Source organism: Nicotiana tabacum, chromosome 18 (genome assembly GCF_000715075.1).
Source record: "Nicotiana tabacum cultivar K326 chromosome 18, ASM71507v2, whole genome shotgun sequence".
NCBI classification, from domain to species: domain Eukaryota; kingdom Viridiplantae; phylum Streptophyta; class Magnoliopsida; order Solanales; family Solanaceae; genus Nicotiana; species Nicotiana tabacum.
In genome coordinates, this window is record NC_134097.1 from 113,644,568 (window position 1) to 113,716,656 (window position 72,089).

Genomic DNA, 72,089 nt, shown 5'->3' on the forward strand with positions numbered 1-72,089 from the left:
GCAAAAAATTATAGATTAAATGAACTAACTTCCTCTGCAAGAGCCACGCCCAGCTTGTTTAGTTCTTAATCCACCACTTCTTTTTCTCACAGGATCCAAATTTTGTACTATTATGTCCCTGCAACCCATTCTATGGGTTGAGAAAAAAAGTGAAAGTGAAAAACAGAGAGTATTTTTTTAGCCAAAAATGGAGAAGAAAACCCTTTGGAGAAAACTACACTATACCACAAGCTTTAAGCTCACAGCTAACAACAACTACAATTTTCTCCATTTCTAACAAAAAACTTGGACAAATATATGAATGTTAAGTATTGAAAGGAAGTTAAAGATCAGAGCTTTGATGAGTGTTCTTGGTTTCTTGGTTCTTTGGGTAGTAAAAATAGAATCTTTTGGTGTTTTAATGTGTACTCACTGTGTGTATTGTGTGATTTAGTGGGCAAAGAGGAATGGTTATTTTTTGAGGGGGCTGTCGTTGTGTTTGCAGTGTTTTGCTCTGTGATTCATCAGAAGAAGAAGCAGAGGGAAGGAGGAGAAGGGTAAAAATAGGTGGTAGGGAGTGTGCTAAAATACGCTTATGTCTGGTGGGGTTTTGCTAAAATACGCAAATGATTACTCCCCTTCTTATTTTATGTGATATATACATTTTAAAGGTTGAAAAAAGACTTTTAACATTTACGATTTAAAATTAGCAGTATTTATTTATGTAGATATAAAAAAATATATTATAATAAAAAATTTGAAATTATACTATTTCGAAATATAAAATTTTTTAGTTTGGGACAAACTAAGCTCCCGTTTTGCCATACACCTTGGTAACCTTTTTTCAATTTTTTTTTTTGAAAACATTGTTTGTTCATAGTTTAGTGATCTATATTTAAAAAAATTCTGAAATTATTTTTCAAGTTCCCAAAATTTAGTTTAGGATAATTTTTTGGTGAAACTTTTTCTCCCACTCACAAAAGTTCAATTTTTTTCAAATAAAATGCATGCCCAAATATAATTTTAAAAAAAGGTACATTAATAAATTGGAATAGAACAAGTAATTAATAAAAGAATTTGTAGTTTAATTTTTATTTTTGCTTTTTTATTTGACAAAAATAGGCTTAGGAATAGTAGAGAATTACGGGGTTTTTGCCACTGTGGGAGTTTCTTGTCGGCTTTCTGGTCTCTTTCCAATTCTGGGGAGGCTCAGTGCTTTTGTGTTTTGTGCATTGGGACTACACAAAAGAATCTTGGTATTTGCTTTTTCTTAGAAATGCAAAAAACAAAATACATAATCTTCAAATTAATAAATGAAATCTTAGGACCAGCCATTAATTTGCGAAGTTTGTTGATAAAATTAATTTAAGTTGTACTAGTAAACTAAAATTATTTGGAATTTGATATTATAATTTATTTAATTTATATTTAAATAAGATTTATAGTCAGAATTATATAGGGATAGATTTTCATGTTTTTAAATGAAATAATTTTCGTACTATTATGAATATGGACTATTGATAATTTATTTTATGTATAAAAATTTGTAGAGAAGTGTGAAAGAACGGTAAAGAGATCTATAATAAAATCATTCATCTTCAAAGTTTAATAGAATATAAATTATTTAGAAGGGGTCGATAGATTTATTTGGAGAAAAGTTTTTTAGGACACGAGTTCAACGGAAAACTAAAGTAATAAGATACATTAATCATATGACAGGAGTATAATAAACAACTTTAAAGAGATAGATCCACAATATTTATTACGAGAATGACTATGAAAAATATTCAGTTGTTAAAGTGAAGTTAAAGATGCTATTAATAGCCTATTTCGCCCAACTTCTAAAATCAGTTTATTTTTAGAAGTGTTTTTCTTTAAAAAAGTGTTTTTGATAATAAATAGTTTGTGTTTGACTAATTAATTTTAAAAGTATTTTTAAGTAATAATTAGTGTTTGGCGAAGCTTTTAAAAATTGCTTCTAAGTGTATTTTTCTCAAAAGTGATTCTCAAAAAAGTATTTTTGAAAAAAAGTTACTTTTGTCTACTTCTCAAAAACTGTTTATATTTCTCATCAAAACGCTTTTTTCCTTCTAAAACTTGGCCAAACACCTCATTTTTTTAAGAAAAACTCTTTTGGCCCCAGAAAAAACTTGGTCAAACGGACTATAATACTAACTAGTATTAGTACTCGCACGATGTGCAGATAATATTATGATCCTACTAAATTCTATAAATTAAAAAGAACAAATTATATGAATAATTATTGACATAAACTTAAATATTATAACTCCATATATAGTCGGTGATACAAACAAATAAAAATACAATATGATTCAAAAATAAATACTCCTTCCCTTACAATTTACATAAAATATTTTTCTTATTAGTTTGTTCCAAAAGAATGACATACTTTTGTATTTGAAAATAATTTAGCTTTAAATTTTTTATTTTACCCATTTTACATATAATGAAAAGTTCTTACACTCATACAAATATCATGGCCCCACAAAACTGTTAGAACCATAAGTTTCAAAAGTCTTCTTTTTTGTTTTTAAATTTCGTGTCAAGTCAAACTATTTCATCTATATTGAAACTGATTGAAGTCATACTATATAGAGTAATAACTAATAAAAATATATTTAGAAATATCTTAATTTAAATTATAAAATATATTATATTATTATCTCGATATAATAACTTCTCTCATCAACATCAACTTCTACCAACCTAAAATTACACAATGACAAATTAATATATACGTACATATATATATATACATGATAATTTATTAACAACCATTATATTCTAACTTTTGGGAGTTACCAACTTATAAAATTGTTGGATCGTAATTTGCTCAATAATTTTGCTAATTACCTCAATTTTAACCACACAATTAAAGTCACTTTATTTTTAACAATTTAAATGATACCTTTGGAATATAGTTAAGATTAATATATTATAATTAAATAAATATTAATTCACTTTAAATATTTTTCTTCTACCATGCACATGTACTAAAAAAAAGATGAGTTCTTAGATGTAATTCTTAATTAAATGAATCTTACCTTATGATTTTTGTAATTCACTTTATTTTGTGTAAATATTAATCCCAAATCTATATAAGAATTTAAATTATATTTAAAATTTTCTAATTTGTTTCTCGGAAGTATGTCAATTGTTTATATTTTTTTAGTTTTGTCTATTATAACAGTTTTAAATACGTTTATCTTATTTATATAGTATGATTTAGCTCATTATTATTTTTAAAAGTTTATCATTATTATTTTAAAAATTCTCTCTTCTCAAAGATCAAATAAGTCTTATCATTATGTAAACATCTACTACTTAAATTATTTAGTTATATATTTTTTTCTTCTTTTTCTGATTCCTTGTTCATATTATTGCATTACCCATAACTTAGAGGTATTTATATTATTGCCCACAACTCCCATTGATAGATGAATTTAGTTTTTTTTTCTTGTAATAACATTATATTCACTATTTTTTATTCTACTGCTCAAATTAATATTTAAATTTATCAAAAATATTTTTGAGTAACATTTATTTATTATCTTTATTTGATATTTTAGCGGATTGGAGTACTATATACTCGTAGTATGTAGTGATAATACCTCCATATTTATCTTTATAATGAGTTAAGATAGGGGTGTTATTTTTATCTTTCAATTCAATTTTTTTTTGTGGTATGACCCTTATTAATTTAGATAAGGTAGTTGGTTATATCATTATAAGACTATTATTCTTTCTCTCCATTCAGATTCAAAATAATCTTATTTACTATCTTTCCATTTAAATTAAAAAAATTATGTTTTAATTTTAAATTAAATTAAATATTATTATAAATATTATCCTAAGTTGTCAAATAACTTTATAGTAGTGTAATACTGCCCACTTAACTTAGCCACAATGCAAATTATTCCTTTAATATGTATAATATATATAAATATAAATACAGATTGATTTCAACATTGAGTTTACTGATTGGTGAAGAAAATACTCTATCACCTAAGCAAATTTTCCTTTATTAATCACAATATAAGTTGATGCTTCAATTTATATTTTTTGTCTTCTGTTATCACTACTAAATACTAATATAATATAAATCTTAATTTCATATTTGGTATACTTAAATTTATTGAATTAACGTCTTAGGCACACGGAGAAGTGAACATTATTGATCACCTAAGGTAGTTACGAAAGTTAAGTTTTGATCCAATAACTCAGTAATTATGAATATGGGTTCGAACCTAGATTTTTTTAGTCTTATTTCTAGTAACAAACACGTTTTTTGTTTTTTTTTATTGTTTCTGTTGTTAACTCAAATTTCAAAAAACTTTTTCTCATTATTTAGAACAATTCGCCTCACTCGTTGAGCCTCTTGTTTGAATTGGAACATTTATGTGTTGATTAGCTTTCCTAATTAATTAATCAATCAATTCAATTTTAACTTTCTTTCCATTCATATTCAAAAGAATCTTATTTGCTATCTTTCAAATTAAATTAAAGAAATATTATCTTTCAATTAAATTAAATACTATAATAAATATTGTCCTAAATTGCCAAGTGGCTTTATATTAGCTTACCACTTGGCTTAACCACAATGCAAACTTTCTTGCTTTAATATATATATATATATATAGAGAGAGAGAGAGAGAGATTAATGACTCCATAGACTCAGAAATAGGAAAATGAGATTAATAGTACTCCATCTTATTTCATTTTTATGCAATAATATTAGTGAAAACATCATAAATAGCCTGATTTATAATTGCTAATTGAAAATTAGTCACAATTTCAAACATAAATAAAGTTTAGCCACTTTTTTATGTAAAAATAAAATCTAAACAAAAATACCCTTAATGATTTAAAAAAATTTCAACATGGTATGCTGGAGTTCGAATTTTATACGTATGAGATTCTAGCCTAATGTTGCTGGAATTTCATAATGTGTTGAAGTTCTAACATAATATGCTGAAATTTATACGTAGGAGCTCCATCTAGCATATTATGCTGAAACTTTCTGTGTTTCAGCAAGGGTATTTTTGTCCAAATTTATCTCCACATAAAATAGTGATTATTTTTGAATAACTTTGCAAATGTTGACTATTTTTAAATTACCAATTAGGAAACTGGTTAGCCTATGCTATTTTGACATATTATTACTATGACACATTTTTTAATTCAAAAATAATTTAATTTTAAAATTTTTATTTAATCCTTAATAATATATTTTTATAGTCACAAAATCTCATAGCATATTTAAGGCTACAAATTTAAAAATATTTATTTTTCTATAAAACTCTGTCCCAATTAAATTACTTCACATAAATTGAAAGTGATACATTAACTTTGTGTATGTATTCAAATTACCTCACTAAAATCATTCAAGTTATATTGTCTTAGTTTATGCTCAATAATCCAATAGTAATAACCTACAATCTGATATTCTTCTTAATTGCAATTTATATAGAGTATTCTACATTTTATTTTCTTACATTTAGCTTATTCAGTATTTAACTTCTACATGTGTAATAAAATCTAATTCCGAAAATTATGTAACTCTTTCTAATGTCTTATCCGAAACAATATTTTGGTCTAATTTCCATAGAATATCTTATTATACATGAAAGCGGCAAAAACTTTTACGTACCACATAATCATATTGTATAAAGTCTAATCTTTTTCCTAAACAAGAAAAGTAAAATCTTGATTTTCTTTTAACTTTTTATTCTTTTAGGTATTTCGTTAAAAAATTGTTGTTAAAGGTACTTCTTTATTTTATTTTTTATTTATTTTGGTGGAAAGAGGTGGATTATTTGTAAAGCAACCTACTTTTCAGTGGGGGCAATGTATCTTGGGACCTCTAAGTTTTGTACTTTGTCTCTTTTTATTTATTTATTTATTTATTTTTCCAAACTCTTTTTTTTTTTTTAATGGAAAGGTCAGAGGAGTTATTCAGAGATTGTAGTCAGCAAAGGGTGTTTCTCGTAGTGGGTATTGCTGTCAGGATGACGGTATTCCGTATTTACCCCTCGCGTTGACTACTTTTTCACCTATTGCCACTGATCATGACGCCAATTCTCTGTCACTATTAGTAGTATAATTTTTGCTGAATTTCTTGTTTTAAATTACTTTTTTTTTTACTAAATTATTTTAAGGGTAAAACAGAAATTACAGATGAAATAAAGAAATGAAAAAGTGGGCTAAAACAAAATTGAACAGTAAGAAAATGAGATTACATCTGCATTTAAAGAAAATATATCAAGATCCTCCTCTTTTAAATCTGTTAGTACGTCACAAATTCTTATGAATTTATGTAACACTACAAAGGACATATTACAAACAGTTGGTAAATAACACTATTTCTTTAGTTAACTTATCGAACGTGAATTTAAATTCGTAAGGCCAGTAAATTTTGAACATCCGATACTTCTAGCTAAATATCGATTGCGAATATTGGACACAATAGATATTCTCTATTATCTATTGAATAAATTATTGAAAATTTGAGACCGAAGAAAACAAGGGTCTAACTAATTAGAACCGATGTAAGAATATTGGTCTAGAGATGCACTTTTTATCAGTTTTTAATATTGAAGTCAACAGAATTTATTTTATTTTGTACTGATGATATACTGACTATGGTATTAATTCAATATATCCGGAGAAATAATGGAAGTTAATAATTATTTAAAACATTGATTTGGTAGATTTGCAATCTATCACATTAAATAATTTTGGTATTGACTATAGCATAAGCATGCTTGTGCCACTATAATACTATTCAAAGGTTTAGGTAAGAAGTTGTATTTCTCTACGTATTGCAAAATAATTGTTTATGTGGGAAGTTGTCCTTCTATACGTACAAAAAAAATTTGAAGTTTACTGAGGAACAGTAATCCTATTTTTAATTATTTACTAAGCAAATCATGGTTACCTAACAATGAAGAAAAATATAGTGCCTAGCTACTTAGAAGTAATAATTATGTTTTTGTAAGTGTGAGATACATTAGTAGGTCTATGCATCTCATTTTCATATTCTTTACTTGTTAGCATTGCAGGTTGGAATTAATTTTTCTTAAATAGAAAGTCACCAAATGGTGATACTTTATTAAACGAGAAAAATAAGAAAAGATGATGAAGCAACGCATTCAATCACCTTATTCAGTCTTAGTATAGAGGAAACAATCACCATTTTATAAATATGTAATATACCAGACTAACCAAAAATTTATAACCAGCCCATGGTTAGTGAAGCAGAGAATTTTTTTTAAAAAGGAACAAAGGTCTGATATATATAATATATAAAACTAACAAAAAATTTATAACCAGTTCATACTTTTTTTTGGAGATTTCTCTTCCGTATACGTATTGACGCAAATTTAATTTCTCGCTAAAAAGTTTTGCAACGAAGGTAAAGCACTTTCTAAGAAAGGCGAATCTGATTTGGTTTGATGTAATACCCTTCTTCATATAGTGCCTATGTTAATATGCAAATTAACGTTCGTCTCTGCATGACACCAATTTTCCTCTTTAGACTAAAATCTTTAGTATATTTATGTGCATGTTGTTTGACCAAAAAGTGCAACTTCTAATTAAAATGATTATATTTTTATAATAACAGGTTAAACCTAGTTAATAATATTTTTAGATATGAATTCTGACAATATGGCTAACGTTTAGGCAGATCTAGAAGAGAATCGAAAGTAGCATTCAATATGTGTTATGAAAGATATATGTAATTGATGGTAGGCTATAATTACGTATTTTAGTCACTTATTACACTCAAATTTACTGTACTTTAATTGAGTTTGAGCTTTAATCGCTAGTGTCTTGCACTAATTGTGTGTTTTATGCCTTGTAGGAGTGATTCCTAACTATGTAGATGTTATCGAATGAATTCAAGTGATTTGGAGCTTTGAAGTCTGAGTAAAAGCCCAAGGAATTAAGTCGGGATCATATTCGGGGATCGACAGATGATAGAGCAACCAAACGAAGAATCGAGTAGGCATATTGTGCATTGTCTAGTAAAATGAACATACCATTTTGACCAGAACTCCATTTGCGCTCCACAATATATGGTTAGAAAGATAACTCAAAGGGCTACAACTTTCATATCTTACGTTTTTCCAAATTCCAAACGGAACAGGGTGAAAAATGCGGTTGAAACCGCGACCGCGGACCTGAGGCGGGTTGAGGCAGTATACTTGCCAAATACCGCATCCGTGCCGCGCCCCGACCGCGGCCGTGGACATCTAGACCTAAAAACGTGTCCTTTTCCGCGTAGGAGAAGGTATAATTGTTTGGTCCCGACCCTACTTGGTATATATACATGGAAAAATGGTATTTTTGAGGGATGAGACATACTTTTGACATAATTTAGACCTAAGGAGGGGAGGAGACCAATTTTTGATACAGATTCGACCTAAGGAGGCAGAGACACAATAGGAGCAAGACGGAGAATTCTTCTACGAGTTTTTCCTTCCTCTTCCTATTTTTTCATTGTTGGTTATGACTTTTAGTATTGTAGTTTTACATACTATTATAAATAGCTAAGTTGTAATCTAGGGTTTTGATAGAACCTTTTGTAGGATAAATTCTTGTTATGTTTTTATATAATTGAGTTGTTGGATTTCTCTACTTGTTCAACTACGTGTTTATTGTTGTTGATTGAATGGCCATCAATTGACTGCGCCTATTTAGTGTGTAGTGCTCGAGAGAGAGTACATATTTAGGTAGTTGTTGAATAACGTCACTCCTAACGTATGTGAGAAATCAATACAGTGGGTTTAAAGGCAGGTTTAGAAATAACAAAGCCTTAACGTGGTCATAATGAGCGGTTAGATAAAGCCAACTAGCATAGTTCAAGAGAATATGTCTAGTAAATTATTATAGTTGCTAGAGAGAGAGTTACGACACCTAAAGTGCTTACGATCAGTAGAGAATACATTGAAAAAATTATAGGGAACATAGCTAGAAGGATTCCGACAATTGGGGAAATCATAACTCTAGATCTCCTTACTTTAGTCTCCAACCATTTGTCTCGTTAGTTGGTAATTTTACCGCCTTCTAGTACTTACTAGTTAATTAGTTCGAAATATAAATCTCAATCTTTATAATTTAGAAAATTGTTCAAACGTGTCTTTTTAGTGATATTAAACAGATATAGCTAAGTCTTAGTTCTCTATGGGATTCGACTCTGGACTTTTAGACCGGATTATATTTGCAGCGACCGCTTATCTTTTTGAGGACTAGAGTTGGGCGTGATCACATTTTGGCGCCGTTGTCGGGGAACTAACGGTGTAGTTGTAGCTGTATATATTGCTAGGGTTCAAGTTTGAACTTTTATTTTGTTTTCTTTTTTTGTATTTTTTTATAACTGTTGATTTGAGAAACATGACATCTTGGAATTATGGGAATTTAGGTGTAGATAATTCTACTATTGATCTCCATACATATTGTGAAGGAAATCACCCGTGGCAAAATTTTCAAAATGTTCCTAAGAGCGAGTTATATGCACCAACTCAATCTTATTTGTGGAATGTGTGTGACGTGTGTGGTGGTAAAAATGGTCACTTTTATGGTTGTGCTTATATTTCCTATCTTCCCCCACCCCTTACTATGATGGTTCTATCTTTTCTTGTGAAGTTAACAGGAATAAAGAATTTGAGGATGCAGACCTAAAGGAGATCAATGATATGTTAAAGTGCCTTCTGAAACAAAATAATACAAAACAATTGCAGATAAAAAGGCAAGAGGCAACTATTCGCAAGTTGGAGGCTCAATTGAGTCAATGGTTGGAGCTTTTAATGATCAACAAGCCAATATTGAGGATAGTAGCCAAGAAGAGCATGAATTTGAGGTGTTAACTGGGGAGGTCAGAGTAGAACATCAACAACCTAGCCAACTACAATTTGAGGATGTCAATGTTGAAGAAGTGAGACTAGAGTCAGCCAAAGACATTGAGGATACAAATTTTGTTGACTCTGGTATCATTGATGGTGAGGATGCTGAAAGTCCTGAAGTTCATGTGTGTGAGCGCATTGATCCTCACTCCAAAAAAAATTCTACATTTTTTTTGGATGACGATATGGAAATAGAGTCATCCGAGCCGATTGAGAAGTCAAGGAATGAGGAACAAGGTGCCTACATTCTGGAATTTTTTTCTTGCCAAAAAGACAGGATTACATACCTCATCTAAAAGCCAAGAAGTGTAGAATAGTACAATGGTTGCTTGGGCCAATTAGATTTGTTCCTCCATCTCTGGAGCATAGTCGAAAACTTGATGCCAAATTGGGGGTTCAATTCATAAGCTCGAGGTGGAGGCAAAAAGTGATTCGCGTCGTGCCGCAACATTAAATCAAGCGCTTGTTGGGAGGCAACCCAGCTTTATTGATTTCTTTTATTTATTATATATTTTTTCTAATTGTATTATTTTTGTAGTGTCAATTTTTTATTTTCTAGGATCATGGAAAGCAAAGATATTGGAAGGATGCAACAACAAACCAAATGGTTGGAACTAAGTGTGAGGTACCTGCACGAAGGACCAAGCTTGGGAGAAGTCTGAGCACCCCATGAGCTGTTAGTGCTTCGGCCTTTGGCCTACCAGGGAGTCTCTTTTACCCTTTTATTAGTTATGGTGTACATTGGGGACAATGCACAATTTTAAGTGTGGGGTGAGTAGATTGTCTGGGTGACTTTCTATGTTATTTTAGTTGTGTTAGTTTAATTGAATAATTTTTTTAAAAAAATAGAAAAGATTGGACTTTTCCCTACGATGGATCTATTAGACAATTTTCTTGAAGATTTAAGTCTAAAGAAAAAAAAAACAAAAAGATTTTCTTTTGTTAGGTAGTGTAGCAATTACCCCTTGGTTTTTCTTTAAACCACGGTTCTTTTCCAAGGATTTTATTTGAACCAGGTGTAGTTAGTTTTTTTAGGAATAGGAGCCATTATGTTGTGTTTTAAATTGAAGCAATATCTCTTGACTTTGTTATGCCTTGGGAATAGTGAGTACTTTGGTTGTGACGCTTAGGCTCGGTTTTTGACTCTTGTATAAGTACCTTAAATTTGCTTAACTGCTTTGACTAGAGTGTCTTGATGAGTACAATCCTGAGTGAGTTATGTGCCATATGTGTGTAAGGGTTTGTTATATTCTGTGCATTGCATTTGATGCCTAGAACTTGCCCTGTGTGTTTGCAAAGCGAAATAGTAGTTTTGTTCAGTCTTGGAAGTGATATAGGCATTTCTTTGTTGAGCCAAATATGTATATTTTACCCACCTAATTGTTATGTATCGTAGTTAACCCCTTTGAGCCTGTATTCTTGTTTCTTTGGCAACCACATTATAAACCTTACCCATTTATTTGAATTTATCATCTATTTGAACCTTTTAACCTCTCATGAGCACTTGACTTATTATGAATTGTTGGGGTGGTTGGTTTGGATTTGAGTGGAACTAATGAAATAAGGAGAAATGTGCACTGTTTTGAAAAAAGTAACAGCCACTTGAATTGGAAAAAAAAGAAAAAAAAAATAGTTGGATTGTTGTGAAAATAATAATTCCTTGATAAGTGGTGGCTCTTGATGTAAGTGTGCTTAAAGAAGAATGTGGTAATATACATTGATGTGAAGGTGGAGTTTTGGGTTTGACATAAGTATGGGGTATGAATGTTAAAGTATATGTATTAAAGTGTTTAGGGAGGTGTAGTCACTCTTATATCTAAATGTATCCTACCCATCCCTAGCCTACATTACAACCAAATAAAGTCCTAATTGATCCTAGATTGAATGAGCTCGATTAGTGGAGTAGTACACTATGGGAAAGCTTATGGTGCAACTTTTGAGGCATATGAATGTTGTTTCTGAGAGTGAGTGAATTCTTTCTATCTTGAGTTCCTAAGTGTTCTTAAATTTTATTATGTGCAACTACGCTCTTTTGTTGTGTGAGGACACTTGATTCATGAAGGAAAGGTAATGTCAGTGACCTCTATGATAGAGTAAGTGAGTGAGTTGTGAATAATGCGTGGTACTTGTGAGTCAAATCTTGAGGTGAAGATGTTACGCTTTTGTACTTAGTCTATTTTAAATACTCTTGGTGTGATGAGTTAGGAGAATTACTTAAAAACGTCGTGTCTATAAAAAAGTGTAGTTTGATTGCTCGAGGAAGAGCAATGGTTTAAGTGTGGGGTGTTGATGATAGGTTATAATTACGTATTTTAGTCACTTATTATACTCAAATTTACTGCACTTTAATTGAGTTTGAGCTTTAATCGCTAGTGTCTTGCACTAATTGTGTGTTTTATGCCTTCTAGGAGTGATTCCGAGCTATGTAGATGTTATGGAATGAATTCAAGTGATTTGGAGCTTTGAAGTCTGAGTAAAAGCCCAAGTAATTAAGCCGGGATCGTATTCGGGGATCGACAGATGATAGAGCAACAAACGAAAAATCGAGTAGGCATATTACGCACTGCCTAGTAAAATGAACATAACGTTTTTCTCAGAACTGCATTTCGGCTCTACAATATATGGTTAGAAAGATAACTCAAAGGGCTACAACTTTCATGTTTTATATTTTTCCAAATTCCAAACGGAACAGGGTGACAAACGCGGGCGAAACCGCGATCGCGGACCTGAGGCGGGTTGAGGCAGTATACTTGCCAATTACCGTGTCCGTGCCGCGCCCCGACCGCGGCCATCCAGGCCTGAAAACTTGTCCTTTTTTGCATAGGAGAAAGTATAATTGTTTGGGCCCGACCCTACTTGGTATATATACATGAAAAATGGTATTTTTGAGGGAGGAGACATACTTTTGACATAATTTAGACCTAAGGAAGGGAGGAGACCAATTTTTGACACAGATTCGAGCTAAGGAGGTAGAGACACAACAGGAGCAAGACGGAGAATTCTTCTACGAGTTTTTCCTTCCTCTTCCTATTTTTTTATTGTTGGTTATGACTTTTAGTATTGTAGTTTTACATACTATTATGAATAGCTAATTTGTTATCCAGGGATTTGATAGAACCTTTTGTAGGATCAATTCTTGTTATGTTTTTTATATAATTGAGCCGTTGGATTTCTTTACTTGTTCTACTACGTGTTTGTTGTTGTTGATAGAATGATCATCAATTGACTGTGCCTATTTAGGGTGTAGTGCTCGAGAGAGAGTACATATTTAGGTAGTTGTTGAACAACGTCACTCCTAACGTATGTGAGAAATCAATACAGTGGGTTTAAAGGCAGGTTTAAAAATAACAAAGCCTTGATGTGGTCATAATGAGCGGTTAGATAAAGCCAACTAGCGTAGTTCGAGAGAATATGTCTAGTAAATTATTGTAGTTGCTCGAGAGAGAATTACGACACCTAAAGTGCTCACGATCAGTAGAGAATACATTGGAAAAATTGTAGGGAACATAGCTAGAAGGATTCCGACAATTGGAGAAATCATAACTCTAGATCTCCTTAATTTAGTCTCCAACCATTTGTCTCGCTAGTTGGTAATTTTACCTCCTTCTAGTATTTGCTAGTTAATTAGTTAGAAATATAAAACTCAATCTTTATAATTTAGAAAATTGTTCAAACATATCTTTTTAGTGATATTAAACAGATATAGCTAAGCCTTAGTTCTCTGTGGGATTCGACTCTGTACTTTTACACCGGATTATATTTGCAGTGACCTTTATCCTTTTTAGGACTAGAGTTGGGCGTGATCAGTAATAATGGAGAAGTAATTAAAAATAAATGACATTTAAGTAAATAGGAAAAATGGTTCACCAAATAAACAATGAACTAGGTGATTGTTCCACATGACAATGATGAGTGACATAAATATCTTAGAACATTCGAAATATTCTCGGATATGATGGAAAAGTGTGGATAATATGAACAAAAATAAGGTAATCTTTACAAGACAAAGAGAATCTTTTAGCAAAGTCTGCTCTTATCACAATGAATATCACATGCCTCTATTCATTACCTTTTTTCCTATTTATATGAGACATACATGCAGTAAACCCTAGTAGTACAAGTGTAGAGAATATCCAATGAAATATTCTCTTTAATATCCTATACTAGTCGTTACAGCTCTTTTTGCGGTGCTCGACATCGACCGTCGTTTGCATCTCGACCACAAGCCTCGCTATCTCCTGGTCAACCTCGGCTGACTCTTTACTCGATGTTAGTTTGACCTAAGTATTGAGACAGATTTCGACCTATACAGTTAGTCCCTCCGCTTATTAAGGTCGGCCCTAGGAGACCTTAATTTGCAGATTCTGTTTATTGTGGTTGGCAAAATTTGGACGAGCGAGTCGAGTAGTAACGTTTCAGACGAGACGACAACGTGGCCTTTCATGAGCCACAACTTTCGAAGTCATATCACTTCTTCTTTAGAATGACGTCATGACATCATGCGTCATTATGTCACATTTTTCTAATGTTTTGCATCGTTTCCCGTGCATCTGTCGTTGCGGTACCAGTGCTGGGTAATGATGGCCTGATTTCTCAGTTTTGACGCTTGAATTCTTATAAATAGGGATATGAGGGCATTCATTCGTGTTTTGTGTATTCTTCATATTGAATCCCCGTGTCTTTTTCTCCTTACTTCATCATCGTGTGCCTACTTTTTTGGTTCCGGCAATCTTAGTTGCTTTCAACCCCTCTTCACTTAAGTATCCCCTCTCTTATTGGAATTATGGCTAATATGTTTTCTGGTCCTGGTGAGGGAAGTAACCTTGTCCCTTTGGCGGTTCTTATGCCTCCTCACGCTGGTAGCGTCTTTGTCGCCATCGAAGATGAGAACTTTCCCACGGTGGAGGAGATAGTTCCTCGTGGTGAGAAAGTTAGGTCTGATTTTTCGAAAGAGCCTGAAGATGAGCCTGAAGTTTCTATGTCGGCTTGAAAGAGGCCGACCTAGCAGAGCTTAGGGTTAAATTCAACATTCCTGCTTGCATTGATTTGGTTCCGGCAGAGTGGGATGTGGTGCAAACCTTCGTCCCGAGTATTGCGCGTTCTATGCTTACCCTTTTCATGTTGGCTACATTATTCCCCTTCTCCCACTGGCAGAGGAGTTCTGTCGTTACTATGGCGTTTGCCCAGCTCAGCTTTCTCCATATATTTACAAGCTTATTAGGATGCTTACTAAATATGCGGAACTGGCCGGGTTTGAGGTCACGCTTCGGCATCTGATGCATCTCTTCGCCCCTAGTTTCTACAAGGGGACAATGTTGAATCTTCGCCAACGAGGGGGCAAATGCTATGGACGACAAGGCGAACTGCCATTTCTGGCACAATTTCTTCTTTTTCATAATCGAAAACGTGGTGGCGAACGCGGACGACTTTCATGAGACTTGGAATTACACTCGTAAGTTTTCAAGCTTTCTTTGCTTAAACATTTGATTTGTTTCGGTCGTAGATTCTAAATTTGGGTTCTCTTCTTATGCAGCCAAGACTACGCCCCTCCTTTGGTCAGGGATATTTCTGATTGGGTTGGTTTGAGTTCTCCCTCACACCGTGGGAATTCGCGAGTGGAGAATCTTTCTCAAGAAGTTTGGGCTGGCTCCTTCCTTGGCCGATGAGTTTATCTATGTATTTTTGTTGTCTTGACCTTGTGGTCGCCTACTTATTGTAGTTTGCTCTTGATGGTGGAGATAACTTTTGTTTTTTCTTCTTTTCCAACTCGAGGATTTTTTAGGAGGCCGAGGGCTTTTCCTCCTGCATTTCATAAGAGGAAGGCTACCTCCTCTTCGGCGTCTATTCCCGCTGTGACCGCAGCTAGGCCGACTTGATCATCTGCTTCTGTTCCTTTCTCAACTGCGTCCAGATCTTCTCGGTCGTTGACCCCATCTATTGCTGCCTCAGTGTCAGTTTCTTCTCCTCCAGCGAATACTTCGATAGTGGAGCTTCCGGCTTCCCCTTGCATCGTCTTGTGGACGAGGAGGAGGAGGAGTTGCCGAGCGGCGAGAATTTGGTTCCCCGTAAGAGAAGATCGGTGGACATTGGCGATGGGGTCGATTGGGCTGTAGATTCGACAATGGATGATTTCATTATCCAAAAAACGGTGACCATAATACTCGAGGATGATGTCGAGTCGGCATCCGACATTCCGACATCGGCGGAGGCCCAAAGAGGGCATACCTCTTTCCTTTGCAGCGGTAAGAGTCGAAAGGTCGGCCATTGTGGTTTCTGATAATCTGCGGCAGGATGGGCCGTCGACTTCGTAGCCAGCTACCGATGCTCCTTCGTCGGCTGAAGGGAGAGGCAAAGATGTTGCCAAGGATGGCTACGAGATGGGTTCTGATCTCGATGCTGATGAAATAAGGATGATGGAGAAGGTATTTACCCAAAACGAGGTGAGATTGGAGGGGTCCACGTGGACCATCGTGATTCTCATGGACTGTGATCTTTTGAAAAACACAGAGAACGTGGTCCCTATTCTTGGTCCATTTTGTTTCGACATGGAGGGTGTAACCCTTGCGGAGTTGGACGACGCCACCTTATCGAGGAGCATCGACAGCCTCGCTCTCAGGGTAAATTTTCAAGGCTTCTTTTTCTTACCTACTTTATTTAGTTTTCTGATCTATCTCTGTGCTTTGTCTTTGTCGACGGAGACGTTTCTTGTTCTTTTTTGTGAATGCAGATCGTGATTTTGGAAATTGAAAGTGCTCGAAGAGAGGATAGGTGTAAGGTTAATTTTTATGAAGTTTCAGCGAAAGTACGACGAGTATTGTGATAAGCACCGACAGATTTGTAGGCAGTTTGGTGAGAGCAGCAATTTCCAGGCTCTCTGAGATGAACTGAAGGAGAAAGATGACGAACTGGTGAGGGTCATCGAAAAATGCAATGTTCTTGAGGGGACGCTAAGAAATAAAGAAGAAGAATTTGAGGTTAGCAGGGGGGGTATAAGCCTAGTGCGGCGATCTCCAAGCCCAGGTGGTCTTACTGCATGCCGAGCTTGAGAAGTGTCAATTTAAACCGGATGCTTTAAGTGGCGGGGTCGCCGAGAAGGCAGCAGATCTTGAGAAGGTAGAGTTATCTCGGTCGGGGGCTATGAAGAAGGCAGAGGCTTTGGAGATCGTGATCTGTATTCTTCGTTCCGTGTTAGAGAGTGCCTTGGAGACGACCAGGCTCAAAGAAGAGCAACTTGATGAATAGATTGGAGAATTAGAAAAAGGCTTCTGGCCTTTGTGATCGATCACCGCTCTTGAAGCCGAGAAGGCCCAATTACTGGCTCGGTCGTCCTCTTCCCACACTTCTGATTTTCTGACGTTCCTCAAGATTTGTACGAGGAGTGGATTCACGCCGAGGCCTAGATAGATATATTTAGAGATCTGATAAGGGCAGAAACCATTTCAGAAGCCGTCTTCGAAGATGCTCGTGTTAAGACACGTGGAGCTCGGGTCGCTTGTGGTTATGATTTTGCTACACCGGAGGCCGATGACGATGAGGAGATACGGGCGTGAACTGCATTGAAGAGGAAGATTGGTATGAGGATGAGTACCCTAAGGGCGGTGGTGATGGTGAAGGGGCAGATGGGGATGACCCAGGTGATTAAGCCGATGTCACTGCCGGGCCTGGCGGCGATCAATAGTTTTTCTTTTCCTTCTTTTTGTTTTGCCACAAACTTGTGCATTTTTATGGATGTCTTTTTGAGCCTTTTGTAAAAAAATATTCTAAGTATAAATGCCAGTTTTGTTATTTGTACCTAATTCTTTTTCTTTGGTTCGTGCTTGTATGCTTTTTGATCTTGTTGCTTGGTTGCCTTGGTTTTCTTAGCTCGAATAGGGTTGAACATATCCTTAGTTTAGTTACAGCCAAGGGTTAGCATGTGTTAGTTCGAACGAGATCGAAACAGAACCTAAGTTTTATCATGGCCGAGGTCCCGTAGATGTTAGTTCGAACAAGGTCGAACATATCATATGTTTATTTATGGTCGAGGGCCGGTTAGGTGTTAATTCGAACGATGTTGAATATTACCTATATTTAGTTATGGACGAGGGCCTGTTAGGTGTTAATTCGAACGAGGTCGAATATTACCTATACTTAGTAATGGCTGAGGGCAAGTTAGGTGTTAATTCAAACGAGGTCGAATATAAACTATACTTAGTTATGACCGAAGGCTGGTTAGGCGTTAATTCTAACGAGGTCGAATATAACCTATACTGAGTTATGTCCGAGGGTCGATTGTGTTAATTCGAACGAGATCGAATATAACCTATACTTAGTTATGGCCGAGAGCCGGTTAGGTGTTAATTCGAACAAGGTCAAATATAACTTATATTTAGTTATGGTCGATGGCTAGTTAGGTGTTAATTCGAACGAGGTCGAATATAACCTATACTTAGTTATGTATGCCTCTAGGTGCGACATTTGTCGACGTTTTAAACTTTAAGGCAACATTGCCTTGGTTGTACATTTGGAAAAATAGAAATAAACTTCATACATTTGTGCTTTGTTCATATACTTGGAGAAATTTACATATTTTTTCGGGCGTTGGTTGGCGTTCCAGTCCCAGTCTATCTAGTCCCTTTATTGGTTGACCTGGAGAAGTCTTGAGAGGTCGAGCAATGACTTAGCCGTTAAGTGTTTCCGTCTGTGCGCACTTCAACCTGAAGTGTCCCCTTCGCCGCCTCGTTAAAAACCTCCTTGAGAAAACCCAATTGGGACAAAACTCAAGTGAGGGAAAAAAGAGTACGACTTTGGGGACGCTTTATCTCTTAAAATTAAAGTACTTGAGGTGTGTAATATTTCAGTTGTTTGGTAGTAGCTTTCCTTCTATTGTTTCTAGTTAGAATGACCCTTTGTTCATTGTTGCCATGATTTTGTACTGGCCGTCCCAATTTGTTCCTAGTTTACCTTTCCTGGTCTTTGCTCGCTTGTGTTTTAGCTTTAAGCATGTAGTCCCCGACTTTGAGTGGCCTGATCTTTGCCTTTTTGTTGTAATAGCGTTCTGCTTGTTGCTTTTGGGCAATCATCCTTACGTAGGCCATATCTCTTCGTTCTTCGATTTCGTCGAGCTCCTGCCTTTTGCTTTTATCATTACTGGGTCCGCTTTTATAGGAGTATCTTAGGTTGGGCTTCCCGATTTCGACCGATATTACTGCATCAGTCCCATAGACCAATGAGCACGTCTCTCCTTTGCTCGTCTTCGACTTTGTTCGATAGGCCTAGAGTACTTCTAGTAATATATCTGGCCATAGCCCTTTGACGTTTTTGAGTTTTTTTTTCATGATGTTCAGTATTGACTTGTTGGAGAACTCCGTTTGTCCGTTGCTCGCGGGGTGATATGGCATTAAGAGTATTCTTTTGATATGCCATTTTTCAAAAAATTCAGCGACCTTTTTCCTGCAAATTGGGGTCCGTTGTCGCAGCTGATCTCTTTGGGGAGATTGAAAAGGCATATGATGTTTTTCCATATGAAGGCGATCACTTTCTGTTCGCGTATTTGGCCGAGTGCTCCTGCTTCTACCCACTTAGAGAAATATTCAGTTAAAACAAAAAGAAATCGTATGTTACCTCACCCTGCTGGGAGGGGGCCCACAATGTTTATTCCTCATTTGATGAACGGACAAGGGGAAGTCACTGAGTGTAGGTGTTTTTCTGCTTGGTGAATAATTAGGGCATACTTCTGGCATTGTTCGCACTTTTTCATGAAATCTGCGGCCTCCTTTTTTGTGGTGGGCCAGTAATACCCTGCATGTATGAGGCATCTAAACAAAGGGCGACTGTCGGAATAAGCTCCACAGTGTCTTTCGTGGACCTTCTCAAGGACGCACCGCATCCGATTTGGGTCTAGGCATTTTGCTAGGAGGCCGCCATACGTCCTCTTGTACAGGTTGTTATGAATGATGTTGTACTTGGCTGCTTGCATTCGCAATTTCTTGGCTTATTTTTTGTCAACGGGGAGTACTCCGTCATGCAAGTATGTAATAATACGATTGCGCCAGTCCCAAGTCAGGTTAATTGTTCTTACCTCTATTAGGTCTATCGATGAATTGAGAAGGTGGACTACACTTCTGTCTCCGGTTGCAATGTTTTTGGTGGTTGAGGATGATTTGGCGAGGCCGTCTGCCTCGATATTCTGTACTCGGGGGATCTGGTCGAGTTGACATTCATCAAACTCAGGTTGCAGCTTGCAGATTTCAGTCTAGTACTTTTGCAAATTTTGATCCTTGATCTAGAAAGTCCCTGTGACTTGGTTGACTACGACTTGAGAATCACAACGTAGTCTTAGACGCTTCGCCCGTATTTGAGTGCTAGTATTAATCCTACAATTATGGCCTCATACTCGGCCTCGTTGTTAGTCATGTCCAGGCATCTAATGGACTGGCGAATTACTTCGCATGTTGGGACTTCGAGTACGAGTCCCAGTCCGTGACCTTGATGCGTTAGACGCATTGTTAGTGTACAGGACCCAGAGGTCTTGTGTTTGGGAAGAAGCGTGGACGACTTCTTTTTAGACTTCGGGTATTATTTTTGCATTGAAGTCGGCGATGAAGTCTGCAAGGACTTGTGACTTTATCACTATTCGCGGCTGATATGTGATATCGTGCTCGCTCAATTCGATGGGCCATTTGGCCAACCTACCTGATAGCTCGAGTTTATGCAAATTGCTTTATAGGGATAAAGTCATGACGACCGAGATGGGGTGGCATTGAAAATATGGTTTGAGATTTCGTGAAGCTACGACTAAGGCTAGAGCTATTTTTTCGAGGTGGGGCTATGTTGTCTCGGCGTTGACTAGTGTTTTGCTAATGTAATAGATGGGAGACTGCATACCTTTATTTTCTCGGACCAGGACCGCGCTCATATCTACTTCGGATACGGCGAGGTAGACAAGGAGGCGCTCCCCCGGTTATGGTTTTGAAAGCAATTGTGGCGATGACAAGTACACCATTGACTCCTTCACGGCTTGGGTACACTCAGAGGTCCATTGGAGGTCGTTATCCTTTTTGAGTACGCCGAAGAATTTGTGGCACATATCAGATGATCGCGAAATAAACCTTGAAAGGGAGGCAATACGGCTAGTCATCCTCTAAACCTATTTTTTGGTGGTCAAGTGCTCTGGTATCCCTTCGATGGCTTTGATTTGGTCGGGGTTGACCTCGATACCTCGCTGTAATACTAGGAAACCTAAGAATATTTTCTGAGGCCACACCAAATGCACACTTTTCGGGGTTTAGTTTCATTCCATATTGCCTGAGTATTTCAAAGGTTTCTCTCAAGAGGTCAATGTGATCTTCTTTCCTTTTGGGCTTGAACAGCATGTCGTATATATAGACTTCCATCATTTTACCGAGTTGATCTTTGAACATCCTCGTCACTAACCTTTGGTAAGTCACCCCCACATTTTTCAGTCTGAAAGGCATGACCCAGTAGCAGTACGTCCCATGATGGGTGATGAAGTTGGTTTTCTCCTGATCCTCTTCTTCTATGAGGATTTGATTATAGCCCGAATAGGCATCCAAGAAGCTCAGTAGTTCATGCCCGGCCGTTGCGTCGATGAGTTGGTCGATATGGGGTAATGGAAATGAATCATTGGGGCATGCTTTGTTCAGATCTGTAAAATCTACGCACATCCGCCATTTTCTATTCTTCTTTTTTACCATGACGACGTTGGCAACGAGGGTATTTCCACTCCCTAATGGAGTCATTTTCCAACAGTTTTTCCACATCTCCGCCTACTGTGTCATTAATTGCGGAGTTGAACTTACACCTAACCTGCCTCACTGGGGGTGGAATGGATTGACGTTCAATTTGTGCGTGGCAATTTTTTTAGGATACCTGGCATATCTGCATGGCTAAAAGCAAACAAATCCGCGTTAGCAGTTAAGAATTGACGAAACTTACCCAGTTCCTGAAGTTTGCAGTCAATGTAAGCTTTCTTGTTGTGGTCGTTGCTGTCTAATTGAACGGGGTCGAGGTCTTCTATGGTCGATCTCGCAGCTTCGACCGTATCGGGGTCTCTGATGACGTCCTCGCTGTCATCACATATCGACCTCGACCCTGTTGATTGCTATGCCTCTTTTTTTTTGTCCTTCGTTTGTTGAGTGACTGTATAGTCTAGTGTGATGCGGTAGCATTCCTGGGATGTGCGTCGTTCCCCTCGTATATTGAATATTCCCCCGGGAGTTGGGAATTTGATGACTTGGTACAAGCTAGAGGGGATGGCTCTCATGGTGTGTATCCATGATCGCCCTATTATGGCGTTGCGTGTCGTATCTTGGTCCATGATATGTAATGTGGTTTCCAGAGTGACGCCACCGGCTAGGACGGGGAGTCTGATCTTGCCAGATGTCGCTCAACTGCATTTTAAAATCCGTTAGCGTGATGCAACACGGTACTATCTTATCCTCGAGTTTCATTTGTGCAAGTACTCGAGGGTGGATAATGCACGCACCGCTTCCATCGTATGCCATAATTTGCAAAGGACTTGTGTTATCATTTGAATACATGATTTTAGCCATATTTACTGTTTACTTCTTCTAGTCAGTATATAGAAGTTATACATTAATACGATTATACACATATTATACATGAATTATAAATATATTATATATTCGTCGATTATTTTAATTTAGCGGTTGGGTGGATGGCTATTTGGGTTATTCTTCTGGAAGGAAAGGGATATTATATGAGCTCCATATTCACATGTTTTGGAATGTATATGCACTTTATGTTTGAAATTTCCAGAAGTGTCTCTCTTTTATTCAAAAGAAGAAGATTAATTAAACATGACTCTTTAGTTGGGGAAGATCTTTATTTTTCAAACTTACCTCTTGATGTTATGAATAGGCAAGTCTTCGTATCAATTAAAATAAGCGAGTACTTCTCCGTCATATATAAAAGATTAGGTCTAAGGCTTCTCCAAGTTTACAACAAAACATATTCAAGTAGCAAATTGAGTGATAATTAAATTACTAGGAGTAATAAACACTACTAAGTAATTTATATCCTCACCAGGCCATCTGCTCCTTCCTCTTCATACTTGTCTTCCCAGAACAAAGTTTTCAAAAGAAAAATCAAAGTGAAAAAAAAAAACCCATATGATGTAATAAGGAAATTGAATTTCTTTTATATTGTTTTCATGTATTTAAATATTTGTCACGATGCTAAGAATGAAAGGTAAATGGAATTCAAGTACCATATTTCCAATGGTTCAATGTAAGAAGAATTTGACTGGATTCTTTTTTTTTTTACAGAATTGTAACTATTAGTCAGAGAATTCTGTTCTAACAAGTAACTAAATAGTACTCAAGACCCAAAAAACTTACAAATCAGATCATAATCAAGTGTTTTATGTGTCGTCTCAGACCTTCTAATTGGTATTTATCTGCAAAATATACATAGAAAACTATTCCAAATAATTCTCAGATTTTCTCTTTAGCTGCTCAAGTTTTAATTAAGATATTATTGTTCAAGCGAATTAATAACTTTAGATAATCAGAGTAGTTAGTTCCAAAATCTAATAATTTTGGAAAATACTAATTTTACAATTTTAAGTGTCAGGCGACAAAAGTAGTAATTTAGGTCATGACTGAATCTGAAGTAAATTGCATTTTTTAAAATAAATAAATAAATAGACTGAAGTAATTGATCAATGCTATATTTTGATTACCTACTATTTATTTAAAAACGTACCTATCATTTTATCAGTTATTCACGAAAATATAAACTTGACCTGTCATTTTATAAGCACGACATAGTCAATTAAATTGAATGATTAGCTTTGAAATCCAAATAATTTCCTCCATAGTCATGGGCAGTGCTTTTCACTAGTGGTACCAAAACCAAAAGTTTCACTTACCCAAAGAATTGAAGACAACCCATTATTTACCTTTTCTTTTTCTTGATACAATTTCCAAAAAATGGCACACAAATTTATCTATTTTTTCATGTATTTTAATGGATAATTCCTTCTAGGGGAGTCACATAATGCTTTGAGCCCCTAAATGTCACCATATATCCTACTCCTTTGGAATGTAATGCCTGATGCCCTAAGTTCTAAGGCACTTTTTTCTTTCTTCAAATGGGTAAAAACTTATCTATACCTGTTGTTTATATCAAATCAATATATGTATAATATGTGCTAGTTAATAAATTATTATTAAATTATATATATATATATATATATATTGTTGATTTGTGTCCTTTTTTTGTCTTTCTTGAGTCGAGTGTATTTGAAAATAGCCGTTGTATCTTCACAAAGATATAAGTAAGATATGTGTACACACTACCATCTTTAGTCTTCACTTATTAAATTACACTGAGTATGTTGTTATTATGGATGTAATATATATTAACTCACTTAATCATAATAAATTGATATTATCTTATGTAAATATTAGGTGCAAGTAAGTATTTGTCGAGAAATGTGAGCCAAAATTGATCCATGTAATTGCACTTTATTCAATTGGTCTTTTGTGGTCCAATCAACCAATTCTCTTTGTGTCCCATTAGGGGTATGATGATAATTCCCCTTTCAAGGCTCCTTCATTTTGCCTTTTGGCCAACATTCTTGTATTTACATGTTACTGTGCATTACCCTATAAACCCTAGAATTTAGGGTAGGGGTTTGGCAGGTGGTACAACTACTAGTAAAAAATTTGCCCTATATTTTCTTCTTTTTAGATACTACTAGTTTTATGTCTTTTGGACTCTTTGCTTGTACTTTTGCTGAAAATCAATTAGATTTTCTTGAATATCTAAAAAAAAAAATTCTCTTATTTTATTTTCTAATATTAATTAAGGCTGCTCTATGAGTTCCATTCTTTACTTGGTCCATGTCTAGAGTTAATTTATGCTGAGTAAGACTCTGGTATTATCTGACATTCCAGTTATTCTCTCTCCTCTTAATGATTTAATTATGTAGAAGCTAATGATATTATGTCATGGTAGTTAACTATCTATACTTTTACTTTAAGTGATTTTTTGCCTTTTTTTATCCATAATATTTAATTTTTCATATATCAAGAAAGAATTAATTTCTTTTTTCCTAAATTGTCCTTAAAGTAAAGAACCTAGGGGTAGTTTGTTATATTTTCAATAAGATTAATATGGTCAATTTTATTGTTAGTTAATGTTAAAAGGTAAATTCTGAAAAATATCAAAAAATTACTTAAAGTGGATCGGATGGAGTATTTATTAAGTAAAAACCTTTTTTGGGGTTTTGTGAACTATTAATGCTTCTATTCTATCATATCATATCCCTATATCATTCAATAATTTAAAGGTATTACATCTGATTGAGTAACTCCACTTTTTCACATGGTTGGAGGATTGGCTAGAATATCTTGGTTTATCCTAAAACATCACTTTAACCATTGATTAAAATTATTTTATTTGTAGGACCCACTTCATCAATGGCTAGGATCATATATGACCACACCTTAAGGGGGAAGGGGTGGGTGGGTGGGATGGGTGAGGGCATGAAAAGATGGAACAATAGTTGGAAGCACATGAGTTAGTGTTAGCTTTTCTATTGTACTTTATTTATACAAGAAGACTGTAGTCTAGTATTTTGTGGGGAAATGGGTAAAAGATTCCTATACAAAGGTAAGTACTCTATCAAATATCAAGTATGAATGTGTGTCCTTTGTGTCCCATTTGAGGTATTTAATTAATTTTTTACTTGTTTTTAATATCTCTTTATGTTATAATAATTATCTTTGTCTATGTTGTTAAACCTCCTTATCTTATGTTGTTACTTTTCAATTGAATTGTTGACTGTATTTGCTGACAATATAATGCTTTTCGTCTCTAAAGATAAACTCTAATATATTCTTTTCGATTGAATTGTTGACTGAGTTTGCTACCACTTATGTATTAAATTTGTGTCTTAAATAATTCTTTTCTTTTCTACAACATTTTATTTGCACCTTTTAACTTTCGAATGCACCTGAGCTATAATTTTGTATTATCATCCAAAAAATATTTACATAGAAGGAGAACTAGTCCTTGCCTCCCAAATCCTAATCAAAATTCAATCTTATTTAACATGATGGGAGAATAGGATCACTACTAACCATACAACTATGATAGGAGGACTCCTATCATAGAATAAGAACTTCTAGAACCAAGTTAAAGCATGTAACAAACCAACTTTTCAATATAAGACTTTTTTGGGAGCTAATTGAACAATAAAATAATTACAAGTCGAGAATAAATAGAACTTAGTAGAGAGAAAATATTACTTACTTATGTTTGATAAAAATATATATAGAGGAAAAGTGAATCATACTATTTTTCGTAACAATGCAACTTGCATGTCAAACTATTTTGATACATATAACGTATTTGATTGCAATTTGCAAATAATTGTACTTAATAACTTTACAGATTGTAGTTAACTCCATAAAAAGGTACCATTATCAGTTAGTAAATACTCCTAGCAAGCAACCATAGTTGTTAAAAGAAATCAGTAAAGGAAAAAAATGTGGTGAAAACTCGTAGAGTAGAGAGGCCGAGATATCAAAATGGTACAAATATAAATGTTTATTAGGCTATTCAGCCAATGAAAAAAAGAAAGGAGTTGTATAAACATAGAAAGGTATCACCATTAGTGTACATATCAAACACAGTTGGCCCACGGAATTATAAAGTCTCTTTTTTGCTTGCAATAATTATACTGAGATATGAAAGTCAATTGATGGCTTTACTCTAATTACATGCAGATCTAATGGGCAAAGGGGAAATGCCAGATTTGATTTCAAAAAAATAATTAAGGATACGCAATATTATGAGTAGAAACAGAATTAAAGAATTTTAGTGCGATCTTGCCATCATGTTGGCTTTCTCCCGCTAAGACATTTAATCATTTTGTACCAAAACCTTGCAATTGCAACATCCCCTATCTTCTTCGATTATTCCACATAATTTTTTTAATAAATTTCACAAGTATATATACTATTATCAAAATGTTAAGGTCTTTGTTTTTAGTTAGTCTTTGTTTTCAATGAGCAGGGCAAAGCGATCGGGCCAGATGAAATTCCGGTGGAGTTTTGGAAGAGTGTGGGAAAGGCAGGTTTGGAGTGGCTCACTAGGTTATTTAATATCATTTTTAGAACGAAGAAGATACCCGAAGAGTGGAGGTGGAGCACGATGGTTCCTGTATACAAGAACAAGGGTGATATCCAAAATTGCAATAACTATCGGGGTATCAAGCTACTTAGCCATACTATGAAAGTTTGGGAGAGAGTGGTCGAGCTAAGGGTGAGGAGGAGTGTGTCTATTTCTGAGAATCGGTTTGGGTTTATGCAGGAGCGTTCGACTACAGAAGCCATCCACCTTGTTAGGAGATTGATGGAGCAGTATAGGGAGAGAAAGAAGGACTTGCATATGGTATTCATCAACTTGGAAAGGCATACGATAAAGTCTCGAAGGAGGTTTTGTGGAGATGTTTGGAGGCTAGAGGTGTACATGTTGCCTACGTTAGGTTGATTAAGGACATGTATGATGGAGTAAAGACCCTAGTGAGGATGGTAGGTGGGGACTCGGACCATTTTCCGGTGGTGATGGGGTTACATCAGGGGTCGGCACTCAGCCCTTTTTTGTTTGCTCTAGTGATGGATGTACTAATGCGCCACATCCAAAGGGAGGTGCCGTGATGTATGCTATTTGCAGATGATATTGTATTGATTGACGAGACGCGAGATGGTGTGAACACACAATTAGAGGTATGAAGGCAGACCCTGGAATCTAAAGATTTCAAGTTGAGCAGAACCAAGACAGAATACTTGGAGTGTGAGTTTAGTGGTGAGACTCAAGGAGGGGAAGGGGAGGTGAGGCTAGACTCACAGGTCATCCTTAGGAGAGAGAATTTTAAGTACCTTGGGTCTATTATTCAGGGGATGGAGAGATTGATGAAGATGTCACACATCGTATTGAGGCGGGATAGATAAAATGGAGATTCACTTCCGGTTTTTTGTGTGACAAGAAGGTGCCATCAAAACTTAAGGGTAAGTTCTACAGAGTAGTAGTCAAACCAACGATGTTGTATGGGGCTGAGTGTTGGCCAGTCAAGATCGCTCATGTCCTGAAGATGAAGGTAGCAAAGATGAGGATGTTGAGATGGATGTGCGGGCGCACGAGATAAGATAGGATCAGAAATTAGGTTATTGGCGACAAGGTGAGTGTGGCCCCTATTGAGGACAAGATGCGAAAAGCACAACTTAGGTGGTTTAGTTATGTGAGGAAGAGGAGCACATATGCCCCAGTGAGGAGGTGTGAGAGGTTGATATTGGAGGGCCTACAGAGAGGTAAAGGTAGGCCAAAGAAGAGTTGGGGAGAGGTGATTAGGCAAAACATGGCGCAACTTCAACTGACCGAGGACATGACCCTTGATAGGAAGGTATGGAGGTCGAGGATTAGGGTAGTAGAGTAGGTAGTCTAGATTATTCATAACAGTGGTATTGGCACGCAATCTCGCTTTCTGTTGGTAATAGGCTTTATAACTAATCGTTATTTTTTTCATTGTTGATCACCTTACTATCTGGTTGTTTTTATTCTGCTTTTATATAGCATCTTGGTACTGTCCCTTCTTGTCTATATTTTCATTAATGTGGTGCTTATGCTTTTCTAAGCCGAGGGTCTATTGGAAACAACCTCTCTATCCTCACAACGTAGGGGTAAGGTCTGCGTACACCCTACCCTCCCCAGACCCCACGGTGTGGGATATTACTGGGTATGTTGTTGTTATTGTTGTTGTAATGCAAATAATTTTACTAATTCATATTTCTTGTTGTTTTATTCTTATTTGTTCTAGTAGTTGTTGTCCGTGTATAATCATTGTAGTTCTCTTTAGTTGCTTCTTTTATGCTTCCATGCTTAATTTCTGATATCAGTTCATGATATTATCTTAGTTCGTATCAGTTATTTATGTGATTTCCATTATTTATCCTCATTACATTTTCATACTGTTTATTTATATCCTAGTAGGTGTCTTGACCTGACTTCGTCACTACTTTACCGAGGCTAGGCTTGATACTTGGGTACCGTTGTGGTGTATTCATACTACGCTTATGCACATTTTTGTGCAGATCCAGGTACGTTTGCTTGTACCGATTGTTAGAGATCATTTGTAGTTGCCTTACAGAGACTTCAAGGTATGCCTGCTCGGCATCTGCAGGCCTCAAAGTCACATTTCCTATTTTACTTCCTATTATATTTCTTTCAAACAGTGACGTATTAGATATCTTAGTTTTATTCTATAGAGTTTATGACTCTGTTCCACAGTTCTTAGGGATTGTATAGTTGAGATTCTATTTTTTAGAAGTTACATGAGTTTATCAGCCTGGTTTAAGTATTTTGTTAACCACATCTATTCAATTGTTATCAAATATTATGCTTACCTAGTCGTAGATACTAGGTGCCATCACAATATCTTGCGGAGGAAAATTGAGATTGTGACAAGTTGGTATCAGAGCCGGGAGAGGCTAAGTTATTAGGTGCAGATTTGGTTCGAGATGCCTTGGAGAAGGTTAAGATGATCAAGGATCAACTTCGTACAACCCAATCTAGACAGAAGAGTTATGCAGATCAAAAGGTTCGCGATATTGCATTCATGTTTGGTGAGCGAGTCTTGCTCCGAGTTTCACCCATGAAGGGTAAGTTGAGCTCTAGGTATATCGGACCTTTTGAGATCTTTGAGAGGATAGACTTCAGCACAGTCCAATTGGACGAGGATTTGACTTATATTGAGGAGCCTGTGGCTATCTTGGACAGACGGGTCCGTAAGTTGAGATAAAAGAATATTGCTTCAGTGAAGGTTCAATGGAGGGGTCATCCAGTCGAGGAGGCAACCTGGGAGATAGAGCACAACATGCGAAGTCGTTATCCTCTTCTATTCACCACTTCAGGTATGTCCTTATGCACGTTTGAGGACGAACGTTTGTTTTAAGAGGGGGAGAATGTAACGACCTGATCAGTCATTTTATGTAATTTCTCCTCGTTATCATTTTTATACTTCACACATGTGTGTTTATAATTTAAGGACTTGCGGGGTTGAGTAGTTTCATTTCGGGGAGCTTTCGAGTTGATTTGGACTCTTGATTCTTGGCTTAGAGGTTTAAATTATAAAATATTGACCAAACTTTAGCTTTCATGAAAACGACCCCAGAACTGTATTTTTATGGCTCCGATAGCTTCGTATCGTGATTTTAAACTTGGGAGTACGCCCGAAATTGATTTTAGAAGTTCGTGGGTTAATTTATATTGATTTGCCGAAATTTGGCAATTTGAAGTTGAAAAGCTTGACCATAGGTTGACTTTCAGCTATCAAGCTCGGAATTTGATTTTGGTACTTAGAATAAGTGCGTTATGATATTTAGAACTTGTTTGCAAAATTTGGTATCGTTTGGAGTTCATCTGATAGGATTCGGTCGTTAAGTTCTAATTTTAGAAATTCTTGAACTTTTTTTTAAAATTCATATGTTTTATTGTTCGATTATTAGTTTTAGCTATTATTTTTGTGATTTGATCGGACGAGCGAGTTTGTATGATATTTTTAGACTTGTGTGGATGTTTGATTTGGAGCCCCAAGGGCTCAGATGAGTTTCCGACAAGTTCCAGAGTGGTTTGGACTGAAAATTTACAAAATTTGGTATCTAGTGCTTTGGTGTCGCAAATGCAAACACCAGGGTCGCATTTACGAAGGTGACAAAAAAGGAGAAGTTGTCGCAAATGCGAATTCCCCTTCACATTTGCGAAGGCAGTAGGATTTTTATTTGGCTCGCAATTGTGAACAAATATTCGCTTTCGCGATGAAGGCCAATTCGCAATTGCAAAGCCTTTTTCGCAATTGAGAGGTTTTATGAGGCCTTCATGGTTCGTAAATGCGAACCCTGGTCTGCAATTGCAACTGCAATTGCGAGGGTTCGCCTGTGCAACATCTACAACTGGTTTAAGGGTTGGGAGACAGAATTTTTGAACTCATTCTTTCATTTTTGAACCCTAGACTCGGTAGGAAACAATTTGGAAAGGGAATTTTACCTACAAACTTTGGGTAAGTGATTCTAATCCATTTCTAATCATATTCCATCAATATATCTTATATTTTAACATCAAAATCATGTGAATCAAAGTGAAATTTTTTTAAATTTTTAAAAAAAATAAAAAATTGAGTTTTGAGAGTCGATTTGGACTCGGATTTTGAAACTAATCACAAGTATGAACTCGTGGAGTCATGGGTAGACAGAATCTATCATTAGACCTGGATTTTGACTGTGCAAGTCCATGTTGACTTTTTGGAAAAAGTGTAAAGATTTTAGCTTTATCTATTGCAATTGAATTCTGTAGAATTGTTTGAAAATATTAAGTCGATTTTGGTTAGATTTGAGCCGTGTTGAGGCGGATTTTAAATGAAAAGTTATTTTCGAATATTGATTTGTCCTAGTTGAGGTAAGTGTCGTATCTAACTTTTTGGGGGGAGGGGGAGGGGAGGGGGGCTACCTTTTATGATTGGTATTATTTGATTCAATTATTGTAAGTGAAATCTGTGTACGCAAGGTGACAAGTGGATACACGGGTTGTACGTGGTATTTAACTAGTTAGGGATACTTAGACACTTTCTTTGCTTTAATTGAAATACCATATCATGTTCTAAATGCTCCTAGTCAATCTATTTTTACTTGTGTTAGTATATCCTTACATGTCTCAAACAGTTAACACTTGTTCTACCTCTTAATTAATAAATTACTCTCATGTTTTAGTTGAACTTGTTTCCTCTCTTAATGTTACATGCTATCTCTTTATTGTTGATTATTATTAATTGAAGTTATTGTTCATGTTATCTCTTTCATTGTTGATTATCATTAATTGAAGTTATTGTTCATGTTACCTCTTTCATTGTTGATTTCCATTGTTTGAAGTTATTGTTATACGGTATCTCTCCCATTGTGAGTTATTCTTATTTAACATCTTAGCTATACATTGTCCCTCATTTTTGAGTTATTGGTGTAAAAGTCACATTGAGGCGAAATTGTTATTGTTGAAACATCTTCCTTTTGAGCACTTTACATTAATTATTGTTGTTGATATTCTTGTGACCGTTATGGTGGAGCTGTTAGCTATTGTTGTGAAAATATTGATATTGTGAATTATTGGAAACTTGTGATATATGGACACTTGTGGTGCGAGTTGTTATTGTAATGTGATATTGACGTGCATGCAACGGTATAAGGCTTGGGGTTGATGTGCATGTGGTGATATAAAGTGGGACTTATGTGCGTGTTGCTGTAGGGGAACTGCATGAAGCCACGCGACATCATAAGGTAGGCTAAAGTGCGTGTAGCTATTTCAGGAAAACTGTTTTCAAAACCTATTTCAAATGTAAGGCTCACGCGACGGTATAAGGAAAGGTTGTGATTGAAATTGAGAAATGTAAATACGAGGCGGCACATCGGTTGTAATTCTTGATTATACAAGGCGGTACCTCTATTGAAATTCTTGATTATATGAGGCGGTACCTTGATCGGAGCCAACCCTACACCACTACGGAGTGGCGAGAGTGGTCGAAGCATCTTTTATCCGAGATGGTCGGGATCGAATCCTCAGGGAACTAGAAGTGGGAATTGGATTCCTACCTAAACTAGAGATGCGTAGTGTCCTTAATTACTCTTCCAATCATCTTTTGGTTGGTTTTACTTCTAATATTTATGCTTATAGTATGCTAAATTAAACTAAGAATGATTGCTTGTAAGGTTTTCTAATTAGTTAAAAAGGCACTAGGAAAGTGACTTTCTCCTAGGTAAATACTTGACGGGATCTGAAGCCTAAGTCAAAGATGTTATGTTAGGGATTGTGATATAGCCAATGCATGGAATTACTCACTCTATACCTCTCGGTAGCTTGAGTGACTTTGCCCTAATTGAATTTATCAAGATCAATTGGGTGTCAAATTGTGCAAGCAATATAGGCTCAAGTTGGGTATTACTATCTCTAGGTTTAACCCTTTAATTGGGGCTATCAATCTCTTGATTACACCCCAATTCCTTGTTGGACTGATTTTTCTAGACTCAAGTTCTCTTTCTTAATAAGAACCCAAGTCAAATAGGCACAAATTAGTGTTTGCAACCACTAATTCAACATGAAAAACACAAATCAGTCCAAATAACAACTACACATAAACATATAAGCCCTAAATCGAAAAACCCATCAAATACCCACACTAGGGTTGAGCCAAAACCTTAGCTAATGGGTCTAACTACTCATAATAATGGAAGAAAACAAAGAAATAGATGAAGAATAACCCATAAGATTTAATTACAAACTAAGATAAAGAAACTTCAGTATTAAAGTAGCTACAAATTGCTCAAAATAGTCAAAAAACCTCCGTTCACGAGCTCAGCTCCTAGTAAGATTAAAAAGATGACCTAAAATGGGAAAAGAAAGTATTTATACTAGGCCGAATTTTCTGGACAAAAATACTCTTGCGGGGGTACTGCGGACCGCAAGAAATGGAGTGCGGCCACGGTGAGGCTTTTTGGCTTCAAACTCTGATCTCTGAACTTGGACACCGCGGGCCGCATAAAATGCACCACGGGCGTGGTGGCTTCAACTGCGGTCCGCACAAAAAGGACTGCGGACCGCATTGGCATTGATCTCAAAATTCCCAACTCTCTGAACCCCATCTTTGCGGACCGCACAATCTCGATTGCGGACGTGGTGAGGCCATTGCAGTCTGCACAAAATGCTTTGCGGCCGCATTGCTTAAGTTTCTAAAATATGCACATCTCTGAATCTCCTCACTGCGGACCGCACCAAATGGAGTGCGGCCGTAGTGGATCTGTTGCACTGTGCTTGGACTTGTTCTTGGTACTTGTGCATATTTCACTCTTTTTTGAGTTGGTTTTGACTGATTGTCACCTTTTTTACTAAACCCTGCAAACAAGTACAACATGTAAGCCGTTGGGACTTCTTTGTATACATTTTTAATCAAAACTCAAGTAAGAAGGAGTGTAAAATGAACCATAATCCCTAGTTATCATACCTCAATTGTGATTTTTGATTATACGAAGGGGTACATGTATTGGGGAAAAATCGACATTACACTTGGAATTAATTATGTGGCTGACATGTCAAGACACGTGGATTATTAGAAGAGTGATAGCTGGCAAGGAGTATTTAAAGAGACACGAGTCTTAATACGTACGAGCGAAATGTCATAAAGACAAGAAGGAATGGTCACTCTGGTCTCTTGATAATTTGAAGAGATACTGGTGGAATGAACTAAGACAACAAAAAGTACAGATTTGTAATATCTTCAATTAATGAGCGTAAATGATAGGAAACGTTATAGAATCTTCACGAAACAGTTACGATTGCCAATTATAACGTTTTATTAATGTTATTAAATGCTCATAATGGCTCTATTATGAGAGGAAAGAAAGGTTGTATTTGGAAATAGCTATAAAAGGGAGAGAAATAACATTTGTATGGGGACACAAATTATTATTGGAATATACTTATTTACATTGCTTTATATTGCTTACTCGGCTACTTCTCAATCTAATTTTCCTTTCTCGTTATACTATTATTTCTTTCTTTGACTATCAGTAACCCGAGTTCTTCTAAAAATACGCTTTGACCTAAATTCCTATTTTTTAGTTAAATAAATTGATTCTGTTGCCGGGAATATGATAATCTTTTACTTTCTAAATCAGTTCTTTTATCAAAACAATCATGTCGAACGTCAACGACAACAACCAACAAAATTTACAGCACTAAGAAAATTAGCAACATCAGTTGAATCAACAAGGTGATGGAACTCCAGCCCCCTCACAACAAAACTCTCCTCGACAATCTCGAGTAAGGACTCCCGACGGATCTGAATCAAATATGAATCAGCAGAATGAGAATGATCAGGCTATTGATAAAGCATTGTAATAATTAATCGCTCAACAGGTCAGCAATGCTCTTCAGGCTTTTGTTAGCAGGTTGCCGAATGTACCACCAACACCACCCCCAAACAACAACGCGGCCGTAGAAAATCCTCGCTCGAGACTCGTTAACTCAGGCAGCGGGGGAAATCACAGTGAATCTCGTGATGGAGGGTCAGGTAACCTAGTTAATTTTGATTTACAAAGTTTAGTACTAACTTTGCAAAAATAGCTAATGGAGCAGAGCGATCGCATAGAGCAAATACCTGGAGTACCACCCGTAATCAACCGATTCCAAAGAAATTCAAGATGCTTGATATCCCGAAGTACAATAGAATCAATAGAGTCACAGGATCACGTAACTGCATTTACAACTGGTGTAAAGGGCAACAATTTGACCAAGCAAGAAATTGAATCAGTGTTGGTCAAAAAATTTGGAGAAACACTCATGAAGGGAGCGTTGACATGGTATTCTCTTTTACCTGAAAACTCTATTGATTCTTTTGCTGAGCTTGCAAAATCATTTATCAAAGCACACTCGGGAGTTCAAAAAGTTGAAAAAAGAATGGAGGACATTTCAAAATAAAATAAGGAGATACAGAGCTGCTCAGGGAATTCGTAGACAGATCCAGCGTGAAAGGATGATGTTTCCACGTGTACCTAATAATTGGGCGGCTATGGCATTTGTCAGTAATCTGAATGAAAAAAGCTTAGAAGCCACGAGGAGACTCAAAAAAATCTTACTAGAATTTCCTACAACAACTTGGAATGATGTTTACAATAGATACATCACAAAGATGCAGATAGAAAAAGATACCATCACTCAGTCTCGGAAAGATGAAAGAGTAAGTTCAAGGAGGGCGAAAACTGAAAAAAGGTCTGGTAAAAATAGGTACGAACCTTATATGGAACCAATAGGAAGGGATTCACGTTCAGAAAAGGAAACCCAAGGTATGATCCTAGATCAGAGGATAGAGAATTAGGTTCGTCGTCAAGGTTCAGAAAAGAGCGAAACATGAGAGACATGCGAGACGACGCCAGAGGTTCAAAAGCAAAAATTGGTGGTTACAGTTTTAACGTAAGTACATCCGAGTTGGTGGCTGTTCTAAGAAGCATGGGAGATAAGGTACGGTGGCTAAAATAAATGAGATCGAATCCAAACAGAAGGAATCCTGAATTTTGGTGCGAGTTTCACAACGATCACAGTCACAAAACAGCGGATTACAGATTATTACAAGGTGAAGTTGAACATCTATTAAAACAAGGGTACTTAACAGAATTGTTTAGTGAAAAGGGAAAGCATGCATATATGAAAAATAGGCAAGAACCACTGAAACCCCCATCACCAAAATGAACGGTTAACGTCATAAGTAGAGGAGAGGAGATCAATAGTGTAACATATACGACAACAAAGAAGGTGTCAAAAATCACAGTCACCCATGGGAAGCGAGTTCGTCAAGTCTTGGAAGGAGACAATATAGCATTTGATGATTCATATGCATATGACATGCTGACCCACACAATGATGCACTGGTAATATCTTTACTTGTACATGACACTAATGTAAAATGAGTTTTGATTGATCCTGGTAGTTCTGTGAATATCATTCTGTTGAGAGTGGTGAACGAGATGCAAGCCAGTGATAAGTTGATACCCAAGGCATGAACCTTGTCTGGTTTTGACAACTCAAGTGTCGTAACAAAAGGGGAAATAATATTCACCACATTCGCAGAAGAAGTAGTCAAAGACACCAAATTTCAAGTGATAGAAATGGATATGGCTTACAATATGATTCTCGGCAGACCATGGGTTCACGAAATGGATGTTGTTCCATCTACCCTACATCAAGTTATCAAGGTTTCTTCACAATGGGGAATAAGGCAAATCCGTGGTGACCAACAGGCTTCTCAAAGCATTAACTCTGTGGCAGACTCAAGCGTAAAAAGCGACAAAACAATAGCAATTACAGAATTTAATTGAGGATGCAGCAACACAAGCCTCAACTGTAGATGGGCAAACAGATGTAGACTCGAGGCCTGATACTATTCAAGAACCAGAAGAAAATGAAAGCATCAAAATAATAATCGAGGAACTAGAAGCTGTGGTATTATTTGTACATTGGCCGGACAGAAAAGTCTACATTGGAACCAACCTTAGCCCGGAGATGAAACGTAAGTTAATTGAATTTTTAAAATCTAACGCAGATTTTTTTGCTTGGCCGCATTCAGATATGTCAGGTATACCACCGGAGGTAATGACCCATAAACTGAATGAAGATCCAACATACTCACCTGTCAAACAAAATAAAAGGAAGCAAGGTTCCTTCAAGAATCAGGTGATTTAGGATAAGGTACAAAAACTTTTAAAAATCGGGTTTATACGCGAGGAAAATTATCCAGATTGGCTGGCTAATATTGTAGTAGTGCCTAAAAAGAATGGTAAGTGGCAAGTTTGTGTAGACTATAGTGATTTAAATAAAGCTTGCCCTAAAGATTCTTTTTCAATACCGCACATAGATCAACTAATTGATGCTACTGTAGGACATGAATTATTAAGTTTTTTAGATGCCTATTCAGGATATAATCAGATCAAAATGGATCCTCTAGATAAGAAAAAAACTTCCTTTATTACAGACATGGGGACTTACTACTAGAAAGTTATGCCATTCGGCCTAAAGAATATTGGGGCCACATACCATAGGCTAGTGAAAAAAATGTTTTAAGAACATCTAGGAAAAACCATGAAGGTGTATATAGATGATATACTGGTCAAATCACAACAAGAAGGGGATCATATTCAACATCTGTCAGATCATTTCAGATTTTTCGTAAATTTAACATGAAGTTAAATCCCGAGAAATGTGCATTTGACGTGTCATCAGGTAAGTTCTTGGGATTCCTTGTTTCTAATCGTGGCATTGAAGTAAATCCCGTGCAGATTAAGGCTATTGAAGAAATTCCGAATATACTTACAAGCAAAAAAGAAGTATAGAGGTTGACATGAAGAATAACAGCTTTGGGGAGGTTTATTTCCAAGTCGCCGAAAAAGTGCTTTAAGTTTTTCAGCCCTAAAAAAGCAAAATCAATTTGAATGGTTTGAAGAATGTCAACAAGCGTTCAAAAATTTAAAAGCATACTTGTCAAATCCACCATTGCTAGCCAAACTAAAAGATGGGGAAAAACTATTCATCTACCTTGCTATTTTGGAAGCAGTGGTAAATGTCATATTAGTTTGAGAGGACCAAGGTAAACAATCTCCAATTTATTATGTTAGCAAGTCTTTATTGGATGCTGAAACTCGATATCCTCATTTAGAAAAACTTGCACTAGCATTAATTATGGCAGCTAGGAAATTAAGACCTAATTTTCAATGTCATCCTATCTCTGTAGTAACTGCCTACCCCTTGCGTAATATATTATATAAACAAGAGTTATCAGGTAGATTAGCCAAATAGTATATAGAGCTAAGTGAATATGACATCACATATCAACCTAGAACTGTAATAAAGTCACAAGTTTTAGCAGATTTTATGGCAGGGATACAAACAGAGGCTGAAAAAGAACTACAGGTATTTAACGGTTCTAATCCAGGTACTTGGACTTTATTTACCGATGGCTCATCAAATGTAAAGGGAGTAGGTTTAGGCATTGTCTTGATGCCACATGCGGGAGAAACTATACGACAAGCCATAAAATGCCATCCTATTACTAATAATGAAGCAAAATATGAAGCTGTGATTGCAGGTTTAGAATTGGCACGAGAGCTCGAAATAGAGTAGGTCGTAATCAAAAGTGATTCGCAACTCGTAGTTAACCAAATGCAGGGGACTTATATAGCTAGAGAGATGAGGATGCAGCAATACCTGGAAAAGGCACGGGACTTAGTTAGCCAATTCCAAACTTGGAAAGTTACACAGATACCAAGAGAAGAGAATGCCGGGGCAGACACTTTAGCTATTCTTGCATCCGCTGCAGAAGTAACAAATAAAGAAAACGCTTCTGTAATACATTTGTTTCATTCAGTGCTTAATCAAGATAAAAATGAGGTAAATTACAATAATCTAATTTGGGATTGGAGAAACGAGATTGTTAATTTTTTGCAGTACGGAATACTACCTGAAGATAAGAAAAAGGCTTAGGCACTTCGTCAAAAGGCTGCTCGTTATTGTTTAGATCGGGGCAATTTATATCGAAAAATATTTGGTGGCCCTCTAGCAGGATATCTCAGACCTTCTCAAAAGGAATACATGATGAAAGAAATACATGAGGGACATTGTGGAAATCACGCTGGAGGAAGATCTTTGGTAAAAACTATAGTTAGAGCAAGCTATTACTGGCCAAAAATGGAAGAAGAGGCGGAAAATTTTGTGGCTAAATATGACAAGTTCCAAAGATATGGTAACAACATGCATCGCCCAGTTGAATTATTACGTCCGGTTGTTGCACCTTGGCCTTTTATGAAGTTAGGGATGGATATCGTAGGTCTACTACCACAAGCCAAAGCCAAGGTATGATTTCTATTAGTAATCACTGACTATTTTACTAAGTGGGTAGAAGCAGGGGCCTTGAAACAGGTACGAGAAAAAGAGGCCAGAGACTTCATCTGGCGAAACATCATATGCCGGTTTGGGGTTCCAAAAGAGATCGTATGTGATAATGGCCCACAATTCATAGGTACACAAATCATAGATTTTTTCCAAAGTTGGTAAATTAAAAGGATTACCTCGACACCTTATCATCCAGTGGCCAATGGACAAGCTGAATCAACAAATAAAATTATTATCAACAACGTGTGTACGGTGCTAGAAGAATCAAAAGGCAAGTGGCCAGAGGTGCTACCTGGAGTCTTGTGGGCTTACCGAACAACAACAAAAACAATTATATGAGAGACACCATTCTCACTTGTGTACGGTATTGAAGCCTTAATTCCAGTGGAAATAAGAGAGCCAAGTACGAGATATACTCAAGATACTGAAGAGTTAAATGAAGAAGAGATGCTGGTAAATCTGGATTTGCTTGAAGAAAGGAGAGAAACTGCCTTAATAAGAATGGCGGCACAAAAATAAGTTATTGAGCGATATTACAATCGGAAAGCTCGTCTCAGATACTTCAAGATTGGGGACTATGTACTCAAGAAAGTTTTCCAATCCACAAGAGCAACCAATGCAGGAAAGTTGAGTCCAAATTGAGAAGGACCTTATAAAGATTCCTGGTATCGCAGGAAAAAGTGCATATGAGCTTGAAACCATGGATGGCAAGATTCAACCCTCGAGTTGGAATTTTGTTCATCTGAAGAAGTACTATTTCTAAGGGAAGAAAATACCAACGGTCACGTATCCTCACTTACGATTTTTGTTTTTGAATTGTTAAAGTTATACTAATAATTTTAGATAATAGGCAAAAAGCTAACCCCCACCAAATGATGAAATTAGAACCGAAAGACATGTGGAAGAAACATAATTCCTGGTCTAGGGTTACAACTATTTTGATGGAAATGTAATGGGTTAAGCAATATTCATCTAAATTATACCTCCGAGTCTCGTATGTTTTTCCTTTTCAGGAAAAGGACTGCATGGAAGGAATAATCAAGTGCTCGAGATTTCACACTTCAAAGCTCAAACACTTGGGGGACTATGTAATATACATATAATATATGTATAGGGAAGGTAAAAAAGACTGGAACAATTAAATTTCAAGTCAAGCCTAAATTCTAATGAACAAATATCAAGTTTAGAGCAAAGTCACGAGCCAAAAACACAAGCCTAATTCAAAAACTTATGAAGAATACACTCGTGGGTGTAAATCTTGAAATTTTACGAATGTTTAGGTTAAAGCCAGTATTTAGTTATAGGTCATAAAGAAAATCTTGGATTTTCATTTTTACAAATCTATTGTAAAGAAAACAGTTACGGAAGAGTTATAGATGATACTTAAATACATGTAAGGTATTATTTAGTTTGACAAGTTCAAATGAAATAAAACTTTTCTCAAAGTTATTCCAAGAAACATGTGTGTTCATATTTCTTCTTTCGTATGTTTACACCATTATGAAGTTGAGACGTCTTCTTCATTAAGTGTCATATATAAAAGGGCCCTCTTTTATAATTCGTACTTGATTCAAAAAGCCACGAATTAATAAAGCATTTTTAAATGCAAAAGTTAAAAGGGTAAAACAAAAACCCACATATTAAAATTGAAGTGGAAAACAAAGCCCTATACTTAAAAGAAAAGGCAAAGGCAAACCAGTAAAAGAGTAAAACAGAAATTCAAGTCAAAGGCATCATAAAAGTTGAGCACAAACTTTTTGATATCTTAAATAACTTAGTTAAAACTAAGTATGAACTTAGTCCTAACTTAATTTTCAGTATAAAAACCCTCGAAAAAGACTGGAGGTATGATGTTACCAAAAAATATTATCCCTACATGGAACCAGGGGTAAAACCATCAAGTGTTCACCAACAAAACAATAAAAAAACTAGTTAACTTCACATTCAAACTTTTACTATGGAGTAGGTTCTGAACCAGTATTCAAGATGGCATCATCAGTAGTCGAAGGTTCAACTTGATCAGAAGGGGCTTGAACAACCACTACACCAGGATTAGCTTCAACACCTTCGGAAGTATCAACCATAGGCGAAGAAAAACTTTGGTTTTGCTGAGTCTTCTCGATTGTTTCTTTAATTTTTGCTACCTCAACATTCAAGTTAAAACCTTCCTGGCTTACTTCTATAATAGTGTCATGGTGCGTGTTCAAAATGGCTCAACTTACTTCAACATCAGCTTTGTCTTCAAGAGCTTCATAATCTCTCTCCCAATGATCAATTTCATTCTTAAGTTCTTCCTTCTCAGCTAAAGCAACATCATAAGAAGCCTATAAAGGGGCAAGCGAACTCTCAAAAAACTTAACTTTATCGGCAGACACTCAAAGATCTTCTTGGGCTTGGGTGAGAATTTGAACAAGCTCACCAGCATAAACTTCTTTCTTATCCAACAAGGCTTTCAGACCTTTGATCTTTTCTATAGCCTTAGAGAGTTGTTCAGCAAAAGATGACTCAAGAAGGTGCTTGTCCTTGCCCGCCTGGTTGGAAGAGGCTTTCTCAACTGCTAGCTCCACTGCCATGACATTTATCTGCTGCTCCAAGGTACACTTGTTCTCCTCTAAAACTTCAATCTCAAGCTGGAGACTTTCATATTGCTCTTTCCAATTATCATCCTTAATCTGATAGTCATGCATCAACTGCTCCATATGGAAAATGCTTTTCATCATCTCCGTACCGATGAGATTGATCTACGTAAAGAGAAAAGGATGAAAATCTTAGTAAAAGGAAAATTACATAAGGTAAAAAGAGAAGTTTATACCTTCAATGATGATTGCACAATGTCGTTCATCCAAGTCAAAGAACTATGACTTTCCAGTTTTGACTTTTCCACCGGACCTATCAAGGGTTTTAGCCATACGTTAGCCTGGCCTGACTTCTTCAGAAGATTACCATCAGCAAGAACCTCAATGGTAATTTGCTTTATTGCCCTGCTACCACTTGAAGAACCAATTTCATTATGAGAAGTATTGGCAGCAGGAACATTCGAAGAAGTTATAATAGCTTCGGGAATAGCAGAAACAACAATGGTAGGAACGGGCACATGGGATTCCATTGGAATTGACACAGGAAAAGAGGCAAGAGGCATTTCCTCAGCAACCAAGTCAAAACTTTCATTGTCAAAACCACGTGAAAAGAGGTGTTCAACAGAGTCTCGAGGTGCCACAGACATATCTTCATCAGAACTCAATAAAGTGGCTTCAGCAGGCTCGGTCGTAGAAACATAACCAGGAGGAGGAGTAGCTTTGTCATCCGAAATGACACGTCTTATAGCCCGCGACTTACGCACTAAAGAGCTTCCATCCCGCTCCTCTTCATCTTCAGAATCCTGTGGTCTATCAGCTTTTCTTTTCCATGAAGAACTCAAGATTATCTCCTGAGCTCTTGCCAAAGAAAGTTTAGAAGCTGCGATTGACTCAGCACTCACACCTCAAATAGGAAACCCTGATAAAAATAAGGATTAATAAATTCTAAAGAGAGAATGAATGAAGGAAAAAGGAGAAATTTTTTACCGTGAGTCTTAACCTTCCATCCAAACCTGTTCGAAAGGTACTTCCAAGACCTTACTTCCATCAGAGCAATTGTTAACAATTTTTCTACCCAACCACGGAAATTGGGAATCTCTTCAACAGTTCCCATGGTTACTAAAAAAGAAAAGTAAAATAGTCACGGGAAGTACAAACTCTTAAAAAAAGAATAGGTACGGTAAGTAAAAAAAACTTACGTGCAAAGTTCCACTTCTCATGGAAGGGGATATTTGTTTCACCCACCAAATCAACTGTGCGTACCGCAACATAATGAGTGTACCACCCGCGGTCCTTATCATCTTCAGGGCTTACTAAGACCCTTTTACTTCTTGCAGTTAGAGTAAAAACTCCATTGCGAAATAACTTGGGGTGGTAAAGATGAATAAGGTGGGGAAAGGAAAAATCAACACCGGCTTTAACAGATAAATACCTCAAACAAGCCACTCCATACAATAGGGCCAAATTGTTCTAAACACACACTGAAGAAGTGACAAAATTCAATAATGACTGGATCAATAAGGGGTCTAAAGTCTAAGGTAAAGGAGTACGTATACACAAAAGAAAAGCCAGTTTTGAAAGAAGTGATCCTTTGATTTGCATTAGGGATCAGAATTGGAAAATCAAACTTCCAATGACAATCTCTACGAACAATAGAGATCAAACCTTCAGTAATCTATGAAGGGTAAATATCGGCACGATCATGAGAGGACATAGAGGAGACCTAGTTTCTAATCGACTCTCTGTCAGTATAAAAAAAAAGCTCAGCAAGGATAATCTCGTCTACTGTAGGCTCACAAATTGGCTCGCTGGAATCCCTACCTCTAGCAGAAGACCTATGAGAAAGAGAAGGCCTAGTTCTAGAAGATGATGGAAGAGTAGGACTAGGTTGAGAAGAAGAACCTCGAATGGAAACTGATCCTAAACTACACAGCCTACCACCTCTCCTGTTTCTAGTAGGAGCGAGGGGAAGTTCATCAACACTAAGAACCTTTTGAGGATCAAGGTTTGAAGAAGATATAGCTATACGAAGATGAAGAAAATATTGAATGGGAAAGTATGGGAAACTTTTTCGTGAAAGAAAGGACAAAGGATATATTTATACTTGGAAGCAACCGTCAAACAAAAAGGTAATAATGAAAACGTCATTATGAAAACTGTCACTTAATGATTGATGGAGCCGTAAAAAGCCCTAAAAGGCACTGAGGAATTACAGAACCAATCGCAGGGCACCATGTGTCACACGCATTAAATGGAAGTGACATACGAAGCATCATTTCAGAAAAAAAAGTATAATGGTATGTGGGAAACGGCGGCAAAAATTCCCGCTTTAATGAGATTCACTTCCTAAATATTCAATTATTGAATAAATGTCAAGTGAGAGGACTATCTGCATTGGGGGAAAATCGATATTACACTTGGAATTAATTATGTGGCTGACATGTCAAGACACATGGATTATTAGAAGAGTGACAGCCGACAAGGAGTATTTAAAGAGACACGAGTCTTAATAGGTAAGAGCGAAATATCATGAAGAAAAGAAGGAACGGTCACTCGGGTCTCTTGATAATTTGAAGAGACACCGGTGGAATGAACCAAGACAACAAAAAGTACAGGTTCGTAATATCTTCAATTAATAAGCGTAAATGATAGGAAACATTATAGAATCTTCACGAAATAGTTACTATTGCCAATTATAACGTTTTATTAATGTCATTAAATGCTCATAATGGCTCTATTATGAAAGGAAAGAAACGTTGTACTTGGAAACAACTATAAAAGGGAGAGAAATAATATTTGTATGGGGACACGGATTATTATTGGAATATATTTATTTACATTACTTTATATTGCTTACTCGGCTACTTCTCAGTCTAATTTTCCTTTCTCGTTATACAATTATTTCTTTCTTTGATTATCAGTAACCCGAGTTCTTCTAAAAATACGCTTTGACCGAAATTCCTATTTTCTGGTTAAACAGTACCTCAGTTGTGATTTCATTATACATGAGGCAACACCTCGTTGTGATTCTTGTTATTTATTTCGTGTTGGAAAGAGTTTTGGAGGGAACATTTCTTGTTGTTTCATTCTTATTTGTTTTAGCAGTTGTTGTCCATGTATGATCATTATAGTCATCTTTAGTTATTTCTTTTATGCTATTTCCATGCTTAATTTTTTGTATAAGTTCATGCTATTATCTTGGTTTCGTATCAGTTATTTCTCCACTTTCCATTATGTATTCTTATTATATTTTCATATTGTTTATTTATACATAGTAGGTGTCTTGACCTGGCTTTATCACTATTCTACGAGGTTTGGCTTGATACTTACTTGGTATTGTTGTGGTGTACTCATACTACACTTCTGCATATTTTTATGCAGATCCAGGTACGTTTGCTCGTACCGGTTGTTAGAGATCATTTGTAGATGCCTTACAAAGACTACAAGGTATGCCTGCTCGGCGTCCGCATGCCTCGGAGTGACCTTTTCTATTTTACTTCCTGTTGTATTTTTTCAAATAGTGATATATTAGATATCTTAGTTTTATTCTATAGAGCTTATGACTATGTTCCAAAGTTCTTGGGAATTGTATGGTTGAGATTCTGTTCTTCAGAAGTTACATAGTTTATCAGACTGGCTTTAAGTATTTTGTTAATTATATTTGTTCAATTGTTATCAAATATTAGGGTTACCTAGTTATAGAAATTAGGTGTCATCGCAACATCATGTGGAGGAAAATTGGGATTGTAACAGTATCATATACTCTTCCATAAAGTGAAACACATAAATCTCCTGAATTAGTATTTTAAACATTGAAATACTGCGATTGCCACGATCCAGTTAGGAGCAAATGAGTAATACTTTGTTGGTTCACCCCATTAAGTGAAACTACTAGACATAAACTCAAAATTACCTTTTCAGGAATATGATATGAGAATATGTGAAAAACTTTTAAAACAATTTATAGAAAAAAATCATAGTCGAAACCCAAATTATAACGCTACAAAAGTTGAAGGGAGAAGTGTAAAATAAAAGCAATGCAGTAAAATGTAAATAAGAAGAGATAGAAAGAAGGGAGAAGTGTTTTCTTCTTTCACTTTGGTATCTCTTTCCATTGCAATTACATGACCTTTTATAGGTATAAAAAGTAAAGATGATGGAAGAAACTATTCATAACATTCCCCCTTGGACATCCAATGTAGCATCCAATGTACAAACTATTCATAACATTCCCCCTTGGATGTCCATGTAAGATAATGTGCCTCATTAAGAACTTACAAAAAAAATATTGGGATGTACATAGTTATTTATAATATGCATTGCTTGCTACCTCATTAAAAACTTTACCAGGAAAACCCAGTGGGACAAAACATTGGTTAAGGAAAAGAGTGCAGCGTGTAGTTACTCCCCCTGATGAAAAATCACTTAATGTCTCGAAGACGACATATTCCAATCTTATATATCAGCTTTTCAAATATTGAGGTTGGTAATGCCTTAATGAAGAGATGAGCCAAATTATCACTTGAACGAACTTGTTGTACATCTATTTCACCATTCTTCTGAAGATCATGAGTGAAAAAGAATTTCGGTGAAATGTGTTTTGTTCTATCTCCTTTGATATATCCTCCTTTCAATTGAGCTATGCATGCAGCATTGTCTTCGTACAATATTGTTGGAATATTCTCTTTCGAAGAAAGACCACATGTTTGCTGAATGTGTTGAGTTATAGATCTCAACCAAACGCATTCTCGACTTGCTTCGTGAATGGCTATTATCTCTGCATAATTTGAAGAAGTAGCAACCATAGTTTGTTTTGTCGAACGCCATGATATGGCTGTACCTCCACTTGTAAATAAATAGCTTGTCTGAGATCGACCTTTGTGTGGATCAGACAAATATCCTGCATTTGCATAACCAATCAATGATGGCTTGGATTCATTTGAATAAAATAAACCCATATCAATGGTCCCTTGGAGGTATCTGAATATATGTTTAATACCATTCCAGTGTCTTTGTGTTGGCGAAAAACTAAATCTTGCCAATAAGCTTACTGAGAAAGCTATATCTGGTCGGGAATTATTGGCAAGATACATTAATGCCCCAATTGCACTAAGATATGGTACTTCGTCACCAAGAAGCTCTTCATCATTTTCATGAGGTTGGAATGGATCTTTCTTTATATCAAGTGATCTCACAACCATCGGAGTACTTAATAGATGTGCTTTATCTATATAGAATCGCTTTAAAATCTTTTCGGTGTATATTGATTGATGGACAAATATTCCATCTTTCATATACTCAATTTGTAGACCAAGACAAAATTTTGTCTTTCCAAGATCTTTTATTTCAAATTCTTTCTTCAAACAGTCTACTGTTTTTGGAAGCTCCCCAGGAGTTCCAATGATATTTAAATCATCAATATACACGGCGATTATAACAAATTCAGATCCAGACCTTTTTATAAAGACACAAGGACAAATTGGATCATTCTTGTACCCTTCTTTCAATAGGTATTCACTCAGGCGATTGTACCACATACGACTTGATTGTTTCAATCCGTATAAAGATTTTTGAAGCTTTATTGAACAAGTTTCTCGAAAACTTTTATATGCTTCTGGCACTTTAAATCCCTCAGGTACTTTTGTAAGCACGTGATTTTTATCCTATATGAGATTTACTCCCAAAAAATTCAAAATAATATGATTTTCCTTGGTGTGCAATTTTGAGTATTTTTGTGACATTTTTGGATAATTATTCGTATTTTTCCTTGTTTGCTTATTTGTTAAATTAATAAAAAAATAAAAAATATGTCGCATTTCGCATGTAGGATTTAATTCTACAATTGTTAGTAATTAAGTTTGTTTACAAAAAATGAAAATTACAAAAATAGGCATCTTTTGCATTTTTAGCATTTAATGTCCAAATAAACAATTTTATGCTTAATTATTACTTAATTGTGCGTTAATTGTTATTGGGAGTTAATTTGCATTTCTATAACTTAATTTAGTTCTAAATAATAGTTTAAGTATTTTTAGAATTTAGTTTTAGAAAATAAAAGAAGAAAAGATAACAAAAATACAAAGAAAAATCGGATTGGGCCACTTCTTCAATTTCAAACCACAGGGCCAAATAATTGCTCAATCTTCCCCATGACCCGGTCCACTTCAAACCGGGTCGACCCGGTCCGCCCCATTAACCCAAATACCCAACACCCCTTCTTCATTTTGTCAAAACACAAAACAAAACAAAAAAAAATTAGAAAAACCAAAAACCCTAAAAACTAAGAAAACATCCGCCCCCCCACACCCTTTTGCTTCTTCTCCTCCAAAGCTCCAAGCACACAACCATGGCTGACCCTTTTGTTGTTGCTTCATCTCCAAGCAAACTCCATCGACGACCAACTCCTGCTCACCTCAAGCTCTTCATCTTTTTCGTCCAAACGACCATCGCCATGGCCAGTCGCCATTGTTGCTCACGCAACTGCTACTGCGCTGCCTTCTTCTCCGACCTTCCAACAACTAGTCCGTAGACTCCCTTTCATCATCGTCGCTTCTACTGCTGAGCTAGTCCTCAACCTCACGTCCCAAATAGTTCCGCCATGGACTACTGTTGTCCGCCATCGTCTTCCTCACCATCTTGCCCAAACGATCCCTCCTTCCACGTCAAGCAGCAGCAACTTCTGCTGCGTTGTCCAAACTCAGTCACGTCAAAACAACCCCGTCTCCATAACCAGCTCCAGCTCCGGTCGTCCACCTCCAAACAGACCTCGTCGCCATCGCTGCCTCGCCGCTGCTACTGCTCCGGAACCGCCACTGTTTCAGCAGCGATGATCAACCACCACTGTTTCAGCAGCGTTGATGAATTGCTACTGTAACTGTTGCTTCATCTTCTCCACGCTGCTGCGTCTACTACTCACGCTGCTGCGTCGACTGCTGTTGCTGCGTCGGTGCTACTTTCGACGTCAACTTCTTAAAGTCGAGTCCGTCGTTGAGTTAGTCGTTGAGTCCGGACAGATTTATTCCCATTTGAGGTTCGTCGAAACAGTCCATACAATTGAATTCGTCGTTGTTCATCTCCGGTTAGTAGTTTTTGAGTTTTATTTTGTCCGTATTTTGTTTTGATATTTTCAAATCTAAAATTCGCAAATGTCTGTTTTGTTCATGTCTATGGTTAGATACTTGATTTTTGGTTTTGTTCATATTCATGTGCTTTGTTAAATTAATTTTCAGATTTCAAATGGAAGTTAATTAGTTGTTTTTCATGTTTATTTCATGTTTGTATTATTGTTTAGGTAAATATTTGTTAGTTTAATGTTTGTTAGATTCAAATTGAAATTTAATTCAATTTGTTTCATGTTGTTATGTATTTTCCAGAAATTATTAATGTTGTTTGAGTCATGTGAATTCGTCATGTTTTGTTGCTTAAAAAATAGATTTAGTTCATGTTCATCTTTGTTTGAAGTTCATGTTTAAATCCAGTGATTTAATGTGAGTTTATGTTTGTTTTTGATTGGTTGATTTAATTTGAATCATATATTTTTGTTTATATTGTTGTATCCTTGCTCATCCATTTTGGTCTAAATTAACTAGGATTGGTTCCCGATATGGTTAATTCATTCCATTAATTTTGAGTTGTGTTGTTCATCGTGTTCATATGATTTGTTGTTGAAGATTGTTGAGAAATTGGTCATCTTGGCTATATTTTGGTTAAGTTATGATTAATTGAGTGTTTAGAGCTAATGGGGGTAATTTGGTAAATTGCATTGCATTCAGGGGTAGAATGGTAATTGCAATAAGGTCGGAGGGTTAGTTTGGTAATTGAACATTATCTTGATTCTTTATGTTAAGCATGATGGACAAAATATAATGGGGTGGAGTTTTGATGTACTTATTTAACATAATGGGGGACAAGACAAATTATAATGGGAGGGAATATTGTACTTATTTAATGTAAGCATGGGGGACAAATTGTAATGGGTTGTGGTGGATGTATTTATTTAATGTAGGCATGGGGGACAAAGTTTAAAATAAAGAAAACATTAATAAGTGGGACAAAGCATGCCATTGGGGGAATAATTTGGGGTTGGGAATTGAAGACTTGTCTTGCTATATATAGAGTCATTCTTGACATTAAGAGGGACTGGAACATTGAGGGGAATTAGAGGGAAGAGGACCCGATTTGAACATTAAAAGAAAACAGATTTTTACACTTGAGAGCGGACAGACTTGAAACATTTTGAGAGTAAAAGAGAAATGCAATTTGAACTTTCACTCGAATAATTTCCGTTTGCTTTTCTCGAGTGTTATTCAAAAATCATTAAACTACTGCATCTTGTATCTTTTCTCTCCTCTGCTTTGACTGTGATTGCACTTTGGTATTGCTGAGTTTTCAATCTGTTACTGGGTTATTCTACTGGTTGTTACTGGTTTGCGGTGTTGCTGAATCTGCTGTTGCCGTGGTATTATTGCTGCTGACTCCTACTTCTTTTCTTCTTGTACTGCCATTTCCAGGTACACATTTGTACACTCTCGGCTTGAAGCGAAATGAAATATTAATCAGGCGTTGTTCCTGTTGAATCCGAACTGTTTAGATTTGTTGTTTGGATATAATTTTCCTTTCTTTGTATAAAAATGTAGTCGATTTATTAATAAGTCATGGGGTTGCATATGTATAACTTCTTCATCTAATAATGTTAGTTGAATTAATCTGTTTTTGATATTATTGTGTATCTATCTCATGTTCTAGCATTAGTAAATAATAGAATGTAGAATTAAAGCAGTTTTTCCTTGTACAAACGCGATCGCAATTTTCCGTTCACATTAGTCGTAACTTAATAACTGATAAGTTACGTTTTTCAGCATGTAATTAATTAAGAAATTTTCTTTTGCTTTTAGAGACAAACTTAATAGAAGAAATGTAGTCACTGTAGGTTTATCCTTAAAATAAAATGAGACGAGCCTCGCCAAATAAATCACACATCGTTGGGGCCCTCAATAAATACATAACCATTGACTAGACTTTGGATTTGGCCGTTTAATGAACGTTCACGGCCTCTTCCTAAAATAACAATACGTTAGTCTCTTTAGGACGCGCATTAATAAATCTTATCTTCTTAAACTCGGGTGCACATTTATGTGACCCAAATCCAAATCTCAATGGAGTTGAAATGTAGCTCTAACCACGGGTACATTGATTGTGACGTGGTTTGAGATGTGTTTCCACGATGTTGCAATTCTTGATAAAAATAACAGTAAATGATAAAAGCGGTTAAAAGATAAAATTTGCACATAAGTTCATATTTGTATAAAAATCAGATAATCAAGCCGAATATAACAGTTGAGCGACCGTGCTAGAACCACGGAACTCGGGAATGCCTAACACCTTCTCCCGGGTTAACAGAATTCCTTATCCGGATTTCTGGTACGCAGACTGTACTATGGAGTCATTCTTTTCCTCGATTCGGGATTAAAATTGTTGACTTGGGACACCCTAAATCTCCCAAGTGGCGACTCTGAAATAAATAAACAAATTCCGTTTCGATTGTCCTTTAATTGGAAAATACTCCCTACGCCCCTGCGGGTGCGGAAAAAGGAGGTGTGACAGCTCTGGCGACTCTACTGGGGATAAAACCCAGAACCACTGGTTCAGGGTTAGAAATTCGAGCTTAGATAAATTGTTATATTTGGTTTTATTTTATTTTTACATGTTTGAGCCTAATGTGCTAAATGTTGCTTTTACCGCTTTGATATTATTTGAACTGTACATATAAACTGTGCTGAAACCCTTCTCTTCTTACCTCCGGGGAGAAGCTCGCTGGTCGAGACTCCCTATTCTGTTAGTGTCAATACCTAAAATAAGAAAGAGGCCGGATAAGTTACAAAGCCGGACGACCCCGCGGGTCCCCGGTACGTAGCCCCCTCCTCGACTCGAGTTGTCCGTTCGGGTACACAGTCTAGAACAAATACCCAGGTTATGAACCTAGAATAACTCAGCTTCATGCCGGATCCCTAGTAGGAACGTTTGTTTGCATCACGTGCATTTGACTTTGGAGGCTCAACACAGAGATTGGGTCTGTCTAGGACAGGTGCACCAAAAAATAAAAATTACCATCCTGATGCATCTTACTTGCTACTACTTGCGCATTTATTTGATTCAGACTTGTGTGTTGACTGACTTGTGAATATCAGGAATAATATTTTGAAACTGAAAAAAAAAGAAATAGCGGTTAGGGAATTGATTGTTTATTTTTGAAAAAAAAAACAATACCTAAATACTGTCAAAACTCTGCCAAAATTTTGAGAAAATAAAAAAAAATGTCCTATTAGAAAAAAAATAGAAAAAATAGTTTGTCTTGCCATGAAAATAAAAATGAAAAAAGAGTCTTATTTTTAAAAGAGTTTTTTTTTATGAAAATGCCAATAAAAAATAAAAAATAAAAAGAGTCGGGCGTTGAAAGTGGTTTTATTATTTGTTGCAAATATATATATATATCTTTATTTTCCATTATTGATTTCTTTAGAAAGTCTTTTTAATTGTTTTTGGTTAAAATAAATAAATAAATAAAATAAAAATAAAAATAAAAATATTTTTCTTTTACAAAATATAAAAATCCGAAAATATTTTGATTCTTCTTTCAAAATGGAAAAGAAAATATAAAATTCAAAAAAATATTTTTTAGAAGCATTTCTTTTATTAAAGGTAAAATTCCAAAAATATTTTATTTTTCTTTAGAATAAGAAAAACAAATGAAAATTCAGAAAAAATATCTTCCTTTTACTTTTGAAATTCTCAAAGTTCAAATCAAAAGAAAAGGAATTCTTGGAAGTCTTTCTTTCAAAAAGAAAATCAATCAAAAATCCAAAAAAAATAATACTTCCTTTATTCTGCTAAAGCAGTTCTTTCACAAATTCAAAAAAAAACAATTTTTTTTTGTTTACTTTATTCATGACTGCCCGAACTACGCAGGTTTGATTCTCACCGGATGTGAGATACGTAGGCAACCCTCTTCGGGTCCAACCCCACCTTTTGCTAAAAAGCCAAAAACAAATAAATAATAATAATAAAAAAAAAATAATAATAATATGTCAAATTTTGATTTTTGTCATAAAGAAGTCGGGTGACGCTGTTTTGTCAAAACATAGCCGAATGTTCCCGAAAGGGACGCCGGAAGGCTGACTTTGCATAAACAGCCACCTTCGGGTCATTTTTAAGATTTGGTCAAGTTGACCCACACAACCTTAAAAATCCTCGTCCCTAAGACAAGGAAAGGCCGTGTTTGCAATATTGACTTTTCTAAATTCGAAAAACGATAAAAAGAGTCATAAATAAGTCAGGTGATGTTGTGTTGTCATAAATAGCCGAATGTTCCCTAAAGGGACGCCGGAAGGCTGACTTTGCATAAACAACCACCTTTTGGGTCATGTTTAGGATTTTTGGTCTAGTTGACCCACACAACCCTATAAATCTTCGTCCCCGAGGCGCTGAAGGGTCGTGTTTGCAACACCAGATTTTTATTGTAATTTAAAAAAAAACAAAGAAAAAAAAACAAAGAGTCAGCGGTCAGGTGAATACCGTCTTTTGTCAAAATTAGCCAAGCCAGCTTCGGCCGTGTCTTAAACCGTTCTTGCCGAAATAGCCTTAGAGTATCTTTCAGTTGTCGAAAGGCTGTTTTCGTAAAAGAACGGACAAGTTTGTAAAGTGTCATAAAATAATCCTCCCTGGCCTCAAAATTCATGTGGAATTTGGAAGGGGCCACGTTTGCAAAAATAACCATTTGGTTGCATTTGTCGAACAGAGAAAGGGAGCTAGCCTTTTGTTTTTGAGTTTATAAATCTCTTGATTAGAATATATGGGTTGTTTGATTTTCGAGTTTGTAGGTCATCTTTAAACCTTTGAAACCCAGTTTGTTTTACTATGAAAATTGAAAAAAAGGGTGTTTAGTATTGTTTATCTTTTATTGGTCCGAACTACGCAAGGTCTGATTCATGCGGGGTCATGATACGTAGGCAATCTCCATAAGATTCGACCAACACAAAAAAAAAGCAAAAAGAGAATGGAAAAGAAAAAGAAAAAAAATGAAAAAAATCGAAAAAATGAAAAATGAAAAAATCGAAAAAGAAAGAAAAAAAAGAAAAGAAAAAATGTAATGAAAAAAAAATCGAAAAAAGGAAAAATGAAAAAAGGAGAAGAAAAAAAAAAGAGAAAAAAATGTTGCTAATAATGAGGACCGACTGAGTCCATTCTAACCTGTTTGTTTCGCAAAGAAAGTTAAGGTGGTTGGTTTGTGGTAAGCCGGACAATGACACCCAGAATCCTTTACTGGCATCTCATGATACACACTCTGCGGGGATCAGGCCTGATAACAGAAGCACTCAAATCCTATTTGGGAACTTGTTGACGGAGGTTGATGATATTGAAGCTGGCAATGGTCTTGACAATACTGATGCAAAGCTCAGTGGCTAAGATGCCAGTTTTGATAAAGTGGGAGGACGCTCCGTTCCTTGGTTAGCAAGAAAGAGGCATTTGGTGGCTTATTTTGTTGTCAATTTTGTTGTTCGGATTATTAGGATTGTAATTCGTATTTTGTCCTGTGTCAAACCTTCTTATCTTTCCATTTTTCGTCATAGCAGTTTGTTCAAGTTTTGTCCAGATTGTTTAGGATTTTATTCCGGTTTTTTTTTCAAACCATTTCACCGGTAATCTAATACAAAAGCCGGTCTTTTATTATTTCCAGTCATCTTTTTGTTTAGTCCTTCTATCATTTTTGTTCAGCGCCGATTCTAGTGACATGACATGCGCACACAGTTTGGGCCTAATCTTAAAAGTTAATCATAAAACCTCGAAAAGGTGATCAGAACATTTAAAGGAAATAAGGACGGTTTGAGATTATTTGGAGCCCGAGTCATGTGGAACTAGGGCAAGTAAAACACAAATAAAACCGTTAAAAGCAAGATTCGCCAAATTGGCATGAGGGTCATTCATGATAATGAGAGTGTCGCCCAACGGTGCTTTAGAAATGACAAAGGAAAAAGCAAATGTTTAACATAATTGTCAAGTCCAGCACCATCGGAAGAGACTATAAATCTATTATTTAATTGTGTTGTTTACACTTGGCCTGTTTTGAAGACTGGAATGACGAAGGCATTTTGTTCTGCTACCTAAACACTTTATCCTTCGTTACCCCTTTTGAGCCTTGTTTACTTTTCTTTCATACCCCTCGTTCGGAATCAGTAGCAACGACTAGAAGATACGAACATGGAAGATAAAGAAAAAAAAAAAGAATAGCAAAACGACAAAAGAAAAATGAAAAAAAAAGAGAAAAGAAAAGAAATGATAAAAAATAAAAAAAAAAACACAAAAAAAAACAAAAACAAAAACAAAAGAAAGTCAGAATGAAAAAGAGGAATTGGGAACTACGTTTGACCTGATTCCTTAAAGAGGATACGTAGACGCTTCACGACTCGGTCATAATTTTGAAAAATGAAAAAAAAATCAATTAAAATATCCCCAAGCAAGAAACTGGGGCAAAGGTTGTGTTTGTTGTAAATAAATCTAGTTCCGAAGGTTGTAATTAATAACTCAAAATCGATGCATTTTTTAGCCTTTAATACCCTTTCTTTCTAGCCTTATCCAAAACCCACATTACGGTCCAAAGAAAGACCTTCTGATCAGTCTTCAAAAGATGTCAAGTCAGACAAATGGAGAGTCTTACCGGTGAACATAACATTCTGTTCCACAGCAGAAAGGACTCTAATCTCCAGCAGAGAGAGTCATACCGGCAACACTCCAAATCCCCAGCTGGAAAGTGATACAAATGAGAGAGTCTTATCGGTGAAAATCTTTACGGACACCATAAGGCGATGAAAGCTGAGAGAAAAACCAAAATGAGAGAGGCTTGATAGTGAAAACCCTTCGGGCACTACAAGTCGAATAAGATTGAGAATCAGATAGGGAATCGTCAAGTGGAAATCTTGAAAGATGTTTGGCGGTAGAGGATAGGCCACATGCGCATGTCATGACCATTAGAGTCGGTATCTGCATTTGATAGGGTTTTATTTGTAGTTTCTTTTGTTAAAGAGTCATTTTTCCTTTGTCTTTTTATTCTGTTCCCTTTTATCTTTCTCCTTTCATATAAACATTCCCCAGTAGAGTCTGTTTGATCAGAACCAATGGGCAATGACTTCAAAATATGCCATCAGCTTTCCAAATAAACAAGATGAGATCTGACTAGTACATCCAAATGGTATAGTCAGCAAGGAACAAGCGCGAGGCCAGTGTCAAGAAAAATATCCCCAGCAAAAGGGAATTGACAAAAGGATTGACGAGTGTCAAGAGGGATATCCTTGCCAAAACCAAGGTTATAAACCTCAAGGCCAAGGCCCATGAATAGAGCAAGGAGAGCAGTGAGCATGATTTGGCGAAATCCATACTAGACTAAAAGGTCGGGGAAATGTCAGTTTCCAAGCTATGCCACAAAAGAAGAGGGATATCCCCAGCAGAAAGGGATTATCCCCAGCAAATAATATCGTCCCCCAACAAGTTGTGGAGTGCAGAGCAAGGAAGGAGAAAGGGAAAGCCATCCCAGTAGGAGTATCATAACCAACCACCGTGTTTTAAACTAACAAATTTTGTTTGATTTGAAACAGGTAAAGGTAATGGCATTGATGCCAGAAATGCATGCACAAGGGATATTATCAAACTGGGGCAGAAAATTTTCCTTCCATTTAGGAAATTTTCTGGAAGTCAGGTACCCATTCGGGGAAGAATAAAGATAAAGTCAGTCTCAAGGGAAGTGGTCGTAGAACCAGTGTTGCCCCAACATAATAAGTTTCAATGTAGGAAGTTGTTCCCCAGCAAAGGGATGAAACTTGAGCTCAGAAAAAGCAAGAGGTCAGCATCATTCCCAACAGCCTTCCGAAGAGTGAAGCACTAGTTCTGAAGGAATCAGAATCCCCCAGCAGTGTTATCCTCGACAGCGTTATCCCCAACTGATAACATTTTACCCCCAACAGGTAAGTAAATAATTCCCCAACAGTGTTATTCCCAGCTGTTTCGAGGAGTCCAACACAAGTTTGGTGAAAATCGGTATCCTCAGCGGTTCCTTTCGGGGAAAGGCAAAACGAGTCTTAAGGAAGTTAGTCTTCAAAGGAAGAAGCTAATAATAATAATAATAATAATAAAATAATAATAATAATAATAATAATAAAATAATAATAATAAAAAGGGGAAGTAGTTTGCAGAGGAATGAAACATCCTACTCAAAAGGAAGTAGTTTTCGAAGGAGTAAGATAACATATTTACTCAGCGGAGTTATCTTCAACAGTGTTATCCCCAGCGGATCATCGAGATGTAGAAGCATCTTCGACGGATTTTCGACCAAATTTCAAGAGGGTCGGACAACCCATAATGGGGAAGGAAGAAAGGGAAAATTCATCCCCAGCAAAATAATCCCCAACAAGTTTTGAGGTAAGATATTTTCAAGTCTTAAGGATATGACGGGTTCATCCGCCCTCGAACAGGATATTTTGGGTTCATCCGCCCTCGAACAGGATATTTTGGGTTCATCCGCCCTCGAATAGGATATTTTGGGTTCATCCGCCCTCGAATAGGATATTTTGGGTTCATCCGCCCTCGAATAGGATATTTTGGGTTCATCCGCCCTCGAATAGGATATTTTGGGTTCATCCGCCCTCGAATAGGATATTTTGGGTTCATCCGCCCTCGAATAGGATATTTTGGGTTCATCCGCCATCGAATAGGATATTTTGGGTTCATCCGCCCTCGAATAGGATATTTTGGGTTCATCCGCCCTCGAATAGGATATTTTGGGTTCATCCGCCCTCGAATAGGATATTTTGGGTTCATCCGCCCTCGAATAGGATATGTCGGGTTCATCCGCCCTCGAATAGGATATGTAGGGTTCATCCGCCCTCCAACTGGATATTTTGGGTTCATCCGCCCTCGAATAGGATATGTCGGGTTCATCCGCCCTCCAACAGGATATTTTGGGTTCATCCGCCCTCGAATAGGATATGTTGGGTTCATCCGCCCTCGAATAGGATAGTTCGGGTTCATCCGCCCTCGAATAGGATATGTCGGGTTCATCCGCCCTCGAATAGGATATGTCGGGTTCATCCGCCCTCAAACAGGATATGTCGGGTTCATCCGCCCTCGAATAGGATATGTCGGGTTCATCCGCCCTCGAATAGGATATGTCGGGTTCATCCGCCCTCGAATAGGATATGTCGGGTTCATCCGCCCTCGAATAGGATATGTCGGGTTCATCCGCCCTCGAATAGGATATGTCGGGTTCATCCGCCCTCGAATAGGATATGTCGGGTTCATCCGCCCTCGAATAGGATATGTCGGGTTCATCCGCCCTCGAATAGGATATGTCGGGTTCATCCGCCCTCGAATAGGATATGTCGGGTTCATCCGCCCTCGAATAGGATATGTCGGGTTCATCCGCCCTCGAATAGGATATGTCGGGTTCATCCGCCCTCGAATAGGATATGTCGGGTTCATCCGCCCTCGAATAGGATATGTCGGGTTCATCCGCCCTCGAATAGGATATGTCGGGTTCATCCGCCCTCGAATAGGATATGTCGGGTTCATCCGCCCTCGAATAGGATATGTCGGGTTCATCCGCCCTCGAATAGGATATGTCGGGTTCATCCGCCCTCGAACAGGATATGTCGGGTTCATCCGCCCTCAAACAGGATATGTCGGGTTCATCCGCCCTCGAACAGGATATATCGGGTTCATCCGCCCTCTAACAGGATATGTCGGGTTCATCCGCCCTCGAATAGGATATGTCGGGTTCATCCGCCCTCGAATAGGATATATCGGGTTCATCCGCCCTCGAATAGGATATGTCGGGTTCATCCGCCCTCAAACAGGATATTTTGGGTTCATCCGCCCTCGAATAGAATATGTCGGGTTCATCCGCCCTCGAATAGGATATGTCGGGTTCATCCGCCCTCGAACAGGATATGTCGGGTTCATCCGCCCTCGAATAGGATATGTCGGGTTCATCCGCCCTCAAACAGGATATGTCGGGTTCATCCGCCCTCAAATAGGATATGTCGGGTTCATCCGCCCTCGAACATGATATGTCGGGTTCATCCGCCCTCGAACAGGATATGTCGGGTTCATCCGCCCTCGAACAGGATATGTCGGGTTCATCCTCCTTCGAACAGGATATGTCGGGTTCATCCGCCCTCGAATAGGATACGTTGGGTTCATCCGCCATCAAATAGGATACGTTGGGTTCATCCGCCCTCAAATAGGATTTTATTCTCAAAGTTGTGGTTGAAAAGCGGCGCCCACCTGAATAACGAGAGGAATACTTTTTATCTGTTCATTTCATATTCTAGTTAGGCCCCACCTGTATAACAAGGGAATACATTTCGTGTCTTTACCATTAGGCGCCCACCTGTATAACAAGGGAATACATTCCACGTCTTTACCAATAGGAGACGCACTTCCTAAGTTTACTTTTACTCATAGGAGACGCATTTCCTCCTAAGTTTACTTTTACCCATTCGAGACGCATTTCCTCCTAAGTTTAGTTTTACCCATAGGAGATGCATTTCCTCCTAAGTTTGCTTTTTTTTTTACTCATAGGATATGCATTTCCTCCTAAGTTTGTTTTTTTACCCATAGGAGAGGCATTTCCTCCTAAGTTAGTATTGAAGTTGGGAGCCCGCCCATATAACAGAGGCATACATTTCTGTCCTTTCATTTCATGTTCTAGGTCGCCCACTAGTATAATGCGGGAATACTTTCTGTTCTAGGTTGCCCACCAGTAAAATGCGGGAATACATTCTGTTCTAGGTCGCCCACCAGTAAAATGCGGGAATACATTCATGTTCTAGGTCTCCCACCAGTATAATGCGGGAATACTTTCTGTTCTAGGTCGCCCACCAGTAAAATGCGGGAATACATTCATGTTCTAGGTCGCCCACCAGTATAATGCGGGAATACTTTTCTGTTCTAGGTCGCCCACTAGTATAATGCGGGAATACTTTCTGTTCTAGGTCGCCCACCAGTATAATGCGGGAATACTTTCTGTTCTAAGTCGCCCACCAGTAAAATGCGGGAATACTTTCTGTTCTAGGTCGCCCACCAGTAAAATGCGGGAATACTTTCTGTTCTAGGTCGCCCACCAGTATAATGCGGGAATACTTTCTCTTCTACGTCGCCCACCAGTAAAATGCGGGAATACTTTCTGTTCTAGGTCGCCCACCAGTATAATGCGGGAATACATTCATGTTCTAGGTCGCCCACCAGTATAATGCGGGAATACTTTCTGTTCTAGGTCGCCCACCAGTAAAATGCGGGAATACTTTCTGTTCTAGGTCGCCCACCAGTAAAATGCGGGAATACATTCATGTTCTAGGTCGCCCACCAATAAAATGCGGGAATACATTCATGTTCTATGTCGCCCACCAGTATAATGCAGGAATACTTTCTGTTCTAGGTCGCCCACCAGTATAATGCGGGAATACTTTCTGTTCTAGGTCACCCACCAGTATAATGCGAGAATACATTTCTGTTCTAGGTCGCCCACTAGTATAATGCGGGAATACTTTCTGTTCTAGGTTGCCCACCAGTAAAATGCGGGAATACTTTCTGTTCTAGGTCGCCCACCAGTAAAATGCGGGAATACTTTATGTTCTAGGTCGCCCACCAGTATAATGCGGGAATACTTTCTGTTCTAGGTCGCCCACCAGTAAAATGCGGGAATACTTTCTGTTCTAGGTCGCCCACCAGTAAAATGCGGGAATACATTCATGTTCTAGGTCGCCCACCAGTATAATGCGGGAATACTTTCTGTTCTAGGTCGCCCACCAGTAAAATGCGGGAATACTTTCTGTTCTAGGTTGCCCACCAGTAAAATGCGGGAATACTTTTTGTTCTAGGTCGCCCACCAGTATAATACGGGAATACATTCATGTTCTAGGTCGCCCACTAGTATAATGCGGGAATACTTTCTGTTCTAGGTCGCCCACCAGTAAAATGCGGGAATACTTTCTGTTCCATGTCGCCTACCAGTATAATGCGGGAATACTTTCTGTTCTAGGTCGCTGTCACACCTCCTTTTGCGCGCCTCGCCCCGAAGGGTTAAATGCGCGGGTGGAGTTTTTCCAATTTAAGTGACAATATTCGAAATGAGATTATTTATTTAATTCAGAGTCGCCACTTGGGAAAGGTTTGGTTTTTGGTGTCCCAAGTCACCGGTTTATCTTGAATCCCAAATCGAGGAAATTTTCGACTTTTCCAAATGAAGTCTGCGAACCAGAAATTCTAAGTAAGGAATTCTGTTGACCCGAGGGAAGGTGTTAGGCACCCTCGAATCCCGTGGTTCTAGCACGGTCGCTTAAATTGTTATAATGGCTAAATAGCTGATTTAAATACATGTTGTGACTTATGTGCTTTTATTAAGTTTAAACCGCTTTTATTATTATCATTTATTTTTATAGAATTGCAACGTCGTGAAAATGCATCTCGAACCACGTCACAATCAATGCACCCGTAGTTGTTAACACATTTCGACTCCGTTGAGATTTGAATTTGGGTCACATAAATGTGCACCCGAATTTAAGAATGTAATTTAATTAAGTCGCGCCTAAAGAATCTAACGCGTTATTATCTTTGGGGAAGGCAGTGGAATTCACTAAACAGCCTAGCCTGAATTCTAAATATTTATTATGATTATTTATCGAGGGCCCCGCGATTTTGCATTTTTATTTGGCGAGGCTCGTCTCTATTTTAGAAAGGATATCCTAAAGTTGCTACATTTCTAGTGTGTTTGTCTCTAAAAATAGAAGAAAAGATGCATGCCAACCTCATTATAATGCTTTGGCCAAATCCAGATTTTTAGTTAATCGTCTGATTAATTATTTACAGAGTGAAGAAACGTTGTACCTCATGAAACATACTTTTAACTTGATAGAAGAATTATATACAAGATTGATGAAATGCTACGACTGCTGCAAGAGCTCCCTAACTCTAACTTATTTAGACAAAATTAATTAAAACTACTTATTAGAAAATGCGACTAATGATATTTGAAACTCATCCTATAAACTGCCTAATGAAACTGAAACTCAAGAATCTGAAACTGTATTATCTTTAGCTAGATTTAAAACAACCATTTGCCCTTACATATTCAAAGCATGCTGAAAGAGCGAGTTTAAGTTAAACAATCGTATTAAATAGCTGCACATTTCATGAATTGTATTTACATCTTGTATACTACTTAAACGAATATAATGTCGCAGTTTCAGATTGGCATAGACTTTAATTAAGTACCACCTTACTAATGTATCTCTATTAGGCTAACTGACTAGAGACTTACATATCTTAACAACATTTATATAAAAAATTCGTAAGCAATGCAACAGATGATTATAACATTCTTCAGATCTTTCGATTCAACTTTCATTGCAACATCAGACAGATTCGAAATGTGTACCTGAGGAAATGCTTACAATGAAGAAAGTAGGGGAGTCAGTTGAGCAACAGTACAAGCGGAACAGCAGTAACAGATGAACAACAGCAGGACAAATTCCCAGTGCAAAAAATGCTATTTAGAGCCAATGAAAGATGGCAGAATGTAGCAAATTCCCAGCAATATAGAATCGGAATTTAACCAGAATGGATCCAGAACTGAACTGATATTACACACAACCAATAATCTCAAACAAGACTCAGGATAGATCAATATAGAATAGGCAAAATCCAGACTAGTTGAGAATCAAGACAGAGATGAAAAAATGCAGTTCCCTTCTTTTCTGTGTTAGGCCTCTCTTTATCTATTTCTGTCCGTGTGTTTTCAGATCACTCTCCTTTCCTGTTTTCTTGTCAATGCCCCTTATCAGTGTATTCCCTTCCCTCTAATGGTTCTCCCTCTGTGTGTGTGTCTATATGTGTATATGTATGTATTTTTGCTCTCTCTTCTCTTCTCTCCCAGTCTATCAGATCTCCTCTCTATCTCTCTAATTCTGTCTCTTTTTTTTTCTATCAGCTGTATGTCCCCCTTTATAAGCCTCAGAACTATCTCTTTTAACAGCCTGTTTTCAGAATATCACCATGCCCTTCCCATGTGCCTTCCATTTTCAGTCCCACTTTAGCTAATTAAGTATTTAAACCCCATTCACATTCCCTGGCAGATTCAACTTTTCCATTTTATTATCTAAAAGCAAGTATGGGCAGTAGAATATATCTGACAGCATATGCTGTCAAATTGTTTAAAACTTAACAAAAGCCTTTATGCAGGCCACAGGCTGTGCACAAAGCACATGAGGTGCACCAATGCACATGAGGTGCACTAGTGCAAATGCTGTGCAAGAGTGCACATGCCCTCCAATTCAGCATTTAAACCAAACATTCCTTTTACATTACTGATCCAAATCAACAGCTATAAGTAAACAAAATTGGTTCTTAATTGATTCAACAAAATGTTCAACAGAAGCAAATCGATTTACTATGCTCAGACAGTTGAAACTAATTGACGACTCATGTCGACTCGACTATATTAGCATTAACATACACAATCGTAGCCAAAAATCAGACATTCAGAAGTATGGGACACATGACTCGACTTATACTGATTAAAACAGAATTGTACTTCGAGGAATCAGTTAGTTAGTACAAATTTGGAATACAACCAATACGCATGCCTTATCAGAATAGGAGGAGAGGGATTCAGACAAACACAGAGGTTCAAACAAAGTGGACAAACAAAAGTTGATAAAATTAAAACAAATATGAACAGTCTTTTAAAACAAATCACACGGACTAAAAACAAATAAAGGAAAAGAAGGCAGACTTACCTTAAAACTTGAAAAGTTTAACAGTTTGAACTCGGATTTGGACAAACTTTTCTTAAGGCTGAATGGACTTTAATCGAAGTGTTTCTCAGATGAGAAACACTTAGATTGAAGTCCATTAGACCTTAATCTCTTCGGTTGAACCGGTATGAACCAGTGACGAAGGACACAAAACCTTCAAACTTAGATCTGGGATTCAGGCTTCCCTGATCAGATTCGGACCAAACCAAGTATGGTTTGGTCACGAGGGGGGTCCGGGGAGTGGCTGGTATGAAGCTGGGGTTGTTTGGTGTAGATCAAGTTTTGACTCGAATCTTCAAATGAAGATTCGAGGACCTGGGGGGTGATTCGAACCATGGGGTTGGTAGATTTGGGTTCAGGATGGCATGGGGGTTCTATGGTGTTCAGGGCTAGGCCACCGGCGTTCATGCCGCCGGTTTTCATGGTGAAGAGTACAGGGGCGGCTCTAGGGTTTGTGGGTTTGGGTGAAGACGACGAGGCTGGGGTATTGGATAGGGGGGGCAGGGTAAGGATCTAGGCTTATATAGTTAGTGGGTGGGTTGATCTTAGCCGTTGGATGAGGCGAGATGGAAGGCTCAGATCTTTCTTTTGATGAGGAAACGACGTCGTTTCTCATTCAGAGTTTGGGGGTCGGTTTGGGTAAGACGGGTCGGGTTAGTTTATGGGTATGGGAATGTGATCTAGGCCGTTGATCAATCTGAGATCAACGGCCCAGATCGGGCTCAAACATTACGACGTCGTTTAGATGTCTTTGGTGTCAACTGGACAAGGGCCGGGCAAGCCTTGTTCTGGGCTGTTTGTTTGGGCCAATTTTAACAAAATTGGCCCAAGTCCGGAAGGGGTCTTTTCTTTTCTTTCTTTTTTTTCTTTTTTCTTTTCTTTTCTTTTATTATAAAAATACAAAACTAAGTAAAATCAAATTAAAATAAACACCTAATACAATTATTTGCACACACATTAAAATGATTCAAAACAGGTAAAAATCAAACAAAACAAAAATCACGGACAAAGATGCTTGTTTATGCTTTTCTATTTGAACCGTGTTACGGTTCAGATTATGCATGACCCGTACACACATTTTTTGAATTTTGTTTTAACAAAGTAAATAAATAAAACGGGCCAAAATCACAAATAAATCAACAAAGTGCCGCACAGAAATCCAAAAATTGTACAGCAGGACCAATTTTATTCTTTTGGAGCGACTGTTGCGCAAAAAACAAAAATCACGTGCTCACAGCTGCCCCTCTTTGTCCGGAAACACGAAGAGTTTTCGTGCAAAGATAAAGTGAGCGTGCATGAGCGATTTTTGCCTATGGACTACTCCGTATGAAGCATGTTTTTTTTTTTTTGAAAGATCTGACCGAATCTTGCTTCAGAGATTTCCTACATATCCTGGGCTAAACAGGAATCAGGTCAATGTAGTTCGGGAAAATTTTGGTAGCTGGGACTACCATGGGATTGCAATGCTTGCTGCTACTGCTGTTTCTGTTGCCACTGCTGCGTCGCTGACCGCCTTATTACAACCAAGCGAAAATTGGAAACTGAACTAACTACTTATGTGTATGTCAACTGCTAGTTACAAGATTCCTATCTATGATTCTTTTACGACTTGATCTTGGGTCTTAGCTGATTCTGCTTGTAGACTCCGATCTGAATCTTGATGCTTGTGAGTTGTGGTGACCTGTTTAATCTCTGGGATACTGAGTGAGGCGCGACTGGCAGGGTTCAGGACCTTAATTAAATGTTGGAGTCAACCCGCCTTCCATTTACTCCGAATCTTGGGACATCTCTTTTTCTTCTTTGATTTTGAGTTGAGACTCATCTCGTGGGTCATTTCGATCCGTGTGGCTCGAGGTTAGACCTGCGGGAAAAAACAAACAAACGAACGAAATTTTCTGCCCCAGTTTCACTAGGAAAATTTCGTTAATTATTCACCAGGAAGTTCATAAAATTGATGAAAGAGGATATGCATGCTCAGTTCAGGGTTGGAGCCCTAACACCGGCTAGCTGGGGAGAGGTTCGGTTTGGGGTTTAAAACCCTAACGCCGAACAAAGGAAGAATTCAGTTTAGGGTTTAAAACCCTAATGCGGATTGCATGGAAAAGCTCAGTTTAGAGTTTAAAACTCTAATGCTGGCTGAAAGGAAAAAGTTCAGTTTAGGGTTTAAAACCCTAATGCTGACTAAAAGGAAAATTCAGTTTAGGGTTTAAAACCCTAATGCTGATTGCATGGAAGAGCTCAGTTTAGAGTTTAAAACTCTAATGCTGGCTGAAGGGAAAAAGTCCAGTTTAGGGTTTAAAACCCTAATGCTGACTAAAAGGAAAATTCAGTTTAGGGTTTAAAACCCTAATGCTGATTGCATGGAAGAGCTCAGTTTAGAGTTTAAAACTCTAATGCTGGCTGAAGGGAAAAAGTCCAGTTTAGGGTTTAAAACCCTAATGCTTATTACGTGGAAAAGAGTTCTCGGGTTATGCCGAAAAGATTCATCGAGTCATGCTGGGAGGATTCATCGGGTTATGCCGGAAAATTCATCGGGTTATGCCGGGAAGATTCATCGGGTTATGCCGAAAAGATTCATCGGGTTATGCCGAAAAGATTCATCGGGTTATGCCGGAAAGATTCATCGGGTTATGCCGGGAGATTCATCGGGTTATGCCGGGGAAATTCATCGGGTTATGCCGGGAAGATTTATCGGATTATGCCGAAAAGATTCGTCGGATCGTGCCGGGAAGGTTTATCGGGTTATGCCAAAAAAATTCATCGGGTTATGCCGGGAGGATTCATCGGATTATGCCGGGAAGATTCATCGGGTTATGCCGGGAGGATTCATCGGATTATGCCGGGAAGATTCCTCGGGTTATGCCGGGAGGATTCATCGGGTTATGCCGGGAAGTTCATCGGGTTATGTCGGGAAATTCATCGGGTTATGCCGGGAGATTCGGGTTATGCCGAAAAGATTCGTCGGGTTATGCCGGGAAGATTCATCGGGTTATGCCGAAAAGATTCATCGGTTTATGCCGGGATAGTTGAGGAACGAGGTCCTATGCTACCATGATTTGTTTTCTTTTTGAGATGTTTATTCCTTGTCTTCTTTCTATCCTTTGGTTCTCCCCTTTCTCTATTTTTATTTATCATAAATGCACGAAAGAATTAAGGGGAAACTTACCATTGGTCGTTTTCCGCTGCGAGGCTGTTTCCATGCTTGTGTGCTCCATTTCTTTTGGGCTACACCAGCTTCATGCATGGCTGCTTTGGGTCGCACCTGTCTCAATTTTCCTAAACAAAGAAAAATTATTAGTTTGAAAACGGCGGTTGGTTTGGGGGCCTTGACTGTTCCAATTGCTTTGTCTTGGCCTAATTCTTGTTGAGAAACTCTGCTATTGATTGGATTCACATGCGAAAACCTTTGGACTACTCAGACTTGTGTTTCCAGATTTTGTGATGATTTGCCTTATAAGGCTTTGGTTTTTCCGCCTCGTTCTGCTTGGGGATTTTGGTGGGGATTTTATCAGGGAGACTCTGTGGGGATTTGTACAAGGGAAACTCCGTGTGGATTTGTCCAATGCGAACCCTTGTGAGGATTTTTTTTTTTTTTATATATATATATATATATACACTTGCTGGGGATGTGCTGGGTGGACTTCTTTGGAGAATTGTACAAGGGGAGACTCCATAGGGGATTTGCAACAAGGGATAACCTGTGGGGATTTGTCGGTTTTGGGAGTAATCAACTACCATGGCCAGTCGGAATGGGACTAACGCGCCACTGAGGTCGTACATTTATTTGACTCTTGCCAAACGGAGCCCTATAAAAACCTGTCCTGCCACCTTTCTTTGCGATTATTACGGAATTAAGAGTTAGATCAAAAAGAACTCAAAGAAAACTATGTAAAGGAGAACATATGAGTTTAAAGAGAAACGCCCCTTTCGGGGAGAAAAGAGGGACTTATCTGGAGTGTATGCCAGTTTCAAACTGACATGACATGCCTTTTGGACTGGATGCCCGACCTCCGAGAACTTGCATTTCCTCATGAATCAAAACAGATCTATATTTTTTCAAAAAAACCCGGGAACCTTGCCAGGACTTTCTGAGGTGGAATCATCTTTTTGGCCGACAACGCCCTTTGCGGGTTTTCGCTAGTCGACCTCTCTCATTTCTCTTCTTACTGTCGCCTGCTAGTACTCCTTGCGAGTTTTTATTAAACAAGCTCTCTCATTTCAATTTCTCTTCTCGCATCGCCTCACGGTGCCCAAAGGTTTTCACCGACAAGACTCTCTTATCTTTATTCTCCTCATTTGTTGTATCGGACCCAAATAATTCCGTCTTCCTATTTTGGAATACTTCGTTGATTGATCAGAAGGACTTGAAAAAGGTTTGGGGTGAAAAGAATTTGGATTGAACTACAACTTTGGAACCTTTTGGGTGGGATTATTGCTGAATCGTTATAACTTCTGCTCCAGTTTTACTTTCGGGGGGAATTCCTGGATTTTATTGTTGGTGTGACTGAACCCCAAGGAGAGGTTGCCTACGTATCCTTTCGGAATCAAGTCAAACGTAGTTCAGGCACACTTTTTTTTTTTTTTGGATTTTTGTTTTTGTTTTTGTTTTTGTTGTTGTTTTTTTTTTTTTCAATTTTTTTTTTCAATTATTTTTCAGGTTCCAAAGAGGGTAATCAAAGAAGAGTAACCAGCTCAAATGGGTTTGCAAAGGGTTGATAGTGTTTGGGTAGCGAGAATGAAAGCCTTCGTCATCTCAAACTGTGCAAAGATATCGCTAGAGTGATTTAGACATATCACTGCACCTGCTTTCCAAGCAAGGCTGACGTCGTTTCTTCCGACGTCGCCCAGATACAAATGCTCCATTTGGTAACGTTTTTCGATGACGTATGGACCCTTATTTCTTGGTGCAATTGCTCGTGACAAACCGCAGTTATTAAGGTTATCATTCTGTGCGGGTCTAAACCCATTTACTGCTCTCAAACTCTGCTTTAGTGGCGGACATTTTCCAAACCATGAACCACTTTTCTTTAGTTGTTCCTACTTTTCAAATTCTTTATATCTCAAATTTTGACTCATTATTTGAAATCTGATCGGAGTTCTCGTGATCCGTCCATGAAGTCCGCAAACATGTCATGTCATTTAAAGCTGCATTCATCAGAATTGAAGAGAACACAAAAGAAAACATAGAAGAAGAAAGTGAGTAATCAAGCATGATTTCATTTCTTGGCATTTTGGGGAAGATAAAGAAAAGGTTGACATTAAAAACACGAAAAATGAAGAAAACATCTGAATCTCCCTCTGGGGTAATTCGTAATGCAGAGAAGGTGGCAAGGCAGGTTTATTAGGACTTCCGTTTGATCAAGAATGGCGTATCCTTCTAGTTTTGAAACTAGGTGCTTGGTCCCATGTACGATACTTCAACGATGCTAGTGCGCGCGACTGGCATGTGTATTTCGCATAGCTCTTCCCTTGTCGCCTCACATATTTCCTCGCTCTCGTCGAGCGGGGACACCTTATCATCTTCCTCTTTGTTGTATTTTGGCTTATGTGGTATGCGTCCGACAAACACTGGCTCGTTCGGCCGAGGTGTTTTGACCGTCCCCCATACCATGGAGGCCTGCTTGAATACATCACTTATTCCTTTTTCTTGTTCCGGAGTTACCCTGGGTCCTTTTTCTGTATCAGCAATAGCGATTATGGCTTTAAGTGCCGGATAAACTTCCTCGTCTTCATCAATCATCCCAACTATCGGCCCGTTGTTGTGGGCGGGCAACGGATTATTGGTCACATTTGGGATATCCTCATCTCTCAACACAATCTTCCCTTGGTCTAACAAATTCTCCACAGCTTGTTTCAATGTCCAACAGTCGTTGGTGTCGTGCCCTTCTACCCCTGAATGGTATGCACATCTGACACCCCGCCGATATGATGGTGATCCCGGGTTCTGCCCGTTCGGTGGTATGGGCTGCAACAAATTCATTTGGACAAGCTTAGGGAATAAGGTGGAATAGGGTTCACCGATTGGTGTGTAGTTGGGTCTCCTGGGTGGTTCCCGAGGACGGAAATTATTTTGAGGAGGTCGAGGATTGTAGTGGTTTCGGTGAGGAGGCTGATTCCTAGGATGTGGGGCCTGCCCCGATTGACTGGTTGTGTCCGCTGTATATAAGGCTGGGTGCTCATGACCATGTAGGGCTGAGGAGCGTAGGTCGCATTTTGGTGGGGGAAATACTGTTGCGAGGTTCTTTCCGAAGAACAAAGCCCGGGATTATGATATTCTCCCACCTCTGCCACTGTCATGGACGTTTCCTCTTTTTTCTTCCCTCTTGCCATTCCTCCAGACCCGCTTTGGACGGCTTGGGAGGTTGCCCTTATGGCTGCCTGACTCAAAATTCTTCCCGTTTTCAGACCGTTCTCCACCATCTCTCCAATCTTAATCGCTTCTGCGAAAGGCTTTCCCATTGCTGACATCATGTTTTGGAAATAGTCGGACTCTTGAGCCTGGAGAAAAGTAGTGACCATCTCTATCTCGTCCATGGAAGGTTTTACCCTTGACGCTTGCTCACGCCATTTGATGGCGTATTCTCTGAAACTTTCCGAGGGTTTCTTCTTTAAGTTTGACAAAGCATTTCTGTCTGGTGCGATGTCAATATTATATTGAAACTGCCCTACGAAGTCTCTGGCAAGATCATCCCATATATGCCAGCGAGATATGTCCTGGTCCATATACCATTCCGAAGCGATTCCCACCAAACTTTCTCCAAAATATGCCATTAGCAGCTCTTCTTTTCCGCCGGCTCCCCGCAATTGATTGCAGTATTTTTTAAGATGTGCAATGGGGTCACCGTGCCCATCGTATTTCTCGAACTTTGGGGTCTTGAAACCCGCTGGCAGGTGCATGTGAGGGAACATGCATAGGTCGGCGTAAGAGACGCTCTTCTGTCCGCTCAATCCTTGCATATTCTTCAGACATTGTTCAAGGCTTCTCATTCTCTTGGCAATCTCATTTTGTTCTACAACTTTGGGGTTCTGATCCTGCCCTGGTGTGAGCTCGCACTGAGGCGGTAGAGGGTAAGTACTGGTAGCGAACCTAGTTGGTTCCATTGAGAACGATGGTGCTTGGAATGTAAAAGAAGAGGAGTCAAAGCTTGGCTTGTATATGGCAGGTTGTGCCGTAGCCGGGAAAGGCGATGCAGTAAAGATGTTTATGCTTGCATCGGTGGCTGACATTCGGGGATGAGGCTCAGAAGGCGATCCGGCAGAGAAGGCGGAGGTGGCTGGGTAACCAAATGGGGTAGCAGGGTAATTTATGGGGACATTAGAAGTCCCACTTGACCTGGAGAATAATTCAGGGAATCCGGGGATGACACTTGGCGGCTCTTTCCCATTGTTCCAGTCATCCAGCATTTCCAACATGCGGAGCCGTAGGATTCTATTTTCCTCCGCAGTTGCGGATTCAGGTGTGAGGACGGCTGAGATTGAGCTCTCCTCAGAGACGGGGACTGTTTGCAATGGAATTTCCGAAGACATTTCCACACTTCCTTTTGACCTGGTGAAGTAAGTGTGAGTACTGCTTCTGGTCCTAACAACAGGTAGTTGAACACCTCTCCTTGACCTCGTGAAGTATGAGTGCGAGGCCAGACTTTCACCAAACCAACCGTCTTTTCAAAAAACCCTGGAAATGCTCAATGACAAACGCACGGTTAATTTGCAGCAAATAACAGCTAGTTAATCTCATGTTGGGCATGATGCACCTATTCAGTTAAGTGGATTACTATATGTTTGCTACGAGAGCATGCGTCATTCCGGCATTTTTCTCTTATCAGTTCTTCCCCCTTTTTATTATAATTTTTTTTTCTTTTTATTTTTTTTTTGGTTTTTCTTTTATTTTGCAGTAAAAGAAATGCGACCGGATCCGATGAGGATTGCCTACGTATCACGATGCCTACGTGAATCAGATCATTACGTAGTTCGAAACTAACAAAAATAAAGAATTTTTGAAAGAAATACTTTAAAAGAAAGAAAATTTTTTTGTTTATTTTGATTTTTGTTTTATTTTTTAAAGAAAGACTTCTAAAATTTATTTGCTTTTGACTTGAATTCTGGAAATTTATTAAGAAAAGAAAATATGTTTGGTTGATTTTTTTTTTTTTACCTTTTCTACGGAAGAAAGAACGTATATGATGTTGCCCCTCAAATTTTGAAAGAGGGACTTTTAAGAAAATGATGTGAAATTCTGAGTTTTA

The 72,089-nt window shown here is 37.5% G+C and overlaps 1 protein-coding gene across 1 annotated transcript in view; it reads right to left on the minus strand.

Annotated features, from left to right (window-relative positions):
• LOC107766591 (transcription factor LHW) overlaps positions 1-621 on the minus strand; it is a 6,545-nt gene extending 5,924 nt beyond the window's left edge. Inside the window, exon 1 of the mRNA XM_016585400.2 lies at positions 1-621. This exon is cut by the window's left edge and continues 180 nt beyond it. The gene's annotated coding sequence lies outside the window, so the exon portion shown is untranslated.
• Positions 622-72,089: the final 71,468 nt, after the last annotated feature.